The sequence below is a fragment of the Oryza sativa genome, chromosome 2 (genome assembly GCF_034140825.1).
Source record: "Oryza sativa Japonica Group chromosome 2, ASM3414082v1".
In the NCBI taxonomy this organism is placed as follows: domain Eukaryota; kingdom Viridiplantae; phylum Streptophyta; class Magnoliopsida; order Poales; family Poaceae; genus Oryza; species Oryza sativa.
The window spans coordinates 33367550-33422985 of NC_089036.1; the positions used below are offsets into that span (position 1 = coordinate 33367550).

Sequence of the window (55436 nt, forward strand, 5' to 3'; positions counted from 1 at the left end):
TTTTGGCAAAAAAAATTTCTATAGGAAAGTTGCTTTTAAAAATTATATTAATCCATTTTTGAAATTTAAAATGGTTTATACTCAATTAATCATGCGTTAATGGCTCACCTCGTTTTACGTATCTTTCCAATCTTCTCAATCCCCTATCCCTCAAACTCACCCTTAGGCTCTGTTCGTTCTGGGGAGATAGGGGAGAATGAGTCTCGTTTTCCGCGTGCACGCTTTTCAAACTACTAAACGGTGTGTTTTTTGCAAAAAAAATCTATAGAAAAGTTGCTTTTAAAAATCATATTAATTCATTTTTAAAATTTAAAATAGTTAATACTCAATTAATCATGAGCTAATGACTCACTTCGTTTTGCGTATCTTTCCAATCCCCTCCTCAAACAAACCCTTAGCTATGCAAAGTACAGTACCATTCTTTCGCTCTTCCATTTGTAGCTGTACTCTCGTGTTTGCAGAAGTTAAACTCGCTACCAAGATTTAAAAAACCACGTGGTTATTACGTGTGATATCCTTTTAAATTTTCGAAACCACGATATAACTCATGATAACTATGTGGTTTCGTGGTAACCACACGGTTTCCGTGATAACCATTAAACCTTGAGCCGTGAGGTGATGGTAATCTCGTCCAAAATAGTTTGGTAAACCCTGCATGCTACCCTTGTTGATTTTAACGCTTTGCTCCTGCGAGCAACGATTTTTGACGTTAATGAGTACTATCAAGCTGAATACTAGCTGATCATCCCATTGCCGCATAAGATCAGTGAGTGCTACAGCGACACGAACTCGCCCGCTGATCTCCATCTTTTTCTCTGTCTGGGCCACGCTCAAGCGTGGCGAGAAAGCCGCCTGGGCCCATTGCTCGGAAATCAATCAATCATTTCATTTCATTGTGAACTACTCCCTCCGTAAAAAAAAAACAAACCCTAAATTTCTATGTCCAACTTTAACTGTCCGTCTTATATGAAAATTTTTTATAATTCGTATTTTCATTGATGTTTGATGATAAAACATGATTAATATTTTATGTGTGACTTGTCTTTTTAATTTTTTTTTCATAATTTTTTTAAATAAGACGGACGGTCAAATGTTGAACATGGAAACTATGGCTTGTCTTTTTATTTGGACGGAGGGAGTAAGGCATGATCTAGTTCCCAACTTTTTCTTCAAACTTCTAACTTTTTCATCACATCAAAACTTTCCTACACACAAATTTTTAACTTTTCCGTCACATCGTTTCAATTTTAATCAAACTTACAATTTTGGCGTGAACTAAACGCACCTGAACCCATGCCATGCCACCCCTTTCAGCTTTAACCATGGTTTCCAATGCAGCATTCAGCTCTGCCGTTTACTTTTATACAGCAGAATTTTCGCAGAAATTTCTCTACCTGAATACGGCTGTGTTCAGTGCAGTGTAAAGTTTAGATTTTGGTTGAAATTAGAGATGATGTCACTGAAAAGTTGTGTGTGTATGATAGATTGATGTGATGAAAAAGGACTGAAGTTTAGATCCAAACTTTAAATCTAAACATAGCCTACCTGAACTTTCGTAGAGTCTTGAGATCGGGTCATTGCGAAAGTCCATTTGTTGCATTTTGGTCTGGAAATTGTTCGGCGAAAAATCTCGGAATGCATTGGTGGATATGTCAATTGCATCAGCCCATGCCTGCATGGTGGGGAGCTGGACATGGGAATTGTAGCACGCAAGAAAACGACGGGTGATTGAGCAGATAGGCTGTGTGCACTATTCTGAATTTCTGATTCCAATTCCTGGTCTGGTAGCATGCCAGCCCAGCTCTCTGCATTGCTAGCCTTTCTCAGGCTCAGAATCTGAACTTCGTTTGATGGAGGATTTGGGTTTACTCTGACGGAACATCCTGCAGCTTCACCAAAGTAATTAAGGCCGAGTTTAGTTCCAAATTTTTTCTTCAAACTTTTAACTTTTTTATTACATCAAAACTTTCCTACACACATAAGCTTTCAACTTTTCCGTCACATCGTTTCAATTTCAACCAAACTTCTAATTTTGATACGAACTAAACACACCATAAATAAAAAAGTTAGAAGTTTGAAAAAAAAATTTAGAACTAAACACAGTCTAAAACATGAGATGAACAAAACCAAAGGTGAGGGATGTATACTCTACTAGCATTGGCAAGTGTGACGATGCATAAAGAAAGAATGTTCTTCCATTACGTGGTGCCCATACACGTCGATGCAATTAATTCCGTGATAGATGAAGAGGATGGAGAGATGACACGACCTCGCGAGCCTAATCCGAATTGGATAGATTTAGTGATCCGGCTTTACGATTGCTATCCAAATGAGAGAGAAAAAAAATATTTTTAGGGGGCTTTCTTTCCTCTTGAAAAGGACCACATTTCTTTATCCACGAGCTGTTAGCATCAGTGCATCACGCCGTCGCCAATGAAAGAAAGAAAGAGAAAGGGAGGAAAGGTTAGCATCATGATTATTGAGAACCTGTCATAGCTGTCAAGCAGAGTTGCTGATCGATTTGTAGACTCAGATAATTATATGTCATTTTGGGCCCTGCCAATCAGCCGTTGCCTCATCAACAGATCACTAGACTGATGAAGAGTGCCGCGTCATCCTTCGTCTGATGGCATCATTAGCCCATATGCTGCTAGATGCAAGAACTCGATCGAGGACATGAACATTTCGGGCTTGTTTGGTTTGAATCAAATTTTTGCCATACCAAAATCTTAATAGTGCCAAAACCTTGGTAAGTTTTGGTACTATTAAATTAGGTGGTATTGAATTTGAACTATTATGACAAAAAATTGGTAGCAAACCAAACATGTATTTGCTACTATTGAAGTAGCCAAAAAATTAGTAGGGCAATAAGTTGGTTGCAAACCAAACAGGCCCTTCCTTGCATATATCTAACACAATTACTATGGATGTGTTTAGTTCACACCAAACTCCAAACTTTTCCATCACATTATATCACATCCAAAACTTTTCTACTTACATTAACTCCTAACTTTTTTTCCAAATTACCAATTTTCCCCAAACTTCTCCTTAAACTTCGGAACTAAACACAGCCTATATGGCAAAGGCCACTTGCTGACAGATCTAGCAAACGCCACCTGCTCTGCTGCAGAACCCCTTGCTGGTAGGTAAACAGAGTGCAGGTTGTGCATAGAAAAAACTACTAGTTCCCTCTGTATGCAAAAATGTTTGCACTTAGGCCTTGTTTAGTTCCTAACTTCTTTTCTTCAACAAGTTTTTCCGTCACATTAAACTTTTCTACACATAAATTTTCAAATTTTCCATCACATCGTTTTAATTTTTTCAAACTTACAATTTTAACGTGGAACTAAACACAGTAAACACAATACACAACTGACTGGCCTGGTGTTGGCCTGGTATTACCTTGCCCGACTTCTATGTCAGAGACATTGACATTGATGCTCTACCAAACCAGCCAAATTATCAAAAGTATCAAACCCTTCCTCTTTATAAGAAGTTGTTGAATAGCTGACGCATTCTTCACCACTAGTTGCCGGTTGAACACTGGCGTTGCTTTTATCTGAACAATACTAGCACTTCCACTTGCATTGCATAAGACCCCCTGACCTTGTGTTGTCTCTTGTGGCTTCAGGCCTTGAACGTCCAACAACTTCAGGAGGGTAGGAGAGCCAAAAAAAACGGTCTGTTGAGTATCATTGGTGTCTGACTGAAATAATGCGTAAATGCAGTAGGTGAGATCATAGTGGATATGGCCGGACCGCCGGACAGTTCGATGGATACAGAAGAGATAGGCTCCGTGAGACTTTCTGTTTCGCTAGCAGACAGGAGCTGAGCGACTAAACCGGGGAGTACTGCCAACAAAACGTAAGGCAGATAGCCAGATATGGAACTTCTGGACTAATCTGATGCAAATTTTCCATTTTTTAGTCCACGACTCCACATATCATCTGATAGCAAGGGCTTGTTCAGTTTGCTACCATTTTAAACCTTACCAAGTTTTGATATTGCCAAATTTTAGTAAAGTTGTCAAAATTTTGGCAAGGTTAACAAATTTTGACAAGATTTCATATGTACTTTCTAAAATTTAGTAACAAACTAAACGTAGCTAAAATTTTAACTACTTTAATAAAAAAAATATGGTTGAAAATGACATCAAGTTAAACAGGCCCCAAGTTTGTGAATATGAAGCTAACAGTTGTACTGAGCCACTAAACACTTCTCGAGGAAGAAAAGAAAAAAAAGACAGATGTGCAAGACCAGTTTAATGCAGTGTTGGCCCATGAGTCATGCTGACCACAAGGGCTCGTTTCGATGGGCCTAAATGAGGCCCACTTACATGTATGGGCTAGACACGATGCCTACTCATACTGAACCGATACATCATATTATCGTGGAATAAGTCCATTTTACGTTCATCATTTCATCAAATTTAAATTGCACCCGAAACCATAATACCTGAAATCTTCGCACCCTCAAATTGTAAAACCAGGTTAAATTACGTCCTTTAGTATTATAGATGGTTGGTTTCACTGACGTGGTAAGTTGACTCAGTCCCGTCCTGACTAGATGTTTACGTGGCAAAAACAAGAGTGGACCACATGTCATGCTTACTCTCCTCCCCTCTTCTCTCCCCCTCCTCTCTTCCCTACAAAAAATGGCCTCGGAGACAACTAGGAACCGGGTAGCGAACGTCAACAAGCATGACCACCTCAATCCCATACGTCCACGTCGGCCTGAACACGCCGCAATAGCTTCCTCCTCCACTCTCGCCACCTTCTCTTCCTATCGACGCCAGCACCCTCCTCCTCCGCGCACCTCAATGATTTGTGCACCGAACACCAACATTGTGTGCCCCTCGTACGCAACCGGCCCACCTCCCCCTTCTCCACCCACTCCGCGGTGGAGACCGCTTCATCTTACTCATTTGGCTCCATCCTAGCCACCCCCTAGTCATTCTCAATCTTAGCTCGAGAGCCATAGGGGATGGGAGGTCAAGCAGGAACTCCTAGTCATGACGATGCCGAATTGGGAGATATGTGCAGTGAGCTCAGAGATGATGTAGAAGGTCGAGGATGGGGCGGTAGAGGGTGCGGGAATCTATGCCAACGATGAAGCTCAGCCTCCCCCTCCAACGACGGACGGGAAATGGGATCACCAGCCGCCTCCCTCGCTGCCAATCGCTGAATGGTGTGCGTGGTTGGGAAAAAGAGAAGAAAAAAGTGGACATTGATATGTGGGTTCATATATATTTTTTATTTTCTTCTTCCCACTCACCCCATCCGTCCCAAAAAAAAATCCAATTATAGCTATGAATCTGGATATATGCGTGTCCAGGTTCGTAGCTAGGATTTACCTTTTTTCTGAGACAGTAGTACATGCAGGGCTCATATGTTTTTTAATTACTTTTTGCTGACTAGGATACCATGTTAGTGAAATCAGCCATCCATATTACCATTAGATCTAATTTAACTCGGTTTGCAATTTAGAGTTAAGATTTTGGGTATGACGATTTAGAGACGTGATTTAAACTCGATGGAAAAATGAGGGACCTGAAGTGGACCTTTTCTATTCTCGTCGTAAAAAGATGCCCAAATTCACTCGATTCCGTCGGCCATTGGCAACTAATCACCTCCAGGCTCCAGCCCAGCCCAAATCGTTCTCCTCCTCCAGAATAAGCCCATCCGCCGCGCGGCATGCAACTCGCGCAAAAGAACACCGGAGAGCGAGAGCACCGTGCACGACGCCGATGGCCAACGTTGCAGAAGATGCCGCTGGGCGCTGGCCTACTAGTACGCGCTCAGCCGCACACGCACACGCCCGAATGCTCGATCGGATCAGTCTCCTGCCTGCGGGTTGCCATGTGCGCGCGTGTGCAATGCGCTGCGCTCCCACGGCGAAGCCCCCACGGAGACGCGCACCGGCGCAACAAGCGAAAAGATGGGCAAACGCTTGGAGCCCATCTTGCTGCCGCCCAGTGCCCCCACGAACCCCATGCCTCGTTACTGCTCGTCGCGTCGCCCTGCTTGCTTGCTACTAGTCCGCTGCCGCTTGGCCGTTTCTTGCTTGCCTCATGGCTCGTCGGCTCGTGATCGTACCTGTGCCGCGAGACGGCGAGACCGCGTGTCACACTGCCTCGTGGCTTGCCGTATGCGTAACGCAGGTATGGGCAGGCCAAAGAAGGAACAGTCCCATTGTTTAACATATTCGAGGAAAAGGTAAAACGCTACTTGAAAAATAATGTCAATAAAATTTTTATATACTTTGTTTTTAATAATTTAGAAGTAAAGACTGAAAAATAAACTATAATGAAAATAATATAAAATTTAACTTTAAATTTAAATTTAAGGTTGATTTTATTTTCTGATAAGTATAAACGTAAACGAAAAGATAAGGCTGTAAGTAGTTCATCAGCCCATCATCCCATCGAAAAGCCGCTGCAGAGTTTAGCAGCTCAGCATGCTTTGAACCTCTTGCTACTTCTCTTTCATCGCATCCTCTCTGGGCTGTTTGGACGGCGTAGAAGTTTTGTCTGTGGAGCGAGGCAGCTATAATTAACAGTGGATCATCGGATTCAGATTAGTCAATACTCGGCTACTCGCAGGTACTGTACGCACCAGGCGACGTTGTTAATGGGGTTGTTACTTGTTAGTGTACTTCTTTCTGTGAATTAAAGGAGATCTGACCGGAATCTTGACCACGTACATGCTGATGAGTTCATTCGTAATCCGTTTAATTCTACGAGGACATTTGACTGTACAACAAGTATTTTGTGCGTCTGTACTGGACAGTTTGTAGACCGGGATCTAGTTGCTGTACTTGATGGGACAAGAGGTCGCTCACGTAGATACTGCAGATCGTGTAGAACATCTGTAGTCTGTAGTCTTCAGTTGAACTGCGTGCATGCATGTTGCACGATATTGTAGTATGTACCTATTCATCTATAACATCTATAACGCATCAAATCATCTGTTTCTATAGGACTTCTTTACTGTACACAGCAAGTAGAAACGATGAAGTTCTTCAGCCTGGGGCCGGAAAAAACAAGAGGCCAAGAGGGCAACGCGCGACCTCGTGGTTTCTCTTTCAAAGTTGAGCTTTTCAATTCAAATGGAGTTGATAGGAGTGCGTGTTAGAGGACACGGTTTAGGCCATCATCGAGGGTGAATTGACAAACAATATTTAACCAGCAAAACACAGCTCGAAAGCTTATATATCACGCCCCCTGTCCAGGATGCAGCCTTTCGAGCTTCAGCTTTGAGGATCATACGGCTCAAGAATCGCCATCATTAACCCGTGGAAGATTTGCACGGCGAGTCTTTTAAAGATCGTGGAGCTGTTAAGCAGTGCAAGCGTTTTCGCAATCAAACCTGCTGATCAAAAGGCTGCCTCATTCGTTGGCCAAAGAAGCATGACGGCTCGTTAGTGCCTTCACATCCCGTCCTTTTTGTGTTTTTGTTGTTGTTCACTTACGTAGTACTCCCTCCGTATTTTAATGTATGATGTCATTAACTTTTTAATCAACGTTTGACCATTCGTTTTATTTAATTTTTTTGTGTAAATATAAAAATATTTATATCATGCTTAAAGAATATTTGATGATGAATCAAGTCACAATAAAATAAATGATAATTACATAAATTTTTTAAATAAGACGAATGGTCAGACGTTGAATAAAAAGTCAACGGCGTCATATATATTAAAATATAGAGGTAATACTATTTATACATGTGTCTCTGATTGCTGGTAGAATACTACTACTTGATACTCAAAGAGCAAGATTAATCTTTGGCTAGTATCACCTTTGCAGTTGCAGGCTACATCAGCCGTGGTGTTAAAACAGCAAAATAATGTAGTACTATATTTATCCTAAAATATATCTATCTTAGATGAGACTTGTTCTAGACTGCTACTTTTGAAACGGATATAGTAGCATTTTATTTTACATAGCGGGTACATTGGCCTTTATTTCAACAGAAACTATAACAACGTAACATAACTATATATGTTTGCATCACACAAGTCCACAGAATCGATGCCCAGTTTCAGAATGCCAATGTACCAACTGCTTGTGCATAGGGAAACAAATGAATCTGTTTGTTCGTAGTCGTAGACGCATCGGCGGCAAATGGTGCAGACCTGCGAGAGTTTCTTCTTTTCTGTTTTCATTTCCGGCCACACGGTGTGCCACAGGAGTTGTGCCGCGGAGAATCACCGATTCGCTTTCGGCCCAGGCCGAAGGGATCTGCTGCGCTTGTGCTCAAGATGGATGGGATTTTGTCAGAGAGGTGGACGTGGAATGGGCCCTGCGCTGCAGCTGGGCCTTGTTACCATTGGCCTGTATAATTAATGCCACCTTTCGGAAGCATTTGAGGGCTGGCCCACAATGCATGATATACTAGATTTTTTTTGCACGTAGTACTGAACTTTATTTTATGCACACAAATCGCTCTAGATTTTGAGATTTTTGGCAGCCGAAATCCCATTGGAAGAATATTCTTGTAATGAAAAAAACATAATTGAGCTAACTTAAAAGAGTAATTATTTTTATAAAAAATTATCAATTTACTATATATTAAAAAAATACGGCAATTGTATATATACTCCCTCCTTCCCTAAATGTTTGACGCTATTGACTTTTTTTAAATATGTTTGACCATTCGTATTATTCAAAAACTTTTGTGAAATATGTAAAACTATATGTATACATAAAAGTATATCTAACAATAAATCAAATGATAGGAAAAGAATTAATAATTACTTAAATTTTTTGAATAAAACGAACGGTCAAACATATTTAAAAAAGTCAACGGCGTCAAATATTTTGGGATGCAGGGAGTACTTTTTATCAGAAAACTATAGCTTTATTTTGACAGGTTCTAGACTCTCTCATCATATACACATGAAATACTTATATCGGTGTAAGTTTACCCCACATATTGTGCACCCGTAGTAGATAAAATTATAATTTTGTAAAAAATCAATTGTTATTGTTGTTGTTATGTGAAAATACCCATCTAAAGTTGTGACAAATGATTTGGAAAAATAAAGTTTTAACATAATAATTGCACGAAATGGTTGATGCATTGACCATTATATCACTAAGCAAGTCATCCTCAAAATTCAAAACGATTGCAATACAGCAAAGCGAGCATAGCTCAACTGATTTGATTCATTACGGTGCGTAGAACCCATACATTTGGGTTGAAGTGCTAAACTTGGCACGTGTACTCACATTTACGATTAATTACTCTTTTAGCAATATGCGATGTACTGCTTGACATAAGAACGCTTGTGGTGACTTTATCAATCCTATGATATATCAGCCCAATATACAAAGGTGTCTATATGGGTAATATGGCAACCCAATCTATCATAGGGTACAAGGCCCTGATGTGTGCGCGGGTGTATTTAGAGAGGCACTATATGGTGACTTTATAAATCTTAAGATACGCCAACAAAATATATAGAGGTGTGTTCATTGTGGTGAATGTGGTGAGTTTATCAATATCTCATGGGATAGGGTATATAGGTGTGTACGGTGACTTTATCAATCTCAAGATGTGCAACCCAATATATAGATGTACTCATAGAGTTAGATTACGTGTCATCTGTTTATAGGAGAGTGTGTGACTTCGGTAATACTAAGATATGCAGATATGGTCTTTATAGGTGCTCATAGAGGTAAAATGCGCATGCATATTCATAGAGCTGAGTATGTGCATTTGTTTATATATGTGAGTGTGACTTCGATAATATCAAGATGCGTCAATCCATTCGTTGTAGTTGATCATAAAGATAAAGCGTGCGCGTTTGTATGTCTACTCAGGAGCGGAGCTAGAGTATATGAGGGGAACCCGATAAGAATTTTTTTAAGCTATATATCACCTATTTTCACTATGTGTGCACTCTTCTCAATACAAACTTAGATATCTAAATCATCTTAAACTCTATCTAAAATAGAGTAAAATAAGCAAATGATATATTCTCCATTTCGTTATAGCTCTACCCTGTACCTACTCTGTATACCATGTTGAGAAAGAAAAAGAGATGCCAATGTAAGCGGATTAAAACTCCACATTTTCAGCGAAGTGGATGTAAAACCCAGAAGATCCAAACATGCCAGAAAGGGGGAACAAGTACAGTCGTACCATAACAACCACGAGAGCGAAAGTTGCAGTCATCCACATGGACGTGCCCCCTGTTCGTCACCCACAAGACACACCACCACCACCATCACCTTCACGCCAAAGCCTCCCTCTCCCATCTCTCCCTCTCTCTCCCTCCCCTGCGCCCATAGCTCGCAGCTTTGCAGCAGCCAAGCCAAGAAGCCAACTCAACCCATCAGAACGGCAGAAACCCCAGCCGCGGCGTTGGTTAAACCACAGCAAAGCGTCGTTGATGCCCCCGCGCGGACGCCTCGCCTCGGCGCCATGACGACGACCACCACCACTCGCCTCCTCCTCGCTGCCATTCTCCTCGCGGTGGCCGCCGCCGACGATGACGGTGGGTGGCCGCGTGCCGTTCCCTTTTGCTCTGCTCGCCTGCGTGCGTTGGCGAGGGAGGGAGGGAGAGGGAAGGATGATGGATTATAGTGGGGAGGGAGGGGGTTGGGTTTGGGTGGCTTCGTGTTTTGGTGTTTTTTTAGTGCTGCGAGTGCGCGCCTTTTGGTCTTTGTTTATGTCTTGCTCCCTATTGGCCGGCGCCGCCTAAGAATGGCCTAATACTAGATTAATCCCAGCCTCCTGTTCGTAGCATCTCTTCTTCTGTTCTTCTTCCCTATCCAGGGGACAGTTGCTGTACTTTTTTTTTGTTTTGTTTTTTAAATGCGGCTTTATTTTTGAACTATTTTTTTTTCTGTTTTGTTTCGTTCATGGATAAGGTTTCTATATTGTTCTTGGAGATCAAATGCTCATTTCTGAAATGCCGCCGCTGTTTGTGGAAGTTTAGGGAGTGTTTTTTTTTTGTGTGGGGTTTTTGGTTATCGAGTTTTGGATCCGGAAATGGTTTTAAATTATTTTGGAAGTTATTCTCCGATTCCTCCTCCGAAACCAGATTCCTGTTTCCTCGCGATGTTTGGTACTTCGATTCTGCTGTTTATCAATCTGGTTTGCTCTTGCGTGTTTTCCAGGACAAACGCTACTGGAGATCAAGAAGTCCTTCCGCAATGTGGACAACGTGCTGTACGATTGGGCCGGCGATGGCGCGCCGCGGCGCTACTGCTCGTGGCGCGGCGTGCTCTGCGACAACGTCACCTTCGCCGTCGCGGCGCTGTGAGTTTCCTGCCAACCTATTGCTTGGCTTGCCTGGCTGCAGTGCCCGTGGTTACTGACGTGTTTTCTTGCGGTGGAATGCAGCAACCTCTCGGGGCTCAATCTTGGGGGCGAAATCTCCCCGGCCATCGGGAATCTGAAAAGCGTCGAGTCGATGTACGGTGGCACGTTGTCTCCTGGAATGAAATGTTTCTTTCATTCAGCTGCTTAATTAGTGTGCTCAACTCGTTCTCCCTGTTTGTTTGATTACATATATGCAGCGACTTGAAGTCGAATGAACTTTCTGGGCAGATCCCTGATGAGATTGGCGATTGCACGTCGCTTAAAACTCTGTAAGTGAGATTCAGTTTTGGTTCGCAGTGTTGTTTTGAGGATGTAGAACAGTAGAAGTAATGCGTGCCGCAACCCTCCCCTGTTCTTTTATTCAAGGGACCTGTCCTCTAACAATCTAGGAGGAGATATACCATTTTCCATATCTAAGCTGAAGCACCTTGAGAACTTGTAAGATTTACCCTGCTGAAACTTGGTGGAGGAGAAGTATTTTGCAGCATTTCTTTCATCGTAAGCACTGCTGTTACTTGAATATATAGGATCTTGAAGAACAACCAGCTGGTGGGGATGATCCCGTCGACACTCTCTCAGCTACCAAATTTGAAGATTTTGTAAGTTGCGGCTGAACTGTTCTGAGGGCTTAATTTGGATCAATTCTAATGTGATATATGCCCCAGGGACTTGGCTCAAAACAAGCTAAATGGTGAGATTCCGAGGTTAATCTACTGGAATGAGGTTCTTCAGTACTTGTGAGTACTAAGTAGTCGATGATTCTGTTCCCTACTTTAAAAAACTTCTTTTTTTTGTTTCAGTACTTAAACTGCAGACAATATGTAGGAGCTATTAGTGCTAATCAGATTTAGTTTGTGTAAATTATAGGCGGTTGAACATATGTAATGTAGGGCAAATAGTTCGGTAAGATCATATTGTCATATCCAATTGTGCTAATCTGATTTTCATATGACAGGGGATTACGGAGCAATAATTTAGAAGGAAGCCTCTCTCCTGAGATGTGCCAGTTGACTGGCCTGTGGTACTTGTGAGTGTATTGCTTCCTTTTGTTTATTATTAGCTCTACATGTTTGTTTTCTTTGTTCCTTTCACAAACTTGATTTTGTTTGACTTAGTGATGTGAAGAACAATAGCTTAACGGGTATAATACCAGATACTATTGGGAACTGTACGAGCTTTCAGGTCTTGTATGTACATACCTTCTACTCCTTCTGAATTATGTGTCCCCCTTTCTTTGACATGTCAATCATTCCTGACCTTATGGTATTTTTAGGGATCTGTCTTACAACCGGCTCACGGGAGAAATCCCATTCAACATTGGCTTCCTACAAGTGGCTACATTGTATGTGGTAGTCATTTTACTAACAAAAAGAGTATCCAACCTGTCGTAATTAATGAAACCAACTACTTGAACTGCTATGCACTATTTTGTACCAGGTCTTTGCAAGGGAACAATTTCTCTGGCCCTATTCCATCAGTAATTGGCCTTATGCAGGCGCTCGCAGTGCTGTAAGTCCAATGATAATTGATGTGCTTGTCTTAATTTATGGGCTGAGAGTGAGAGGTATTACCATAGCCCTTGAATGCAAGTTTTCACCTGTACCTTCTATTTGTTGATACAGTGATCTGAGTTTCAACCAATTGTCTGGGCCAATACCATCAATACTTGGCAACTTAACATACACTGAGAAACTGTAAGCCTGCCCTTGTGTGTGTGTTTTCCTAGCCTTTGAGAAATATAATATTCTTAATTATGTCAAGAAGTTAACATCATAGTATCTTGTTTTCTTAGGTACCTCCAAGGCAATAGGCTAACTGGATCAATACCACCCGAGCTTGGTAATATGTCGACACTTCATTACTTGTAAGCCTCTACCTTTAAAATTTTGTTGCTTCTTGATTGTTAATTGATTAGCGCACTACCCTCTTTTGAGACAATATCTGGTTTCAGAGAACTGAATGACAATCAGCTGACCGGGTTCATTCCGCCTGAGCTTGGAAAGTTGACGGGCTTATTTGATCTGTATAACTCTACTCATCCTTTATCAATTGATGCTTACCTGGAATGCTAAATCAGTCAGTGGACCATATCATTTGTTTTTCACAGGAACCTGGCAAACAACAACCTTGAAGGACCAATCCCTGATAATATAAGCTCATGCATGAATCTCATTAGCTTGTAAGTTTCATTTGTTCTCCTGAAGTTCTATATCCTCTCCGATGGCAGGGCACTTAACTTTAGCTTTGTAACAGCAATGCTTATGGCAATAAATTAAATGGGACCGTTCCACGTTCATTGCACAAACTTGAGAGTATAACTTATTTGTAAGTGTTATTGGTTTTAGGTGATTTTTCTTCAAGCCTGCTATAAATTTAGTTCTGTTCATAGTGTCTAATGATTTTTGTTTTCATCCTAACTTCTAGGAATCTATCATCAAACTATCTTAGTGGAGCCATTCCCATTGAACTAGCAAAAATGAAAAACTTGGACACATTGTAAGTACCAGAAGTTAATCTGCAATTGCTTTTGAATAAGTGATTCTCATGATATGACGTGTTTGCTGGATATATTTGAAGGGACTTATCCTGTAACATGGTTGCTGGTCCAATTCCCTCGGCAATTGGGAGCTTAGAGCATCTTTTGAGACTGTAAGTTCTATAATATTACTCCTTGTTATAAAAAAATAAAATAAAATACTTGTATCATGTCATGACAGCATTCTCTTATTCCTAAAGAAATTTTAGCAATAATAATTTGGTTGGATACATCCCTGCTGAGTTTGGAAACTTGAGGAGTATCATGGAGATGTAAGTACCTTCTCACCTAAATGCGTTGTCTGCTCTGTACCTTTGGGAGTAATGCAGATTCCTCTTCCTCTGTTTTAGTGATTTGTCTAGTAATCACCTTGGTGGTTTGATTCCACAAGAGGTTGGCATGCTGCAAAACCTGATATTGCTGTAAGTCTATGTTTTACCCTCTATCCTATAAAGTAGTATTGCATGGTTTCAAAAGGCTGTTTGCATTGGACTGCATATTAATTTGAGTATTCTGTTTCTCATTACTGCATATTGATTTACGTGAATTTTTTTTTGTCTTTTTTCAGAAAACTGGAAAGTAATAATATAACTGGGGATGTTTCTTCACTTATTAACTGCTTCAGTCTCAATGTCTTGTAAGTTATACACTTGAAAAGCAATATGAAATGATTTCACACAATTTTTTTTGGCCATGAACCTGTAAGCTTCATACTGATAGTGTGTTACTGCAGAAACGTATCATACAACAACCTGGCTGGCATTGTACCAACAGACAATAATTTTTCACGATTTTCACCGGACAGGTATTTTCCTTGGGGATTAATCGATCGCTTGAAAAAGAACTCGTAATACTTAGGCATCTCAGGCCTCATCAATAATCTGATCTTTAATTCAGCTTCTTGGGTAATCCTGGACTCTGTGGCTATTGGCTTGGTTCTTCGTGCTACTCCACCAGTCATGTGCAGAGATGTCAGTAAAATGTTACAGCTGTTGCGTTGCTCCGAAGTGTAACTTCACACTGATAAACTTTCTAATTTTATATCCTGGATTTTTATGCAGCCTCTGTCTCAAGGTCTGCAATTCTTGGGATTGCTGTAGCTGGGCTTGTTATCCTGCTGATGATCCTAGCTGCTGCTTGCTGGCCACACTGGGCACAAGTTCCCAAAGATGTGTCTTTATGTAAACCAGGTGATGCATCTGCAGAGGTCCCAGTCCATTGATTTTACCCATCAATTTCGGTAGCTGTTTGGCAAGTGTCCTCTCGTCACACTCAACCTTGCAAATGATCTATTACATGTCTCAGACTATTGCATATGTTCGCCCTCTACTTGATAGATGCATTTGGTTGTTAACAGAGTGATATTATTATTTTCCTGTGATAGATATCCATGCACTACCATCAAGTAATGTTCCTCCAAAGCTTGTAATCCTTCACATGAACATGGCATTCCTTGTGTACGAAGATATAATGAGGATGACTGAAAATTTGAGCGAGAAGTACATTATCGGGTATGGGGCATCAAGCACAGTGTACAAATGTGTACTGAAGAACTGCAAGCCGGTTGCAATAAAAAAATTGTATGCTCACTACCCACAGAGCCTGAAGGAATTCGAGACTGAGCTTGAGACTGTTGGAAGTATCAAGCACCGGAATCTTGTCAGCCTTCAAGGGTATTCCCTATCACCTGCTGGGAATCTTCTCTTCTACGACTACTTGGAAAATGGCAGTCTCTGGGATGTTTTACATGGTAAGTGAATTTTACATGGCAAACAAATACATAGGAACTGTAAGCAGAATAGTTGGTATTTAGAACGATTGTTCTTCTGGTTTGTATAGCCGTTGCCTGTTCATCTGTCAACAAGCACCACCTGATCACTTTCATATCAACTTGTTTGATGGTTTAATATTATTTGGATTAGGATATTTTCATGGAACATAAACAGCTGATAAGATTTCTGCAACTATAGCCTAATTAGCAATTTCTTTATTATTTTAGCAGGCTCATCCAAGAAGCAAAAACTAGATTGGGAGGCTAGGCTCCGGATTGCTCTTGGTGCGGCACAAGGTCTGGCTTATCTTCATCATGACTGCAACCCACGGATAATTCATAGGGATGTGAAGTCGAAGAATATCCTTCTAGACAAGGACTATGAAGCACATCTTGCCGACTTTGGTATTGCCAAGAGCTTGTGCACCTCAAAGACACACACATCAACCTATGTGATGGGTACTATAGGCTACATTGACCCTGAGTACGCATGCACATCCCGCCTCAACGAGAAATCGGATGTCTACAGCTATGGCATTGTCCTCCTGGAGCTACTTACAGGCAAAAAGCCAGTCGATAATGAGTGCAATCTCCATCACTTGGTAACTATTTTTCCATTCGCTTGCTACTGTTTATTTGAAAACTTGTTCCTTTCCTTCACCATATACTCTTGCATTTGAGGTTCAATAAGTGCACAATCATGGGCATTATCAGGTCTGTGTTCCTTCAAGGGGACCACGCATGAATCCTACCATGTGAGTAGATCTATATACACTGTGGCGGACCTGGTAGTGTGTGATTCATTGTATGGCTGGTGAAAGCTCTATCATAACTTGCCAGTGTCCCATAAAGCCTGCCATATTTGTCCCCCGCCTTCAATCATGTGGGTGAACATTTACAGGCAACACACACCTGTCAAAAACTGTAGCTAACTATGACTGTACTAGTTATTTTGATCACTGACATGCTGGTAACTTATCGGAAGAATTTACCCTGTCAATCCTGAACATCTCTTTTTGAAAGAAAACGGCAAAAGGTGAATTAAAATTTGTATTTCTACCAGCCCACAGGTCCAGTACGGAATAGTGCAACTGTAAACAGTCGATTTTAGCGATGAACTTCCTGGTTTGCATGAATGCTGTTTATGCTCATTGGTTGCTTCTCTGCAGATCCTATCCAAAGCCGCAGACAACACGGTCATGGAGATGGTCGACCCAGACATCGCCGATACGTGCAAAGATCTTGGCGAGGTCAAGAAGGTGTTCCAGTTGGCGCTCCTTTGCAGCAAGAGGCAGCCTTCTGATCGACCGACGATGCACGAGGTCGTGCGTGTCCTGGACTGCCTCGTCTACCCCGACCCGCCCTCAAAGCCGGCACTGCCACCGGCATTGCCACAGTCGTCCACGGTTCCGAGCTATGTCAACGAGTACGTGAGCCTACGAGGCGGCAGCACGCTCTCCTGTGAAAATTCGTCGAGCGCGTCAGATGCGGAGCTCTTCCTGAAGTTCGGCGAGGTGATATCACAGAACACAGAGTAGAGTGACTATCTGAATATCCTGATGGCTTTGTGCTTTGTGGCGTTGGCGTTCTAGCTAAGTTACCAGCTTTTGTGTCCTTCCTGGAATAAGAAGGGACACCGACGAAGGGCTGGCTATTCGCTGCTGTAAATATGCTGTCTTCTGGTTTGTTAGGCCTTCGGAAAGCTATTTGGCCTTCCTGTTTTGATCAGTTTTTCTTCTTATCATTATTAGTTAGTGGGGTTTGGATGAGGTGAACTGTATTAAGGCCTCCTGGGAGTATGAATTTTGTAAGCACGGGTCAGTTAAAAATATCGCAGTGATCGGGAAAAATCCGCCTCTTATAAAATTGGTTTTGTTGGATAATCGCGGATTTTTCAGTACAGTAAACGATGTTAAGAACCGCTGGCTTGTAAAGCTGGGAGCCTGGGACATCCCAGAGGCAAAAATGGGTGCTGGTAATGATCATCCGTGTGGATGCATAGTCTGCTCGATCAGAATGCTGTTTATAGGTCTCAGGAATCATTCTCGGTGATAGGCTGTGTTGCAGAGCTTTGTCCAGCGCTGTCGATGTATGGCACAGTTTATGTCACTGTGATTCGCTGGTGACTAGTACTAGTAACAGTAACAGTACTAGTAAGGGCCTGTTTGGCACAGCTCCAGCTCCAACTCTACCCCTCCTGGAGCTGGAGCTCAGCCAAAAAGTTTCAGCTCCACCAAAAACTGAGAGTAGAGTTGGGTGGAGCTCTCTCACAAAATATACTAGAGTTGTAGAGCTGGGTTTAGGCAGCTCCACAACTCCACTCCAGACTCAACTCCTGGAGTTATATTTAGGAGTTGGAGCTGTACCAAACAGGCCCTAAGAGTAGTTAGTTAATGGTCAGTGACCCACTTTTTTTTTTTGCTGTGTTCAATACTCTCCCTCTCATCCTGCCATTTGTTTCAGTATTGAAGTGTGTTTGAGTAGAAGGAGACTGAGGAGATTGAAAAGATACGCAAAACGAGGTGAGCCATTAGCTCATGATTAATTAAGTATTAACTATTTTAAATTTTAAAAATGGATTAATATGATTTTTAAAGCAACTTTCTTATAGATTTTTTTTTACAAAAAACACATCGTTTAGTAGTTTAAAAAGCGTGCGCACCGAAAAGGAGACTCAATCTCCCCTATCACTCTGAATGAACGAGGCCGAATGGCTACCCGGCCATGTCTATCACAATTCACAAGTAGTAGGGGGCATGGAGTACAAATTTACTGCCCTTTGTAGTACAAATTTACTGCCCTTTGTAGGGCCCCTCTCCCCCTGACGGATGATTGATGGTATAGCAAGCGATGTCATTCAAGCACGGCTCCATGCCATGGGGCCAAAAAAAAGCCAGCCAGGCGCGGCGAGCTCCTCGTGATATGCGGGGCTCGTGGAGTAATGGCGCTGCGCGCGCGGCGCGAACGCAAATGGGATGCCCTTTCCGTTCCCGTCCGGTTTAGTACATGCTGCCGCGGCCGCGACCGCGACGCAACACGCCCTGCGGTGCGGGGTCGGCGCCGCGACGCGCTCGGATGGGATGCGGCTTTTGACAGGGCCCGTGGCCCTTCTTCTTCGTCCGTCCCCTTCTCCTGGGCCGGAAGAAGGCCCATCACAGGACATCAGTGTGCCTCTGCTGGTTGGGCTGATGCGGAACTTTTGTTGGGCCAGGACCGCAGGACACCGGTAAGGGTCTGTTCGGCGTCCCTGGTTCCCGACCGACGCACAGAAAACGCAGTCTTAATTAAGTATTAGCTAATTTTTTTAAAAAAATAGATTAGTTTGTTTTTTTAAGCAACTTTCGTACAGAAATTTTTTCACAAAAAACACTGTTTAGCCGTTTGAAAAATGTGAGCATGGAAAACAAGTGAGAGGAGTTGGGAAAAAGGGGTGCCAAACAGGCAAACACAGCCTGTTGTGTTCTTACCCTATTTCTCAAACCCACCTCTTTTGTTTTCCGCGCGCACGCTTTTCAAACTACTAAATGATATGATTTATGAAAATAAAAAGAAAACTTTATATATGAAAGTTATTTTAAAAAATCATACTAATCTATTTTTAAAAATATAATAATTAATATTTAATTAATCATGCAATAATATCAGCTTTGTTTTTTCGTCCGGGGAACCCATCCTCACGAAAACACTCAAAACAGCCTAGTAGTAACGTGGTGTGCCGTGTACCATTGATTGGACCGGAGAGTATCGGACACGACCCATGTTACGTACTAGTATGTTCGGTGTAGAGGACGAGAGATCACCTCAGCAATTTTTCCTAAGCCTTCTGGACCTCTGTGCAAATAGTAACTCATTACGACATCATCCTTGTTCGGTGTTGAAGGCCATCATCCGGCTGACGGTTCGTCGGCGGCGGCGGCAGTATGTGGAGGCGGGGAAGGGGTCTGGCGGCAGGGAAGGAGGAGTCCGGTTGCGGGCGCGCCGTCGACGGCGAGAACAACTGTGGGCGGTGGCCTTGGCCGAATCGCTGAAGGGACAATGCTGTTGACCGACGACGATCCTTCTTGTGCGGATTGGTGGTGTGGGTTTGGACAAAGAATCGCGGGCGAAAGCTTTGCCGAGCCATTTGGCTGGCTGACAACGGCAACGCCGTTTGGCGTCGTTCCCATCCTTATAGGCGTTGTTTTAGCATACCCCTTTCCTTTCCCTATCATATTCTCCGGGTGAAAACCTTGCTTCGGTTACGAACGAGCGGTGGCGGCGATCCACGTCGCATCCTCCTTGGGAGCACCGCTTTGGAGAAACCTCTTTGTGCAAAGATATTGTCATTGGTCTATGCATTGGCTTCGAACTTCAGTCTTAGGCCTTGACGAGGCCTTCTAGCTCCACATTTTGTTTTGCTTTTCTCAGTTTGGATCATCTCTTCTCTTGTTTGGTGTGTTCAACTTGTCTTGAAGAACTATATTCTCTTCTGGAGTGGATCTTTATAATAATTAGTTATAGTTCTTTTTATCAAATGTCGGGATATTATATTTCATTATCTAAAAAATTACGACATCATCAATCCATTCGTCCACGCTTCACACGGTAGTATGGTACTCGTAGTCGTAGGCTCGTAGTACGCACATGGTTTCAGAGGGGAAAAAAATAAAGGAACAATTGCTGAAAAGAACAGTTTTTGTTACCGTGGAGAGGACGGTTCCCAGAACTCCACGGAAAATACAGGGAGTTACCCGCAAGTGAAGAAAACGAAAGGCGTAGCCAGAAAAGAAAAGGAAGGAAAAAAAAAGGTTTTCCTTGGCGTGCACAGCTTCTCCAAAAAAAAACTGTCCCTCCCCTGCACGGCTGCACATTGAACGCAAAGCTCGCGACACCAATCGCACGTGCCACGTGGCGGGCATCTTGAACGGTGGGACCCGATGTCAGTGGCAGGATGGCAGTCTCCTCGTCCTACGTGGCCTCGCCCGCTCGTGGGACGACCAACCGTCTTTAAGAAATTGGTCTCAAGGGCAAGACGGTAAACTTCGTGACTGGTACTGGTAGTAGAGAAATTAATTAACTGTCGTATTTCGAAAACCTCAAGAGCACACTGGGCATCGTGACTTGGAGCGAAACCCGGCGGGTTTGGTGGGTCCGGTTCTTCCTTTGAACGCACTTGGGCCGTCGGATCAAAGTGGTCGTGTTAGGACCGACGGTTAGGGACAGGGGCGTGCTGTTTTCGTGCAGAAAAAGGGTAATCCTAGGTTTTATAATTCTGGAGTTTTGCAGGGTTTATTTGCCTGGTCCATAGTTTGTGATCTTTTCATCTAGGAGTATATAGGATTTAATTGGTTTTTTCCGTGTTTAATTTTCATCCAAATCTATTCACGTTCCATCGGACTAATTTTTAGCAAAGTGTTTGTTTATGAGTTGCACTATTGGACTTCACCTCTAGCTCGAGTTGAATTTACATCCTAGCTACGCTGGGACGAGCCCAACCTAGTTGATATAACCTATAGCGAATCCACGTTAAAAGATACTACTACATCCGTTTCAAATTATAAGACTTTCTAACATTGCACATATTCGTATAGATGTTAATGAATCTAGGCACACACTACAACAAAAACCTCGTATAGAGGCACTTTTGTAGAGGCGTTTTGCAAATTGCTTCCAAAATTAGAAGTTTTATAGCGTAGAGACACTTTATAGAGGCACTTTAAAAATTGCCTAGAAAACTTTTACTCTAGAGACATTTTTAGATCAGTTTGTTAGATTTTATCTCGTAGAGGCATTCTTTCGGCACTATAAAATACGTCTAATATGTAAAGGCATTTTGTTGATACATTTTAAACTATGTAGAGACACTTTTTAGAATGATAATGTGTACTAAAGGACTAAATATAAGTAACTAAAGGAACAAGCATATAAGTAATGACATGGAGTTGAGTTGGTTAGTGTATTGAAGATTAAAATGATTTAACGAAGAGATTATGAGTTCAAGACTTGTCAAAAGCAAGGAAACTATTTTATTCTCTTTTTTGGACTGGTTTTATATTTTTGCGGTACAATTTAATGTCTCTAGAAAATGCATCTACCATCTTATAGACATTTTATAAAATGTCTATTCGTTTGTAGAGACAATTCACCATAAGACACTTATTAGACATTTTTTAAAATGCCTCTACATTGTTGTAAAGGCATTTAATAAGTGACTCTACAGTACTAGAAAAATGTCTCTACAAAGCATTTTTCTTGTAGTGACATATATGTCTATATTCATTAACATATATATAAATGTGGGCAATACTAGAAAATCTTATAATATGAAACGGAGGAAGTACGAGCTAAATTAGCTACTCAAGTGTCCAAAATAGACAATTTTGATCTGACAATATTATTTGGGTAGGCTTTTGAAACAAGGTGAAACAATGGAAAATTTGGAGTTATTTATGCAAATTTGCTTTGATACATTGTAGTGCATGAAGCTCGTTCAACCAGGTTTTCCTGTTCTCGTGTATCTAGGCCATGAGGGAAGCACATTTTGGTAGAATTATGAGAATTTTGTTGTACATATATAGCTCTTGATACGATGCTCAATTCAACAATATGTTTTCAGTTATTGTACTGATTTCGTGAGGATTTCTTATGCTATATTAAGTTGTTCAAGTTTAGTAATATAAAAGTGCCATTTCGTTGTATAAATAAACTGGGTTACAACAATAATTCATGATGATGTCCAACTATTCCTGATTCTCCAATAGGCGGTCCCTCTGGCATCCTCAAATATTAGTTCAATAAAACTCAAAATCTCTCTGAGGGTGCAAAGATGGTGGACTTTTACAAGGAGATGGAGAATGCGATAATCCGTGGTTGTTTGAATGAGCCAGAGGAGGCCGTAATGGTGAGGTTGGTGAGATATCTCAAAGGTTTGGATTATTGTATTTGAATGCATCGTTGAATTTAAGTCTCACAACACTGTTATTAGTTGCTATAAGAAAATCACCAATGGATATAGTCGTGCCATTAAAAAAATGGACCCTTAGCTACTGGTACTACATGATCTGGTCCAAGAAGCTAAAGATATTTTGGTTGCGTTAAAAACATATTTCAAGACCAATTTAAGCACAACAAGTTATATATTTAATAGCGAGGCAAAACTGGTAGCTCGCTAAGTTTGCATGGGGAATGTCTTAGTTCTCTGTTATTTTTCTGCATGTGATTTTCGTGCCGAGCGTTCTGCATACTAAGCTTCTTAATTTGAAGTTCGTGTTGATGATAAAACTCCTCCGGGATTAGATGGAAATTGAGTTGTAGGGAAATTCTTTGTGGTACTCTGAATGCCAAAAACTAATAAGAAGACCTTATGTTACAAACTAGCTCTAGCTTATACTCATATAAAAGGGAAACCACCATGTGTCCATGTTACTCTAAACATATCAAAGTCCCTTGTTGTAAACGATTTCTTGATGCCTCTGACCTCAACTAGTGAATATAGAACAGATCAGGGACCTAAGTCAGAGAAAGCAGCCCATGTGGCCATGCATTCAAAGTTTCAAGTTGGCCAGATCGGCAAAATTTCAACGGACCCGCCACCCTCGTCCGCGCCTGCAGCGCCCCGCCGTCCCCGGCCACCATAGCCGTCGCCGTCTCGTACGCCCATCCCACCCCTTCTCCCGCGCCCATCCCACCCCTTCCTCCGCAGCCGCCGCCTTCGTCCGCGTTCTCCGTGGCTGCCGTCGTCGCCGCCGCCGTCTCCCTCGCCCCCGGCCGCAGCCGTGCGTTGGCTGGGACACTGCCGGACTGCCCCGTCCTCACATGGAAGAAAAAAAAGCTGAAAGGGAAGGATGGGAGCAAGAAAGGGAATAGAGGGATGGTGGGCGGACAAAATAAAAAAATATTTATGTTGCAGTAATTATAATATGTCTATTATATCAGTTGGCTATAATGTTTATAGAGGGATGGTGGGCGCACAAATTAAAAAAAATATTTATGTTGCAGTAAGTATAATATGTCTATTGTATCAGTTGACTATAATGCTTACTACAGATGATGTGTCCATCTATTGTAGCCGATAGCTGGCTATGTTATTGTTATTGATCTCGCTCTTACCGATCAACCGATGGGTCCACGTGATTTCTCCCCCACACCCAGAAAAAGACGCCTCTGCCCTCCTGGCCCCACGCGCCCCACGCCACCTTGATACTCGCGGGCCCACCACTGCCACGCGGGCGGAAATGACGCCTTCACCCCTCGACCGTTCAAATTCCGTTGCCACGTCGGCGTGAGGATTTTGATTTTTGCAATCACCACCCCGCGCGGCGCAAACATTTCGCCCCTCGCGGCCACGTTTTACTTTCCTTTTTTTTTTGGCCATTAGAAAAAGTGCACGTGAGAAGAAGCGCCAAGCCACAGCCAAAATTTCGGCCATGAGTCGACAACTCCAAGCAGCGGCCGCCGCCTCGCTCTAACCGGAGTCCCCCACTCTCTCGGTCTGCCACCGCCGCGCGGGCCACCGGCGGCGCGCCAACCCGCCGCGCGCGCGCGTCTCTCGTGCTCGGCTCCGCCGCCGGGGGGGAACCCGGCGGGGGCTAGGGTTTCGGCGAGATGAGCTACCGGAAGGGGTTGAAGGTGTGGGTGGAGGAGAAAGGGGAGGGGTGGGTGGAGGCGGAGGTGGTGGAGGTGAAGGACCGGGCCGTCTTCGTGCTCACAAGCCAGCGGAAGAAGGTGCGGCAATCCCCCTCATTCCGTGCGGTTTAAGTTTGTGTTGTACTGTTTGGGATTTTTCGTGGGGGCGGGGTGTGAGCAGAGACAGGGCGTTCCATATGAGTTTGCTTCGAGTATTATTCGAGACGATTGGGACAGAGGCTTGTTTTGTTATTAGTTTGATCATGGGTTGACATCAGTGAACTGAGGCAGTTCAAAATTCTACTAATACAGTATATATTTTTTGAGTTGCTCTGGTGTAAACTTTGCGCGTCAGAGTACAGGGAGAAACAACTGATTCGAAATGGTGGAAGTTGTTGTTACAGATGTTTAATTTGAATCTATCGCTAATTTACACAACAAATTCGACCTGGTTCTGGTGGGGCACCAGTTCGCTAAAGGGGAGTATTTGAAGTGTAAATGGTAGCATTCCTGGGGTACTTTAATTTGGATTAAAATTTTGAAATCCTTTGCCAGTTGGTTTTAGATTTTGTCAGCTTGTTTGTAATTTTGCAGAACCAGTTTGAAGCTTCAGTCAGAGTACTTCTATATAGTTGTATGAACCTGTAACTTCACTTGTGCTCTGCAATTTACCTGGATTGTATGAGCCGTGAAACATAAATGCATTGACATCAATAACTGAGGACGATTATCAACATTTTTTTTGTTTACTTGGAAATCGCTGTGCTATTAGTTAAAATTTAACTAGTTTTAGATGTATCTGTATTATGCTATCCTTTTTGGTTTGCAATGCACTGCTTTACCAGGATTAGTCTCCCTTCGGCTGTTGATTTTGTAGTTGTCCTGGCATTCTTTATAATTTTGTATGGCAGGTGGAAATTTGTTTTATCAATGAATTCTGATCCACTCTGTTTACACCCAATGGTCTATTTGGGTTCTGCACTTGATTTCTGGATTTCACGCCGTCCTCGGTGAAAACATTGAAGTAATTTCATGTTGCAACCAAATTATCTATACTTAATAAAAGAGAGTAGTGTTGGTGGTTCTGCCACCACCCCTACCACCAACTCCCAACTTTTCTTTACAAAAATGGACGTGTGGTGCTAGAGGGCCCAGATGTCAACCACTCCCACCAAGTCCTTTACCTTGTGTGAGAAAGAAAAAAGTACAGTGTGGGACCAAAAGGTCCACATGCGAGTAACAAATATATACAGCAATCAAGAGATGATAATAATAGGTTAATGATAATTTTTTAATTAATTAATACAACAGTAAAACACATGTCAATATTCTGCTTGCTCTTTGTACTTTGTTAGGCTGTAGGCCGTAATCTATAGGAGGAGAGGACATTGGGATTTGGGTGAGTCTGTATGTACTTTGTGGGCTGGAACTCTTGAATTTTCCAAGCATGTCATTTTTTTTCTTTTTGTTCTTTATAAGACGATAGATCCTGTTTCAACCAATTAAAAACAATTCTTTTCAACAAGGACTTTATTTTGCTATTTTCAATATCCGTTGCAACACACGGGCATTTGTCTAGTGTTGATATAACCAGTATTTATTTCTGTACAGAAAAAAATGAATTTATAGTTTTTTTAAACATAATTATTAACAATTTATTTGTTTTTACTATTAAAATTTAATGTAGTTAGTTTATTCTTCCTCTTCTGGTTTTCAGATTACAGTTTTGGCAGAGAAGTTGCTGCCTAGGGACACAGATGAAGATCTAGGTGGGGGGCATGTCGATGACATGACCAAACTAACTTATCTTAATGAACCAGGTGTTCTATACAATTTGAAGAGAAGATATGCATTGAATGAGATATATGTAAGTTGTTCACTGGCTCTGTTGTTTTTATTTGTCGAGTGACTTGTCTACAATGAAAACATATTTTGTTCTGTGAATCATCGACTCGTTGTCGGAATTTCTTTGTAAAGATACACTTCACTTGCAATTCTCTATTTATCATAATTTGTGACCATCAACATACTATATGTGCCAGTGTTACTTTCTCATAAGACAAGTTCACTTTGGCTGTCCCTATGATTAGACTTATTAATGATGATTTTCTTTCAACATGTGTTGTCTTAGTAAATACATCTTCTTTTGTTTTGCTGCTAGCTTCTCTTTGTGACAGCCTTTTCATTTTTCTTCTTGAGATAGACATACACTGGAAGCATCTTGATTGCTGTTAATCCATTCACGAGGCTTCCTCACCTGTACAATGAGTACATGATGGAGCAATACAAGGGTGTCCGGCTAGGGGAGTTGAGTCCACATGTTTTTGCAGTGGCTGATGCATCATACAGGTTTGGATTACATTTTGATTCAGTTTAAGTGCCCTTAGCCTCTGTTTGCATGTACAATCTGTTTTCATGACATTTATTGAGTTAATGTAGGGCTATGGTGAATGATTCCCGGAGCCAGTCAATCCTGGTTAGTGGTGAAAGTGGTGCTGGCAAGACTGAGACAACGAAGCTTATCATGCAGTATCTTACGTACGTTGGTGGTAGAGCTGCCATTGACGATCGAACTGTTGAACAGCAGGTTCTTGAAGTAAGTTTTACCTCCTGTTTTCTTCCACTATAATAAATGGATACTAAGAGTTGTGCATATTTTAGTCGTCGAAAATATTTCTGGTTGGTACTTTTCAAGGCATTTTCTCATAACTCATAAGTCTTTTGTTTCTTCTTACTAGTCTAACCCTCTTCTGGAGGCATTTGGCAATGCAAAAACAGTTAGAAATGACAACTCAAGGTGAGTATCACTCATAAGGTGACTTGGGAAATGTTGTTACAATTATATGCAATAGTTAGGGATATATTCCTCAACAGTACACATGGTTCTCCCTCTGGCCCAAAATATGGCAACTTCTAGCGTTCAAAACTTGTCCCAGAATATATTAACTTCTACACCTACTCTCTCATCTCAACCAATCACAACCATTTCTCATTGAGTTTTTCCACCTATTTCCTCAATTAATCACAACCATCCCCCATTTAATTCCACCTCCTTTGGGACGGAGGGAGTATAAACGATATTTCCCAGAATATACTATGGCTTTACCAATTCATAGGACTCAACCTTTCTCAATGTTTTCTTTGCATAGTCTTAATTTACAACACTTTTTGGTTGCAGCCGGTTTGGCAAATTTGTTGAGATACAATTTGATGCAAATGGTAGAATATCTGGAGCTGCTATTAGGACCTATCTTTTGGAAAGGTCCCGTGTTGTGCAGATTAATGATCCTGAAAGAAATTTTCATTGCTTTTATCAGTTATGTGCGTCTGGAAAGGTACCTCTACCAACCATTGCTATTCCATATTTGGCTCACTATTATGTGCATAATTGTGTGAGTTCCATTACTGCACGGTTTGATTATGGGCTATCTGTGAAGTCAGCATTGAATGTTGAAGAATATGCTTAGAGTTAAATTATACTGATACCCTGTTGGCCCGTTCCAATGTAGACCTCATTCATTTCGCCCATTTGAGCAGTTATTGGTTCAGCTGGGATGTGATTACGATGACACCCATTTCTGTTATATAACTTATAAGAATTTGGGCCTGCAATTTATTACTGAAATTAGTTTTATTGTCAAAATATTTTGCATATCAGAGAAGAAATTGTGAAAGATGTATTCATTGCTGCAAGACAATAATATATCCATTTGAACTTAGTTTTAAAGACAAGCACTAATTGTTTTTAATTGCTGTTAATGAGATTATCGTAATCCACCTCATTATCAAAGCCTTAGTTAAGCATGGAGAACATAGTATTCTAGAGGTTGTATAATCTGTTTCAATTCAGTCTATTCTATCTAATTGTACAGTTGATTCCATGCAGTTCTGAGTTTTTTTTTTTTGGTTTTGGTTTTGAATTTTGCATATGTTTGTTCATGTAGGATGCAGAACTGTACAAGCTTGGTCACCCAAGGAGTTTCCATTACTTGAATAAAAGTAAGACATATGAATTGGAAGGAACAAATAATGAAGACGAGTACTGGAAGACGAAAAGGGCAATGGATATTGTCGGAATTAGCAGAAATGATCAGGTTTCTACAGAATGTGAACATACTTAGATGTTACATGGAAAAAGAATACCTAAAGAAAACCAGTGCATATTATGCATACTTTTCCTTTTCTTATCCCAGAAATGAATGTGTATATTGTACTTTGTTCAGGATGCTATATTTCGGATACTGGCAGCCATTCTTCATCTTGGCAACATTGAGTTTTCTCCTGGAAAGGAAATTGATTCTTCAAAAATTAAGGATCCAACATCAAATTTTCACCTTCGAATGGCAGCCAAACTATTCATGTATGAATTTTATTTACATATATGATTGTGACCCCTTTTTCCGCTCATCGTCCTCATTTATCCATAACAATGACTCAAAAATTGTATCAAGTTCCAAACTCTTGATTCTTGAAGCGTTTAGTTTTTAATGCTCCAGGGCATTGAGGTTATGGACGTAGATGATTTGACCTTTGATTTCTTACAGACGTGTCACAAGAAAAGAATACACTTTCCACCCTATGTTAATGACTTACTGTAAATGTGGATTACAACCTATGGTTGATAATAATAAAAAATGACATGTTTACGCTCCTATACATGCTATATGCATATGTGGATATTATAATTGAATCTTTTTAGATATTTTATTTGAGTTTGTCTTGATGAATTTTGATTGCCTGATTAGCAAAGTTTACAATTTTGAACTGTCCGCATTTACTGTTTTGACATGCATTTCTGGAAACGGGTCATGGAATAACCACCAAATTAAGTGAGCATGTTGATAATGTACTTTAAGGATAATGCATGCATGGATAATATCTTGTTATGCCTAAAATGTCCTTGGTCACTATGAATCATATATTTTCCATGTAGCAGAAATTATTTAATGCTCTGGGAACGGAAGTAGCTTTCCACAGCTTTATTTGTTCCTTATCGCTTCATTTTTTCTATTTGAATTAGGTGTGATCCAGATCTGTTGATCTCAACTCTATGTACCCGCTCCATTAACACTCTCGAAGGAGCAATTATAAAAGCATTGGACTGTTCTGCAGCAGCAGCTAATCGTGATGCTCTAGCAAAGACTGTATATGCAAGACTATTTGACTGGTATTTTCACATGCCTTCTTTTTTCAAGGATACTGTGCATTTTTGTAAGTTAACATTCTTTAATTGTTTCCAGGCTTGTCGAGAATATTAACAAATCTATTGGTCAAGATGTTGATTCCAAAGTACAAATTGGTGTCTTGGATATTTATGGTTTTGAGAGCTTTAAAAACAACAGGTAATTAAGTATTCTGTCATTTAGTTTAACTCACTCACTGCAATTTTATAGCATTCCATAATTTAGTTTAACTCACTCACTGCAATTTTATTATATTTGATTTGTGAATATACTATTATCAAATAAAAGGTGTCATGTTTTATGTCAGCATTTCTGTTCACAATGCACCAATTTACAGTAATTTTGTGCCTTTTTTTCTTGCTTGGTTAGGCTGGCCTTTTAAATGTCCACAAGCCGACAAGCTATTTAGTATGTTGAAATTACTGTTTGTGCTGCCAACTAGGCAAAATTGTGGGAAAAGTATGGGATGTTTAACTGCTGCATTTTCGTCTGTTTCCCTTTTCCTGATGAATCATCCTTTATTTATTGCTGCAGTTTTGAGCAGTTCTGCATCAACTTCGCCAATGAAAAGCTTCAGCAACATTTCAATGAGGTATAGTGCATCATTTGCTCTTTAATGGAAACACAATATTAATTTGTACTTAAATATTTATGTAACTTTTGTTTCTTATCATTAAATACTGCAAATCTGTTTCTTCAGCATGTATTCAAGATGGAGCAGGAGGAGTACAAAAGCGAAAAAATCGATTGGAGCTACATTGAATTTATTGATAATCAAGATGTTTTGGATTTGATCGAAAAGGTTGTCTTGGCGAACTTATTTACCAAGTTCAATATGGACAAATCACTTTATGCTTAGTAATTTGTTTTAATATTGTAATAGCTACCTTCTTTTTTTTTTCTCTGTATCAACTTGTTTCTTCGTATGCCATTTTATATTGGTCAGATTGCCAACTTGCATTTGCATATAATGACACCTTTACAATTTAGTTACTTATGTCTTAGAGCTGGTATTATGTTTCCCTTTGTGCTAGTGTTGGTGGAATTAGTTACTGATGACATTAGCTGTAGTTGTTGAGTGTTTGACACGTTCGTCCATTACTAGCACCAACCTGACCACAGTACTAGCATGCCACATCCCGCTAAAGCGTTATCACATATTGTCATCTTTTATAGTATTATACCGGGTTCTAAGCACACAACAATGATGTTAAAGCTTTTGCGATGTATTAGAAGAAACTTCAGCTAGGCTTGACAGATCTTATTTATTCATGCCATTACTCCTAACAGTTCAAACTTCCATAATTGAATAACTAGAAACACATAGACTTGAATGACCAGAACAAACATTCAAGATGGCTTGGATTGTAGAATGCATTAATGCATACAACTGTTGCACTTGCAAAATGTCCGCAAGCCCAAAGAGCCAAAACAGCACGTTGGTGATTTCAATATAATTATGCGATGATACTATTTTGTAAAAATCTTGACAAAATATGCTTATCGTGGCAAACATAATTTGCTTCTGCAAGCTTTAATATCTACTGCATCGAAAGTGTCCGGTGCGGTAACTATAAAATTTATGGTTATTAGTGTTCAGATTATATCTATGTTATGTTTGGGACTGGTGCATGCTTGTGTGAGACAGTTTGCTGTGCAGTAATTTTTGATTGGTGTCGCTTTTGAAATGCTATTTTGCTGTTGGACCAGCACTTATAACATATTTTTGGCAGCCCAATGCTAATTCAATTGTATGTACTTGCAGAAACCGATTGGAATTATTGCACTGCTGGATGAAGCTTGGTAAATCGCAATTTTTATTTTTGCTGGAAAACAGCTGTTTTTATTAACAAATAGATAACCATTCTAATATATGTTTTTTATTTTCCAGTATGTTCCCAAAATCTACTCATGAGACCTTCGCAACAAAGATGTTCAGAAATTTCTCTTCTCATCATAGGCTTGAGAAGACAAAATTCTCAGAGACAGATTTTGTTATCTCCCATTATGCTGGGAAGGTATGTTAAGTAATTTTAATTATTTTTTCCTGTATCAGGTATCAACAATAACAAAGTCGACCTTTTGCAGGTGACGTATCAAACAGAATCGTTTCTGGAGAAGAATCGAGATTATATTGTTGCAGAGCACTGCAATCTTTTATCTTCATCAAGATGCCCTTTAGTTTCTGGACTTTTTGGTTCATTACCAGAAGAATCTTTGAGATCGTCATACAAGTTCTCATCAGTTGCTTCCAGATTTAAGGTATCAGCAAAAATTTCTTTGCTTCTTGGTCTTTGAAATTTGTCTGCTTACATGGTTTATTTGGTCACATGTGCCATAAGATATTATTTACTCTAGAAAATAATGTGGTTAAATGCATCTACTTCCAAATTATGATCTAGGTAGTGATGAATAGTGTGGCAGATGTAAGGAAAGGAACAAAAAGAAAAATCTCTCTCCACTATCCCACCTTTGCAAGGGATTTTCATGTAAAGGGGATTGAACTTGTTAGAAGCTATTTTTGTTGTATCATAGCAATATTTTGCATGTGTTTTTCCTCCAAATATTGCTGTTTCCTTAAAAATAAAAAAAATTACAGTACATATGCTCATTGTTGATTTATATAGGCTGATCTTCACTTTTGGAAATTATATGTTTCCTTGAATTCCATTTGCAGTTGCAGCACATGCAGAAGTTTGAACCGTAATTGTACTAGCTTTGATTGTTTTATTCATTTCCTTTCATTCCTGTATAATGGTTGTAATTAAGGCACTGACTTGCTATATTTTCATTTCTCATTGATTGCCTTGGATTGTATTGAAACCATAACATATAACCTTCCTAACTGCGGTATTATATTCATTCTCTCTGAAGCAACAACTTCAAGCCCTCATGGAAACCCTCAACTCGACAGAGCCTCACTACGTACGCTGCGTGAAGCCTAACTCTGTTAATCGGCCTCAGATGTTTGAAAATCAGAGTGTCCTGCATCAACTGCGCTGTGGAGTAAGAACATACGCCTTAAACATTAAACACAAAAGCAATAGTATCTGTTTCTTCTCCATAAATCTCTTGAGAAGCACATCTGCCCATACATCACGTCATCACCTCTTGAGCAGCACATCTGCCTTAAACATTAAACCTCAGTTTGCTGTTGGCAGTATGGCACTATGAATGTCGAAATGCTAATGTTCATTGTGGGTGCTTCAAGTTATACCTTTGTGCAATAGATGAGTAAAGCTTTTTTTGGTCCTATGCCAACTTTCCCAATTCATTGTGCAACAGATGAGCAATTCCTTTGTTAATTGTTGGCACTAGCGGATGATTTGTTGGCCATATGCCAACTTACCCAATTCATTGTCTTGGTTCATGCTGTACTGTTTGGACAGGAAGCTATCATGTGACTTGAGTAGGCTATAGTCACATGCAATCCACGCTTTTGTGATCATGTATATGGAGCCACATTCATAAAATCACTTAATAAGATGTTTACTCTTTCGTAACTGTATATTGGTATTATACATCGTGGTATGCTTTTGCTTTATTGAACTATCTCTAGCAATACACCAGAAAACTCCTTAAATTGTGTGACTATTTATCTCAAGCTATTCATCACTTTTGAAGTTTTAATTCCATTTGTTGCTTCATGCATGAACTGGTCAATGTTCCTTGAAGATTGTAACTTGGTCATTTGTCAGGGTGTTTTAGAGGCTGTTCGCATCAGTCTTGCTGGCTATCCTACCAGAAGAACTTACGCTGAATTTGTTGACCGGTTTGGCGTTCTAGTTCCCGAGTTGATGCTTGGAAGGTATGCAATTTATACTTCATTAAGTTAATTTTGAGTTTGTGCTTCACATTGTAAGTTGCAATGGCAACTTTCTTCTTTTCTTTTTACGGTTTTGGCGATCTTAATTACAGCTGCAAATCATTCCATTTGTTGTTGGTGCAGTCTATAGCTGATTCATGTTCCATCTGTTTTGGCCTAAACAGTTAGTAGGTTTGTTAGATCTGATATAAATGTTCTCCAACAAACAACACTTTTTTGCTCAACATCGTGGAGCTGATATCTCTTGTTTGTACAGCAACTTGTATGTGTGTTACCGATAATGATATTTTAGCCATTCATGGTGCTACTTTGATCCAGCATTCCCCTCATCAATTAGAGTAGGCCAAACCAACCAATGGATTTTTATGGCATTTTATGTAATCCCGTTATTAGTTAATGGGTTCAGCGCTAGCCTAGCAGTTTGAATTAACATACACAATTCTGGAGCAACTCAAACACACAATATCTTTTCAAATGGTTGCCAACTTTTTGCCTATTCGATGCTAAATTCCTACATTTACTACCCTCTTTCCTATCCTGGAATGGCAATCTGACTATAAGCTTTAAATTGTTAGGTTTTGCGTGAAAGTTTGGAGGGAATTTATCAAGGGCCATTGGGAAAAAGGAGCTGCTTATTTGTTTGTTTTTGATTGCATTACCTTATGTGATGTTATGTTTAACTGTGCAGTTATGATGAGAGGGCATTGACAAAGGGAATTCTTGAAAAGATGAAGCTTGAAAATTTTCAAGTAATCTACTCAACAGATTTTATATTACTGTCATTCCCTAATATTTCTTGTTTATATAAAGAGTAAATTTCACAAAACTACATGTTTTATGGTTCAAGTTGTAGAAAACCACACACATTTTGATACTTAGCACTTAAGTACATATATTTTGGTAGTTTAGTTTCACAAAACCACACTATCGATGAATGGATTCACCCGTGAGATGACGTGGTTATTCCATCTAGGATGAGGACGTGGCATCCTATTAATTTCGTGCGATGGCTGGTAATAGGATGTCATGTCCTCGTCCTAGGTGAAACAGCCACGTCATCTCGCGGGTGAATCTATTCATCGAAGTGTGGTTTTGTGAAACTACACAACCAAAATGTATGTACTTAAGTTCCAAGTGTCAAAGTGTGTGTGGTTTTCTGCAACTTGGACCACAAAACGTGTAGTTTTGTGAAATTTACTCTATAAAGAGTAATGCCTGATTCCAGTAGTGATTTTTGTACACACATTTTTGTTCTGTTTCCAATTGAAGTGATTGATAGTTGCTGTCTTGTACTTTTTTATGTTTATACTGTTCAGTGTAGAAAAACTGACTATAATTTATTGATGGTTTAACACTTTGCTTTACTTAATAGCTTGGTAGCACTAAGGTTTTCCTTAGAGCTGGTCAAATCGCAATATTAGATATGCGTCGTGCTGAAGTTTTGGAGAATGCTGCACGCCACATTCAAGGTCGTTTCAGAACATTCATTACACGCAAAGAGTTTGTTAAAACAAGGGAGGCTTCAATTTCTATACAAGCATATTGCAGAGGTAAAATTTCTGTTGCTTTGTCACCTTATTTCCTCCATGAATTCTGATATATTGCTGCTTTCAGTGCTAAATTGCTGCTACATTCTGGTTGCTAATTTTAATGACTTTGCAGGCTGTTTGGCAAGGAAGATGTATATGGTGAAAAGAGAAACGGCGGCTGCTATAATTGTTCAGAAGTATGTCCGGAGATGGCGGCTTCATCGGACTTACCAGCAAGCTCATTCAGCAGCTCTTCTTATTCAGTCCTGTATTCGAGGATTTATCGCTCGCCGTTATTTCTCAGTTATCAGAGAGCAGAAAGCTGCTTTGGTGATACAGGTGTGTCCCTCCTCTTAAGTTTCAACTTGGTTATCTGGAAACAGTGCTAGGATAGTAAATAAATAATTTTTAAGCTCTCTTTTGAAGTCATAAGCATGTTCCTTAATTTGTTGTTGAGCTGTTGGCTAAGGTAAGTCTAGACTAATTAGAATATTAGCTTCATAGCTTGGCATGGAAGGTTATATTGTATTGTGATGCCATCAATTGTTTATACGAGAAAAAAACTGACTCATATGGTTGAGTTTTCAACACTGATTTCTGTTGGCAATTGCAGTCATTGTGGAGAAAACGGAAGGTTATAATTCTTTTCCAACAATACAGGCAAGCCACTGTGAAAATTCAGTGTGCTTGGAGACAGAAACTTGCAAGAAGAGAACTAAGGAGACTCAAAATGGTAAATTCTTTGTGCTATTCGATATATTATCTTTTGGCGATTTTCAAGCCGTACTGCAAAACTAAAATGGACCATTGCCTGTTTTAGTTTTTTTTGGTTTTTCTACCTCAAACACTACCGTATTACTATTACTTGTTATTCTTTCTTCCTCCACATGCTCATGAGGGATACATGTTTCTGTGTACTTGAAATGATCTGGTCCAATTTTCCTTCCAAGTTACTCTGATCTGCTCCCTTTGTGTCATCTGGCAGGTTTTATTATCCTGTTTACAGACTAGTTTTGTTTCTAGCCTGTTATTTTCATGCATTGTGAATACTCTTAGGCTTAGTTCATTTCTATGTATAGAGGTTAGCTACTACCTCGTTATTTGTGAGCACGCTTCCCAAACTGCTAAACGTTGTGGTTTTTGTAAAAACTTTCTATATGCATTTCTTTTATAAAATCAAATAAACCCAATTTTCAAGTTTTTAAGAGTTAATACTCAATTAACCATCTGCTAATGGCCCGCCTCGTTTTACTTGCAAGTGAAAAGCTGTCCCAAACCGTTCATTCGAACATAGCCTTATACTTGGTTTATGTTATAGGCTGCAAACGAAGCAGGTGCACTGCGTGAGGCGAAGAATAAACTTGAGAAAAAGTTGGATGACCTTACTCTGAGACTAACTCTAGAAAGGCGACTGCGTGTAAGTGTTGTCTATCATTTTTTACCTTTGTGTTCTATTTGTTAATTAGTACTTAATAAGATTTGCTGTTGAGGGGAGACCACACATGTATATATTTTACTAATATGCTTGTTCCTAACAGTATTATGACACTTATATCTGTCATTTGGTATTTAATGCTTCCATACCATTGTCACATCATGAGATTAACCTAAATGTTTCAGAAACTGATTCTGTGAAAAAAAATTTCATGTTTAATAATAATCATAATAATGTATTTCGCCTCATGGGGCATGAACTTTAAAATGTAGGCTGCTGGTGAGGAAGCAAAGTCAGTAGAAATATTAAAGCGCGACAAAATGATAGAATCATTAAGTGCCGAATGTGCTGCAGCCAAGTCAGATGCTCAAAGTGAACATGACAAAAATCGGCTACTCCAGAGGCAATTGGATGATTCGTTGAGAGAGATAACTATGTTGCAGGGTAGCAAGATTATGACAGCAGAAGCAGAAAAGGAGAACTCCAATCTGAAGGTTCAAAGGCTTTCCTTGTCATTTTAATCGCAATGATGCTTGGTTAACTACATTTTCAGTTATTCTCTGCTGTTTTTTTTACACCTTTAATTGCATCTCTCTTATTTAATGATTTTTCCATTGTCTAATTGCTGTACTTCTAATGTGATAAAGTTACCACAATCATTTTTTTATTTAGTTTTACCATTAGTTTTCATTGCTGCTGTAATTTGCTGTTAGCAATATGCTTCTGTGTTTCTCTTAATTGTACTTTGGCTGAAATTATTCTATATTACTCTGTACAGAACTTAGTTGAGTCATTATCAAAGAGGAATTCGTCACTGGAATATGAACTCACCTCAGCTCGTAAAGGTAGTGATGATACGATGAAGAAATTGAAAGATGTTGAGGGAAAATGCAACCATCTCCAGCAAAATTTGGACAAGTATGTTTTCCCTTTCATTTATTAAACCATAGAGTGCTAGAAAAATATGTATAGTATTCTAAGGTTTATTGCTGCTCGTTTGTATTGGGATGCAAAGCATCTAACAGCTACTGGTTTGCTAATTTTAGATTGCAGGAGAAACTTACAAACTTGGAAAATGAAAATCATGTTCTTAGGCAAAAGGCATTAAACATGTCTCCGTTGAACAATATGTCCATGGCTACAAAGGCTTTTCCTCAGGTTCTTTTCTTTGCTCTTTATTAATTGCTTCAGCTATCTGTTTGTTGCTGTTAATATTTGATCTAGCATTTAAGTTCTTTTATTGATACTCATATTTGGGACACTGGGTACTGCTCTAGTTTGCATCTCTTCTTAAATAGTTTACTGACATGCTGCTTGAATGCAGAAATTCGCTACACCGATTGGGCTTCCAAACGGCGAGCAGAAGCACGGATATGTAAGCCTATTCTTTTGATCGACGTACAGAACTGCTATAGATTCGTCTGACATATTGGATCTCAATTTTTGAATTGTAGGAAACACCACCAGCAGCAAAATATCTCGCTTCACTTCCACAGAGTTTAACTGGATCAAGGAGAACCAGGATGCCTGTTGAAAGGCAGGAGGTAAATTCCACATCATATTTTTCATTTGTTAATTTTTGCTTGTTCTAGCTCTGTTGATACCACCTTAGATAAGATGGCAAATAATTTGTTCTGGACGATGTGACATTATTCAACAAAATTTCTTATGCATCTTGGTGATGATTTTGTGTCATGCAGGAAAATCATGAAATCTTATTACGATGCATAAAGGAAAATCTAGGATTCAAGGATGGTAAACCAGTCGCCGCATGCATCATCTACAGTTGCCTTTTACACTGGCGTGCTTTTGAATCTGAGAGGACTGCTATTTTTGATCATGTCATTGAAGCCATAAATAATGTTCTCAAGGTAAACTTACTTCAGACTCATCTATTTTGCTGTTTGTGCTAAATGTTTATTTGCGGATGTCAAATAATCATGGAAGTTCTCCTGTTCTTACTCCAGGGGGAAGAGGCTGACGGTAGATTACCTTATTGGTTGTCCAATACCTCTGCATTGCTATGCCTTCTGCAGAAGAATTTACGGTCAAATGGATTATTTGCTACACCATCCGGCCGGTCTGGTGGACCTCTAGGGATAGGTGACAAGATAGTGCAAGTAAGGAACCCTGAAAATTATGGATCATTTTCTTACCAGTACTATTGAATTATGCTCAGTGTGCTGATATCCATATGAAGTAATATTTTGAAAGCAATGTCCTAGTTTAACTCTACATTATTTTATCATGTCTGTATATTTTTTGGACATGACCTGGCTATTGACCCAGTCAACAACTCAACGTATTGGGTCACTGGTTGAAGCTGTTGGTCACTGATGGGGCCCCTGGTTTCATTTTAGCGGCAAAAACAATAGCATGACGGTGCTTAGTAAGGTCTTAAATAGCTTATTCGGTTCAACTGGAATAAGTAGTAGCTACCTTAGTTGGTTACCAGGCAGATGCAGCACACATTTTTGGAATCTTTAAGCTGGTGGAGCTAGCCAGCAGTTGTATTAGTCTATGCCGTCAGTTACGCCAAAACTACCTGGTTTTAACATAGGTCTTTGGATTTGCCACTTCAAAGTGGCCATCAATCAGATTTGGTCTGGTTGGACTGTCATGGTGAAAGTGCTGGTTCTCCTCCTCCCTCCTTTCTGACAGGCCACTCTGCTGTTCTGGGGCAGATCTGGTAAATCATGTGTACCTGTAGAGGATCTATACGCTTCCCATAATGGGGGAAATGGAAACATCATGGCATCATGCTCTTCAAGTATTCTTAATTTGCACAACTGTATAAGCCCAGTAACATGTTTTGCTGGTATAGAAATTTGTTGTGCAATTTTTATTTTCCTTTTTTTTCGAAAATTCGGGTACGATAAAATTATTGTTTCCCTCTGTTACTGAAATGGCTCCTGTTTTGTTTCTTGCAGACACTCAGATCTCCTTCGAAGCTTATGGGACGCATTGATACTCTTGGACAAGTGGATGCTCGGTATCCAGCCATATTATTCAAACAGCAACTAACTGCATGTGTTGAAAAGATTTTTGGGCAACTCAGGGATAATCTGAAAAAGGAAATATCACCACTTCTTAGTGTCTGCATTCAGGTACTTATCCACTTTAAAATCTGGACGACAAATAGATACATTGGAAACCTAGATATGTCAGTACACCGGCTCCCATCTGAATATTTTCATGCAGGCTCCAAAATCATCACGTGCACAGCCTGGAAAAGCATCCAAACCACCTGGGGTTGGTGCCCAACCACCATCAAACTCCCATTGGGACAATATTGTCAATTTTCTGGACTTGCTTATGTCCACGTTGCATGCAAATTATGTGAGCATTTTCTTAAGCTTTTTTTCTTCATCAGTGGATTTAAAGGCTCTTGGGGTGAATCATTCTTTTTTATTATTATTTTTTTTTGCTGCAGGTGCCATCATTCTTTATACGTAAACTTATCACTCAGCTATTCTCTTTTATAAATATACAGCTTTTTAACAGGTAATTTCCTCAATTTTTAAATTTATCCTTGTTACATTTACATACAAGCAAACAAAACAGTTTGCACATGGTAACCAATCGATGTTATTGAATGGGTAGTTATTCCTTGGATGATATAATTATGTCTTCATTAGTTTTGCAAATAGCGTGATCATTGCACCTTTTATTTATGATATAAGCAAAGGGCCTTTTTGACAGTGAACTGATGGAATTCTGTTGGTTAAAAGTTATAATAGGAGATGGTGGTAGAATTACTTTGGGAAAAATCGGAGATGGTGGTAGAATTACTTTGGGAAAAATCATTACTGTATTATGTTTGAGATAAAGTTATAGGTAAAAATAAAATGATGAAATCATATGGTTTGTAATGATATTAACAGTCCTGTTCCCATTGTTCCATCAGCCTTCTTCTTCGGCGCGAATGCTGTACTTTCTCCAATGGGGAATATGTCAAAGCCGGGCTGTCATTGCTGGAGAAATGGATTTCTGATGCCACGGATGAGGTAGGTGTTTGCATTCTGCTTGTGAAGTTGTTTTGCACTCTGAGAATGGACTATGAGAAGGCCTGATAAAATTGTTAGCTTATCCCACTATATTTGTTCCCAGTTTGCTTATATACCTTGTGTTTTAGGAACTTAGGAGCAAGCAACATTATTATACATTTTATCGGTGCTCTGACTTTTTCACATTGCTTTACTAGTTTATTATCCTTGTACTTTCAGTTTGCAGGAACATCTTGGCATGAGCTAAATTATATCAGACAAGCTGTTGGTTTTTTGGTAATTTCTTGTGCATGCTGCATTTGTTTCCATGTTTCTGTGCTTCTTTTGTATGCCTGCCGAACATCTCACTAATTGCATAACACAGGTCATACATCAAAAAAGGAAGAAGACGCTTGAGGAGATTAGGCAAGATCTTTGCCCGGTAAGACTTGCTGCATGTATGACCTCCGATTTGTGCATATCCATTATTTATGCCATACCTCAACTAGTTATTTTCTGCTCTTGTTCTTTGTAGAACTTGAGTGTACGCCAAATATACAGGATATGCTCAATGTACTGGGACGACAAATACAATACCCAAGGAATATCGAATGAGGTAATCACTTTTGGATTGGAGGCTTTCCATTTTTTGGGGATTCACTATGCTTTTTTGTTCTGAGAATTTCGGGATCTGGCAGGTTGTTTCTGCAATGAGGGAGGAAGTAAACAAATATACTCAGAATCTCGTATCAAATTCCTTTTTATTAGATGATGATTTAAGGTATGCGTGATTTCTTGGTTAAAATTTTAGACAGCAGAATCAGCCTTTTTGTGTATGTAAATCACTACTATCCTTATTGCAGAACATGATTTACTATCTGTTAATTTGCCCTTGTATGTGATGCTTTCTTTCAGTATACCGTTCTCTACAGAGGATTTGTCAATGGCCATCCCTGCTATAGATTATGCAGATGTAGAATTTCCAGAATCGCTTCATCACTATCCATCAGTACAGCTCCTAGTCAAGCATCATGATCCACAGCCTGTCTAATAGTATGGTTGGGGTTGCCTTGAAGATTCGTTTATTTTTGTTCCCAGTTTTTAGTGGGGTTTCATCTTTTGAACTGTTGTATGGTTGTTAGGCTTGTAGTCTTAAGTTTATCCGGGGTGAAAAGGTTGTAACAGAAATGGTAGGATGTCGTTTCAAAGCAACAATTGTTGCTCGGTGAAAATTAAACAATCGTGGACCCTGGTTGTCCACCAGTCCTATCTTCAGATGTACATAGTGTTGTAGAGACAGTTAAGCATTTGCTATGAAAAATATCCATGTTCTGTAGCGTTAGTTTTCTACTCGTGATCTGATGTTTGGTGCAATGTTTGGCAAAAACATAACTACCTTTGGGCTCGTCAAAACAAAAGGAGAATAGGAAAAAAAACGCAATTAGTATACCTCTGCCATTACCCGATTAGTGGTACCTGCATCTTAAAATTTAAGCTTTTCTGGCTATGGAGTAGTCAACACTAACATATTAGGATTATTTGATAACTGTTATAACGGTTATAAAAAGACTTGCAATGGGTTTTAAGGAGCGAGTGCGCTGATGTATCTGTGGCAAAATCTGTCGTAGGTAATGTGAAATGTACGTGAAAGTGTTGGGAAATAACGGGAATTGTTTGTATTCAGAAATATCCAGGGAAGACAATCCCTTAAATTGTGCGTTTTTTTCTGACTAATGTAGAAATGTTCATCGATGGACATGTAGTATTATGCGGGAAAACTGATATGCATACGACTCAATTGTTTAACTCACGTACAACTGAATTTGATCAGCGGTTGTAAACAGTTACAGTGTATATGAACATGCTCTCCTTATATAATTGCATATCTCTAGTTATATATGAGTAGTGGTGAAATCGGGTCGGGTTCGGTCGGATCTCACTCTTCCCATATCCGAACCCACATTTTATAATCGGAATCGGGTTGGATACGGATAGTATCGAATACGGATACAAGCACGGATAATATCGGGCACAAATATGAGACGAATACGTACCAAGACGGATACGACCACTATCGGTTACGAATATCTTTTCGGATATCAAGTCAAAGCAACGATCATCTATACTATATAGATAATAGCTATATATTCAACCAACCCCATATAACCATAATGCGACTATATTATTAGGGCTTAAGATGTACGGGCAATACGACAATGAACAATTGATTTTTAACTGGAAAAATTGAAAGTTTGGTTGAAATTGGAACGATGTGATGGAAAATTTGAAAGTTTGTGTGTAGCCGTGTAAGAAAGTTTTGATGTGATGGAAAAATTGAAAGTTTGAAGAAAAAATTTGGAACTAAACTCGGCCTGACATGTGATGAGCTGCTAACTTCCTGTTCCTGAAGAGATGAGGATCGGCTCTGGCAGCAAAGGCATGTAGCGGCGGTGGCCGCGGCTCAGCGGACGCAGCAGGTGGCGCACCGGTGGCGCTCGTAGTCTCGGCATCATTGCTCAATGGGATTAGTGAACAGTAATTAGTATTTTTGGTTATTGGGTTGTTAGGCATGGTTTACTGGTTGATGGTGGTCATTGTACTAGTGGGCCTTTTGGCCACTAGTGCTTTATTGGGCTAGACATGTTATCTAGGTATTATCCGGATATTTAACCGGGTAAAACCCATATTTTTGCTGGATAACTCGTATCCGTCGGATACCGTCCTCCCAAACCCGATCTCATATCCGATAGAAAATACCCGTATTCAAACCCGCTACCCGTAAAAACTTCCGGGTACCCGAATTTTTGACCCGAAATTGTCTCGAAATAATACGGTCAGGCGGGCAGGCGGGAAATACCCGCCCCGTTTTCACCCCTATATATGAGTTGTATAACTGGATCGTACTTATAGCAGTAGAACTGAAGTTTAGTTCTTTTCAATTGAATGGCTGCTTTTGACTGAACCCTCTTTTCATTTTTCACATTTATTATTTTCCGGGATTCAGCGGTACAAGCTGAAAACAAAGGGAAAAAAAGAACACCATTTTCCTCAAGAAAACAAAAGGCAATATTACATTTTTTGCTCTTGGGATCGAAAATAGCATCACCAAGAAAAAGAATCAACGAACATGTTACTGCACCTCCTGCACTTTGCATCCACCGTAGAAATATGTTACCACTATTATGTACACTTGAAACGATCTCGAACAATACACGCTCACACGCGCGCACACACGCAGTAACAGGCAAATTCACGCCCTGCCGCGGTCGCACTTTGCATCCACCGTTGAAATCTTGAGCTAGCCGCCCCTGTCCCTGCTCTGCCTCGGCGAGCCGGACACGGAGCTCGCGTACCGGTGCTCCCCCTTCCGCATCGCGCCCTCCGCGTGCACCGCCGACGCCACGTACCTCCTCTTCGCCTTGGCCGCCGCCGCCACCTCCTCCTCGCCGTCCTCACCCGCGGCCGCGGCCGCCTTCTTCCCGTCGTCCTTGGCAGCAACAACAACGGCGGCAGCGGACGGGACGGTGTAGACGAAGGGCCCGGCGAGCACGTCGCCGCAGGACGTCTGCAGCAGCGGCTCGAGCGCGGCGACGACGTCGCGCATGTGCGGGCGGGACTTGGGCACGCTGTGGAGGCAGTGGTACGCCACCATGGCGGCCTTCCCCGCCGCCTTGTCCGAGTAGCCGCCCTCCAGGCTGGGGTCCATCACCCGGTGCAGCCGCTCCGGCCGCCGGAGGTACGGCCGCGCCCAGTCCACGAGGTTCTGCTCCCGCCCGCGCCGCCGCTTGTCCACGCTCCGCCGCCCCGTCAGCAGCTCCAGCAGCACCACCCCGAAGCTGTACACGTCGCTCTTCGCCGTCAGGTGCCCCGTCAGGATGTACTCCGGCGCCGCGTACCCGTGGGTCCCCATGACGCGGGTCGTGACGTGTGTCGCGTCCCCCTGCGGGCCCTCCTTGGCCAGCCCGAAGTCCGAGAGCTTCGCCGTGTAATCCTGCATCGCCCAACATAATATAAATCTCTCCGTCAGCCACAACATCATAATTAACTATAGCTAAGAGCAAGTTTAATAGTATAGCCAACTACTAACTTTAAATCATTTATAACTAATCTAATAGTCTATTCATACAATAGTTAACTATAAAAATATACTCACAATTAATAACCGGTCCCACCTCTCATACACACATAATATTTTGGAGTATGTGTTGCAGCTGTTTTTCTCTCTCTTCTCTTTTCTTCTCGATATGTGATTATAGCTGGCTTATAGCATGCGTAACTGCTCTAATGTAGCATTGTTGATTTGAACTTTTGTTTGTATATGGTGTCAGCTTAGTCTATGTTTCTGTGTAACATAAACTGTACCAGACTCGATAATGTTCACGTGTGATTTTGCTACTACAAGACGATTTCGTGTCAAAATTCGATGCTACCTGCCATGGGCCGGCATGTGTGTTTTACTCGTAGAATGTTCTCTTTACTGTTTAGGTGGGTAATTAACTAGTCAAAGAGAGTGGTTAGCTTTGCAATTAATTGCTCGGACAAACGCTTGACCTGTACAATTTTACTGTTCTAGAGGCTTTGTAGCCACAGTGCTCATGAACAGCCTTTGCAACAACCAATTGTGTAATCTGGCCGGCGATCGATCGACACCAAACCGTACGTTTCCCTAATTTACATATCTGCTTAGAATAACACGGACGTTTTTGTCCGATTAGGTAGGAGGCATAAATAAACAACCAACCCGGAGGAGAGTAGTCCTACATAATTTGTTCATTTCTTTAAGTTTTGGATGCACTAGTACTTAATTAATTCTCCATTTCTTAAGTTGGCCGCCACAACTAATAAAGTTTGCCACAAAGAATCGACAGAGATTGGCCAAAAACTATAGTTCAAATCGTGTACTCTCTACTCTATATACGTGCGTGCTGCCCCTGCAGCTAAGGTATAGCTTATGGCCTTATTAGATTCAGAAAATTCAGAATTGACTAGTGGCGATCTGGCGATTAGGCGAACGGGTCGTAGTCACCAACGCAGATTAAGAAATCTTAATTATTGGAGCCGATCGTACGTACGTGTGCAAGATAGACCTGGTAAAACTAATTAAGCATAATTAATAATCAGAGGAGTACTCACCGAGTCGAGCAGGATGTTGGATGCCTTGAAGTCTCGGTAGATCACCGGAGTGTCGGCGTCGTGCAGGAACGCGAGCCCCTTGGCCGCGCCCACCGCGATCTTCAGCCGCGTCGCCCACGGCAAGCTCGACAGCAAATCTGCAAGATTAATCAATTAACCGCGCTCAGTTAATGATAGCAATTACTGGTTAATAATGATAGTGCAATTGATTAGTGAGGGTGATTAAGCTTACTCTTGAAGAGGTGGTGCTCGAGGCTGCCCCTGGCCATGTACTCGTAGACGAGCATCCGGTGGTCGTCTTGGCAGCAGTAGCCGATGAGCTTCACCAGATGCGGATGGCTCAACATCCCCAGGTACACCACCTCCGCCTGTGCGTGACAAAACCACGCAATTAATTAGCTACGAACTCGACTAATTATCGTCAAAGAGTACCACGGAATTACTCTGTACGTACCAGCCATTCGCGGTGGCCCTGGTCGCCTTCGCCGTCGAGGTACTTGACGGCGACGTGCTGGGGTTGGAGGAGGCCGGGGCGGAGCTTGGCGTCGATGAAGCCCTTGTAGACGGGGCCGAATCCGCCCTCGCCGATGAAGTTGCTGCCGGAGAAGCTGCGCGTGGCGGCCTTGAGCTCCGCCAGCGTGAAGGCCTGCAGCCCGGACTGCGCCAGCGTCCGCGACAGGTCCTCCAGCGACAGCGACCGGAGCCGCCCCGTCGCGCTCCGCATCCGCCTCACCGCCTTCTTGTTCTTCACCACCGCCGCCGCCGACGCCTTCTTCTCCTCGTCACCTCCCGTCTCGTCGCCACCGCCGCCGAAGAAGCAACGCAACATCCTCCTCATCTCTGGCACCGCGCCGCCGCGCGCGAGTGCAACAACAACGACAACAACAACGACGAGAGAAGAAGTCTTTTCGCGGGAGAGAGTGCGGGTGAGGTGAGGAGGGAGGACTTGGTGGTGGAATGGATGGTTTGACACGGAGTGGGGTATATAAAGAGGAGGCGGGAGGGAGGGAGGCGTGTGGGGGGTTGGTTGGGTTGGGTTGGGTTTGTTCGTTGGGTTGGCTCTCGGAGTCTCGTGCGCGCTCGCGGAGTCGCGCGTATGAAACGGCCGGATTGACCTGATCACCTAGGCGATGCCCACACGCCGGCCGGACGGCTGGGTTAACTTGGTGGTTTCCGCGGGGGGTGATGTGATGCTGAGCTCTATAGCCTCTATGTCCCCCTATGAGGCCGAGGCCGTCCAGGTAGCTTGACATAATGGATTGTTTCTCTCCTGTTTTTTTTGTCTATATTTTATAATAGACAAACATTATATAATTAGAATTATATAATTAGAGCTTGGCTGTATCGGTGAATTGAAAATAAAACCCGAGCTAGGTTAGACAAATATAATAGGTGATTGGCTCGGTAGATGGACTAAAGATAAAATACTAGATCTACTATGGTTCCGCACACGTGAAGAGGGCTACTACATATAGTGGAAAGGAGATGGAAGAAAAACGATTGCACTTTTAATGTAGCAGAGAAAATTACACTTTAATTCCGATGAATATTGTGGAGGAGCTATAAAAGTTTCAGAGCCAAGACAAAACTAACCAGTACATTGAGTATTTTCTTAAAAAAATATATATGCCTAATTTATGCAAAAGAAAAATGTGTTCACCAACGAGCCCAGCTCGTCACCCAAAAGTTGTTGAGAGGTGGCTTCGCTATTGGATGAATTAATATAATAGTAATGATTCTAGATTAATCCTTTCACGATCCTCGAGGTGGTATAATTGAGTGCCACAGTAACACTAAATGTGTACTCCCTCCGTCCCAAAAAAAAAGGCAAACCCTGGGTTTCCGTGTCCAACTTTGACTGTCCGTCTTATATGAATTTTTTTATAATTCGTATTTTTATTGTTGTTAGATGATAAAACATGATTAATATTTTATGCGTGACCTGTCTTTTTAATTTTTTTTTCATAATTTTTTTAAATAAGACGGGCAGTCAAACGTTGGGCACGGAAAACAGTGTTTGTCTTTTTTTTTACGGAGGGAGTACTATATTTTCAAAACTTATTTAAGGATCTTAAGTATTCTCTTTTCATAGTAACGTTACTTCGTACATACGTTACATGCGTATAAGAAATTAATTAATATTTTAATGCAGCATTCTTGGATAACTATGACAATATTTGTGCTGGACCACACTGATGTTGTTTAAACTAAGAAGTTGTAATAAGCGTTGGAATTTCACACATTTGAAAAATATAAAGTAGTCAATCTCTAGCATTTGATGGATGTAAAATGGTTTAAAGATGATGTGACTGGGAGGGGCTATGTATGTTGCTTGTGGAAAGAATTAAAGCATGGATATGGTCGGCTTGTTGCTTACTACCTCCGTCCTAAAATATAACTATTTCTAGCACAGTACTTTATCCCAAAATGAAGCTATTTTTCTACCTACCTTTTTCTCTCAACCAATCACAACCATTCTTTTTCACCTACTTTCTCTTTTTAACCAATCACACACCTTCTTCAATCATTCTCACCTACTTTCTTAATACCCGTGCCAATCTAAAAAATATTTATATTTTGGGATGGAGGAAGTATGTTTTGCATCCGAGTCATGGTAAGACAGAGACATCTTACCTTCCCTTCAAGTTTCTATTAGAAGATCACTTCATTTATGTTGTTTTCTACTAGATGGTTTATTTTATTTTTAAAGGGGAAAGCGACCATGCAAAAACTAATGATGTGTTTATGGATCTTATCATCTGGACTTGTAGAGTTTAAACAGACCTAATGATCAGGGTGTAGAACATCTGATTTGAATATCTATCTATCTATCTATTTCATCTGTAGCTAACTGAAGCCAAAAACAATTCGACTAGGGCTTATGATCAACCGATTGATGTTGAAGGATTATAGCAATGAACGTAACGACAATAGAAGTAGAGAACTGCCTTATTTTTACCTACATCAAGCTCGTCAGTTCACCCTAAAACATATGGATGCACAATATATAGTCTATCTCATATTATAAGTCGTTTTAATTTTTTTTATAGTCAAACTTTTTTAAGTTTGATCAAGTTTATAAAAAAATTAGCAACATATAAAACATTAAATTAGTTTCATTAAATCTAATATTTAATATAATTTGATAATATTTTTGATTTGTGTTTAAAATGGTTCTATATTTTTCCCTACATTTTGATAAAATTTTAAAAAAATTGACTGGAAAAAATCAAAATGACTTATGATAGGGGGAGCGCAGTTAATTGGACATCTAGAAAGAAAGCCTCAAAATAGAGAACATGGATAACTAGCTATGGCGATAGCTAATTAATTAATCAAATGCTTTTATGCTAAAGATAAACACGACTAAACTTTAGTAAAAAAATGCAGGATCAATATCGATGTTGAAATACAAATGTAGGGGGGAGTTACTCCTTAACTAGTGGAAGAGCAGCATTCTATATATATTATGCATTTGGTGAAATAGTGTCAAGTGCATGGGTTTGCTTCGAACTAAACTATTTGGTGCTCGTGCTCACCATGCGATCAGGTAGAAGAATCTCATGCACATGCACACATAGTTCCAATCAAAGGAACGGGGAATCCAGGAAGGCTGGAGGAAAGCAAGGCGCTGATACGAGGAACAGTAAAATAATCAGCCAACCAAACCAACCCTTGCACTGTACTAGACTGTTCATCTATCTGTTGTTAGATTTGCCTATGGCTGGACGATTGGCCTAGAGTAAGTTTAATAGTATAGCCCACTACTAGCTCCAATTTATCTATAACTAATTTAATAGTTAATTCATACAATAATTGCTTACTATACTATTAATATATGGTCTCACTGTCATACACACAGTGTGTACTGGAGTCCGCGCTGCAGCTGACTACAGATCTATAGCCCGCTGCTCTTCTCTCTTATTTTTTATCTCATTAAAATATATTTACAGCTGGCTAATAGACTGTTATTGTACCTGCCCAAAGAAAATATGTTTAGATCAACAGATAGATGGACACCTGTAAGACCATATCATAATACTTCTGGTGAGAATACATGATGGAGACCAGGATGAATGATTAGCCGTATCTGCACTCGATTTGTACGATGTGTAATCTCTCAACGATTGAGGTGCACATGTGTGTGTGGATGGGTGTTTGTCGAGGAATCTTGGAATGGTTGATGAAATAATGGCCATTGATTGGCTCTCGTTTCTCCTGAGTCAAGTAGATAATCACTTTGTTTACAGGCGTTGTTCACTCTTCGCCATCAGCATAACCTTTTAGGTTGAACGAATTATTTCGCCATCAGCATAATCTTCCGTAAAATTCTTGCTTTTTGAACGGGAAAAGAGCCTGTCTATTCGTGATGCGGAAACAAGTGGATGGTGTTAAAGTGAAAAGAATGAATTATTTGTAGTCCTACAGATAACGAGATCATAGGTGAAAAGATAGCGTGAAAGCCATCCTGTCTTCCTGATTTTGTAAAAAACTCTCACTCTGTGTCCCTATAAGAACAGAGCATAAAGATGGCTACTCATACTGATTTTTCAACCTCGATTTTCAGTGATATATGTACGATTGGTTGATGAACTAACTGCACGATTCACCGTCACAATTACTCAGTACATTCGCATTCTTATCCACTAATTAATCCATCCCATTTTTCAAAATAAAAAATATCAGCCTTGAATATATCTTGACTTCAATCATCGTTCGCTCATAGTATAATTCAATCCCAGCTCTCAGGAAAAACCTGTGCAGTATTTTTTTTCTCATAACCGGAAATTACTACTGCTGCTGTACTATGTACTTGCATCAGCACTAAACCATTTTAATTTTAATTCGCCACTAATTGTAAATTCGGGCGTGTGCCCTCGCGGACACGGTGTCTGGTTTGATTTAATTTTCTTCCAACCAAACTGGGCCATGAGACGCTCCCCGACAAAATTGGAGGATTATTACAGAGATTCTTTGCAGAAAAAACACAAATCTTTGTGGATTAATAACTAACTAATAATGCAAACACGTTCTCCAACCAACCCTGCTCGAGATGAGTACGAGATGAAACATGGTTTTGGATTTTTGGAGCTGTACCATGTTTCTAGAAATGGAGCGGCTAGCTAAGACATTGACCATTTCTGCTTAACCTAACTACTCCCTCCGGGTTGATAATACTTATCATTTCGGAAAAGGGTGAGGTCAAACTTTAGAATCTTTGATTATCAATCATTTTCAAAATATTTCTCTTTCAAATATGGTGACTATATGTATAGATTGGTCTTAAAAAAATACTTTAATAAGATCATATATTTGTTAACACTTTTATATATATTATAATAGAAAATAATGGTTAAAGTTGTTTTTTTGACACCGTGCCATTGTCCAAAACGATAAATATTATCAACCTGGAGGGAGTACCCGTATGAGCTAGCCATGATTAGGGGACCAGCACTGTACTACTGTTGCATTAGCACTTAGCCGCAGCTACTTATCTGTGAGATGATACTTCAGTACTTTGTTTGTTTCTTAAAAAATGGATTTGGGTTGTCATGTAGTATGAGTTGGTAGGATTAGTCTTAAATGGTATTCAGTAGTTGGGGATGAGAAAAAACAATATCACTCGACGCGGAACAGTTCATCAAGTTGTAAGTAAAATAAAATTACGATTGGCAATTTTGTAAGTATATACTTGTGGGCAAATGTATCTTGTTAGGTCAATGGCTGCTTTGCAAGGATTTCCTTGAGCTGCACAATACAAGCACTGATCATTTGAGAGGATATCATATCATGTCACAAGATTGTAAGACCTCCCTTGTGGGCCTGTGGCAGTGTCGTAATTCTGACGGTTTATACGGGTTGTTTAAGTATAGTCATGTTTTGAAATATAAATATTTCTAGGTTTTGTAATTATAGATTATGTACATGTTTTAAATGTAAACTTTGTAAATTTGTAGAAAATTAAAATTTGAGATGAAACAGAGATTGTCTGGCTAGAATAGTACAACATACTCCCTCCATCCTAAATTATAGGGTGCTATCCTTTAAGAAACTAGGTGATACCCCGCGTTTTGCTGCGGGACTTATGTATAAGTATATTTTAAATATTGTTAAAATGATAAAAGTTGAAATGTTGAGAAAATAATATGAAAAAGATGATTTGACACATACTTGTTGATCTCTATAATATAATATTGTAGATGATGTATCATGTTTGCATGAAATTTAAAATATACTATAATAGTAATTGCTAGTGAGTGAAAATATGACATGTTTGCATGGGATTTTAAATGGGCTAGAAAAGTAATTGCTAGTGGGTGATGATGTGGCATGCTTGCATGTTGAGCTTTAGCTTCTAATAATTGTTAGTGGGTACCAACTATATAGAAAATATAGATATTAAACTCGGTATTTTTTTCTATTAATTATATTAACTATATGTATATATGCTAGGTATATCACTAGATTTATATTTTAAAATAATTTAATACGATGCTAATTTTATATTCATTAGCAATATAATATGAAATAAATTAATGATCTATCCTATGCACACAGACCCTCACGTGTACACACGTGCACACCAACTAAAAAATATCACCAAAAAATCTAAAAAAAATCATACACATACTTTCAATTGTATTACATTTAGGGTTAAAATCTTAACGTCAAATTCATTATGTTTTAGCCGTAACAAAAAAAAAACAAAAAATCTGACAGTTTTAAGGTTGTAATTTTGTCAGAATTTTATCTTTTTTGTTATTCTCTATGTAGAATGAATTTGAAGATGCGATTTTGCACGTAGATGTAATACTATTGAAAGTACATGTATGAATTTTTCTAGAATTTTTTGTGATAATTTTTAGTTGGTGTACACGGTGTGTACACGCGAGGGCCTGTGTGCATAGGATACGCTCCCCTATATCTTGGAAGATCGTTCTTATAATTTGGAAGGAATGGATAGAGTACCGTACAAGCAGCCTTCCAATGGAAGCGTAGAAGCAGGATTTTAGTACTGTAGTGCACATACATTTCAACCTCCACCGTGTGCAGATGTCAAAGGGCTAAACGTTTGACGAGAGCTCCCAACATTCAGAAACCGGACAGCTTCCTCCCTTGAAGAATTCAGTCATGTGCTCAATTTGACCTGTCTCAGTACTCCTACGGAGCACTAGTGCCCACACGGCTCTACAGCCTTTGGACTCTTCCTCCTCCTCCGTCCAGACAAGGGAGAGCTTCTGCTTCTACGCGTTCGTGACGCTGGATGTTTCTGCATACGAGAGAAGAGAAAAAAAATGAGAGCTCTGCATGGTTTGGTTTCTGTCATTCTGTGGGCAAATGCAGGCCATGACGGCTGTAATCTGTAGAAGTATTGAATTTGACCGAGACCTGCAGTAGTTAGTTCCGGCCGATTTGGTCAAATTCTAATTTTCGTCTCAAAGTGCTGCTTTGCGGCTGGCACCTGGCTAGCGAGCAGTATGGTCCTTTCTTCAGGTTCAGGTTTTGATTTTTTTGAAATTTTCCCCAACTTGAAAATGCAAAGGTTTCTGGACTTTAAAAGCGGTATGATTGTCATTTGTCAACGTTTGAATTCTCTAGAGACCTCTTTCGTTAGCGGCTGCGGCAGGTGGTTTAAACAGAGTTTTTGAGTTTCACATGCCTTTTTAAGTTGCTATTGTTTCGTATCCTGAAACACTTGGTGAGTTCTAGCTGTTTCGGAAATTAGGCACCAAAATCTGCTGTTAGGTCCAGTGAAGATTCGCCTTTTTTTATCGATTGTGTGCCGGCTTTTCTTCTCTGTGTCCAGTTCCAAATTGATAGCATATCCAAATCTCAACTTTGCAACGCACTTTTCAGAGAGAAAAATTCTCCGGTTGACCAAATAGGCTTCGAATTAGTAATGTTCAGTCCAAAGTTCAAATCCTTGCCCTATTGGTGTTGCTCATCTCCAACCAAACAAGAGGTTTTAATTTACAGCCCACAGGTATAATACATAGGTAACCAAGTTGGGTTTCATTGTTTCACACGTCTTCTACCTGGTCAATGCAAAGAACTGTTCTTTCTCCTGGTTTCAAAACTCTCCAAGTACGCCACCTAGGCTTATTAAGTATGTGACATTATACTTTAACCATTAATATTATTTATAATATATATATAAACGACTACAAAATTAGTATCATATAAAAATATTTTAAATACGAACATAATGGTGCTGACATTAAACACATGTATTTTTTTTACTTTAATTATTAACCAAAATTCCTGATATCTTATATTTTAGAATGTACAGACACTCATAACGCACGCACACTCACTTCTATGAACATAACACACGCACGCACATAAACCCTATCTCTATAAGCATCTTCTCAACGTCGTTACTACCGAGGCTCTTCTAAACTAGGCTACATGTACTTTCGCTCTAAACTTTAATTTTATTCTCGTTTAATTTCGTGGCCTTTGCATGCATGGAGAGCTAGGATTGGGAAGCTGGCAACAAGGAGAATCAGTATGCAGCTTCAATCTGACGATTTCTCTGGACGTGTCATGTTTAACAACGGAAGCAAAAGCAAACGCTTGCTGATGACGTGCCACGCGTTGTGTGGCTTTCAGAGCGTTTAAAGACGGTTTTTCTCTGTGCTCTGAATATACGTACATGTGTAGTACGAGAGATCGGAGGAGAAAGCGAAAACGACGGCAGCTAGTTGTAGCAGTAGCCAGTAGCAAGCGTACGTACGCGAAAGCGAAATGACAACTAAATTAACCTCGAATCCGTGCTGCTCAAGATGCCCGGAGAGCTTCAACGCTTTTCGTTTTTTTTCTTTTGTTTAATTTTATCACGCTTAAGAAGATAACTGAAACTAAAACGTGTTTGCCTCTTCATAAACATATATCATCGATTAATCTGCTTTTCCGAGTTGTTTCACGCGACGACTTACGCACTTACATGAGAGTGCAAAACTTATCAAATAAATAAACTAATATATATTTTTATTTTCTGTAAAGTTGCACTCTTTTTGTTTCCTCTGTTGCTTATAAGCCGTGCAAAAATAACGAAGTAACTAAAAATAGCCTATGCGTGAAACCTTTATCTATGCGCATTTAGCAATTTAAAAGCTAATATAAAAAAACCACAATAAAAACCCTTAAAAATAAGTTTCAAATTTAAATTTTGGCTATGGCAAATAAGCCAAAAGATAAACGATGTAAGACTTTGGCATTGGGATTTCTGAACTCCTGAAACTGTACTTATCGTCTGTCCTTTCTTTCTGAAGCTACACAGAAATTCAGTTCATTGCGGCCCAGATGTAAACACGTCCCTTTTCTCAGTCACTGTGGCAGCCTAGTCATCACGTGAAGAACACTATCGAGCTAGTTGCACTGATCGTATCTCAACTCAATTGGTCGTGATCAGATAAGATTGGCACCACACGATCAATCAATTCTGCGACGGCCAAATTGCAGCCAAGCCGTTGATTGGTTTAATTTCAGATGTTAGCGTGTCACCGGCCTCTTCGCCATTGATGGCAGCAAGAACGCAAGAACCTGGAGATCGACCGGTCTGACGACGACGAAGACGACGCACACGCGCGTAGTAATCCTCAAGGCAAGCAGAGGATCTAGCTAATAAGTTTCTTGCTTAATTAATCCATGGAGGGGCATAAGAAAAATGATCAAAAATGTCAGCAACAATGATAACAAAAAGACGGGTTTAGCTCACATAATTAAGAGATGATAATGACATGGCATAAACAACAAAGGGTCGGGCTAACTCATGTCGAAAACGAAAGTAAACGGGAAGCACGTGAAAAGCAGGAAGACGATGCACAACTAAACCTTACAAAATTTCTTTCAGTAATCGCTTAGCATTAGTCAACAGCAACATAAGAACATTCTTATCAATGTCTGTCCCTATGTTAATTAATCTGCCGAGTAAACCGGATAGTTTCACACTATGGAGACTGGAGATAATACTTTTTTGCAGGCCGCGTAGTTGAAATTAAGAGGGCAGGGCTAGTCCATCAACGAGTGATTGATTGCATGACATCAGTGTATATTCAGCGCCGCGGTCAGAGACTTCAGGGTTAAACTAATGGCGT

The 55436-nt window shown here is 40.3% G+C and overlaps 3 protein-coding genes across 5 annotated transcripts; 2 read left to right on the top strand and 1 right to left on the bottom strand.

The window, feature by feature from the left end:
* The first annotated feature begins 10201 nt into the window (after positions 1-10201).
* On the top strand, positions 10202-17523 carry LOC4330905 (LRR receptor-like serine/threonine-protein kinase ERECTA). Of its 3 annotated transcripts, none has more exons than XM_015768481.3 (27): positions 10202-10503; positions 11129-11270; positions 11355-11426; positions 11531-11602; positions 11700-11771; positions 11861-11932; positions 11999-12070; positions 12289-12360; positions 12449-12520; positions 12607-12675; positions 12771-12842; positions 12956-13027; positions 13126-13197; positions 13285-13356; positions 13441-13512; positions 13587-13658; positions 13758-13829; positions 13911-13982; positions 14070-14141; positions 14220-14291; positions 14438-14506; positions 14603-14674; positions 14767-14840; positions 14931-15059; positions 15254-15619; positions 15872-16242; positions 16810-17523. In XM_015768481.3, exons 1-27 carry the CDS (start codon positions 10431-10433, stop codon positions 17176-17178), a joined length of 2958 nt encoding a protein of 985 aa, XP_015623967.1. In that variant the 5' UTR covers positions 10202-10430; the 3' UTR covers positions 17179-17523. The 3 variants fall into 3 exon arrangements, with proteins under 3 accessions (XP_015623967.1, XP_066163155.1, NP_001403888.1); NM_001416959.1 differs by having other exon boundaries at positions 10246-10503; positions 15869-16242; XM_066307058.1 differs by lacking the exon at positions 11700-11771 and having other exon boundaries at positions 15869-16242.
* Positions 17524-24022: 6499 nt separating this feature from the next.
* Positions 24023-41545, top strand: LOC4330906 (protein OPAQUE1). Its single transcript, XM_015771247.3, has 38 exons — positions 24023-24343; positions 25962-26111; positions 26448-26593; positions 26684-26840; positions 26983-27041; positions 27423-27579; positions 28189-28338; positions 28468-28604; positions 29265-29411; positions 29485-29586; positions 29962-30019; positions 30128-30229; positions 31193-31230; positions 31319-31445; positions 31516-31689; positions 32302-32433; positions 33126-33235; positions 33942-34002; positions 34626-34803; positions 34916-35121; positions 35396-35515; positions 36101-36199; positions 36490-36711; positions 36996-37135; positions 37264-37375; positions 37542-37592; positions 37672-37761; positions 37918-38088; positions 38185-38337; positions 39148-39324; positions 39419-39556; positions 39651-39721; positions 40125-40224; positions 40444-40500; positions 40589-40645; positions 40739-40819; positions 40902-40984; positions 41119-41545. Exons 1-38 carry the CDS (start codon positions 24224-24226, stop codon positions 41252-41254), a joined length of 4569 nt encoding a protein of 1522 aa, XP_015626733.1. The 5' UTR covers positions 24023-24223; the 3' UTR covers positions 41255-41545.
* Positions 41546-43228: 1683 nt separating this feature from the next.
* Positions 43229-46298, bottom strand: LOC9268867 (serine/threonine-protein kinase RIPK). Its single transcript, XM_015771940.3, has 4 exons — positions 45791-46298; positions 45569-45704; positions 45337-45473; positions 43229-44194 (listed from the first exon to the last, which is right to left on the bottom strand). The coding sequence occupies exons 1-4, from the start codon at positions 46172-46174 to the stop codon at positions 43502-43504; spliced, it is 1350 nt and encodes a 449-aa protein (XP_015627426.1). The 5' UTR covers positions 46175-46298; the 3' UTR covers positions 43229-43501.
* Positions 46299-55436: the final 9138 nt, after the last annotated feature.

Coding starts and splice junctions, on each gene's coding strand:
- LOC4330905 (NM_001416959.1), top strand. CDS start 10,431: ATGACGACGACCACCACCACTCGCCTCCTCCTCGCTGCCATTCTCCTC. Junction 13,198..13,284: donor ATGTCGACACTTCATTACTT/GTAAGCCTCTAC, acceptor ATCTGGTTTCAG/AGAACTGAATGACAATCAGC. Junction 15,060..15,253: donor TGTGTCTTTATGTAAACCAG/GTGATGCATCTG, acceptor TTCCTGTGATAG/ATATCCATGCACTACCATCA.
- LOC4330906 (XM_015771247.3), top strand. CDS start 24,224: ATGAGCTACCGGAAGGGGTTGAAGGTGTGGGTGGAGGAGAAAGGGGAG. Junction 31,690..32,301: donor CAGTTGCTTCCAGATTTAAG/GTATCAGCAAAA, acceptor TTCTCTCTGAAG/CAACAACTTCAAGCCCTCAT. Junction 34,003..34,625: donor TGAAGCTTGAAAATTTTCAA/GTAATCTACTCA, acceptor TTTACTTAATAG/CTTGGTAGCACTAAGGTTTT.
- LOC9268867 (XM_015771940.3), bottom strand. CDS start 46,174: ATGAGGAGGATGTTGCGTTGCTTCTTCGGCGGCGGTGGCGACGAGACG. Junction 45,705..45,790: donor AGGGCCACCGCGAATGGCTG/GTACGTACAGAG, acceptor TGTCACGCACAG/GCGGAGGTGGTGTACCTGGG. Junction 45,474..45,568: donor CGAGCACCACCTCTTCAAGA/GTAAGCTTAATC, acceptor TTAATCTTGCAG/ATTTGCTGTCGAGCTTGCCG.